The sequence below is a fragment of the Centruroides vittatus genome, unplaced genomic scaffold (assembly GCF_030686945.1).
Source record: "Centruroides vittatus isolate TY-2023 unplaced genomic scaffold, ASM3068694v2 contig_1428, whole genome shotgun sequence".
Taxonomy (NCBI): Eukaryota; Metazoa; Arthropoda; class Arachnida; order Scorpiones; family Buthidae; genus Centruroides; species Centruroides vittatus.
In genome coordinates, this window is record NW_027120894.1 from 1 (window position 1) to 72,089 (window position 72,089).

The window sequence follows — 72,089 nt, forward strand, 5'->3', positions numbered from 1 at the left end:
AGCTAAAAAAGAGAGGAGCTATGAAAAAAAGCTAAAAAAGCTAAAAAAAGAGTCACTTTACGCCCTGGTAATTCTCGTGCGCATGTTTGTTCTTGTAAATCATTAACATTTTAACTATTGCGATAGCAAATACCTATAAATTAATAATTATCATCTGTATTTTATCAATCGTCACCATTCCTGTGCTTCTCATAACCGGGGGTGGCCAACTTTTTATCTTAAAAATGTGTCGCGATCGACTTGTTGTCGTAGGCAAGTGGCGAGGGGAGTGTGAAATACATACTATGTTTATACACTGCTTCAGTACGAGGTGCACTCCCGCGAGCTATGGGTAGATAAGGAAAATATATGTTCAAAACTATTTTTTATTTTTTAAATCACTTATTAAGTTTTCAAGATATAAGCTCATAAAGAAAATAAATTTCCAGACCCAACTTTTGATATTTGCAGTTACGAGTTCATTCCGTACAGGCGGCACCTAAAAAAATCGATTTTTCCACACTTTTAAGATAGATTTTTATTAACTTAAAATATAATTTATTTTTTTTATCAATTACAATGTATAAATTGTGGTACTATTTGTTCGTAAACTTGAAAAAGTTGTTATAAAACTGCACAGTACGGCTGATAATTTGATTATAAGATTTTACTTCCGCGATTTGTTTTTGGGCGAGGAAAATTTATCGTGGAAGAATGATATAAGATTTTTAGACTTATTTTTTGCTAATCTATCAATAGCTCGCGGGAGTGCTCTTTGTACGAAACACCCTGTATATCTACCTACGTAAAAAACAACGTAATTATTTAACGGGCCAAAAAACTCACGTCCGGGGGAATTAAAACAACACGAGTAATTATTAACAATATTTATTAATTCAAATTAGCTACTGATAAAGACAGATTTAAAATTTATTTTATTACGTTACATTAATGGGAGGACTGAGTTTTCACGTCTCTTACCAAGGAAACATAATTAGGTGTATATCCTGACAAAGATAATAATAATGATTCTTCAGTATGGGAATCAGTCGGGACAGAATGTTTAGTCTTCGTTAACTTTAAGTATGAAAATGCCTATTCACACAGGTATGTAGTTCCGAGACAGGAATAAATATATTTGCTACATTTGGTGATACTGGGATATTTCTCTCAATTGACGTATTTCCAAAAATCCAAAAATATAGAGGTCTGTTGCCGAAAACGCTCACTTATCGAGTAAATAGATAGGTAAGAAAAGCCATAATTTAATTTAAAATATAAATAACAGGTACTTACATTTTAAACAAATGAAAAATTGAAACTCGACGTTGTCACCGTGGATAAATAATATTGGTTAATAATAATAATATTGTTAATACTAAAGAAAAGAAGCTACCGCATGACAGTATCAAATATTCAAGCTAAATGGCTGTGTTTTCTACGAGTCCAGTGATAACTGCATGCATATTGTTGCTTTTGCGCGTTACGTTCACGAGTTGCGTTCAGTTACAAGTGTAACACATTAAGTCAAGACATCGCGAGCGATCGACCAAAATTGGCATCGCGATCGACCGGTCGATCGCGATCGACTTGTTGGCCACCCCTGCTCATAACCGTGTAAGTTAAAAAATTTTACAAATTTTGTAACAGTGCAACTAAACAGTTACATGACAGAGTTGATAAGGGACTCGAAGTTAGAAAAATGCATACTCTAGGAGGGAAAAAAATGTGATTTTCTAAAGCTTGTCCTGTTTCTAATTGATGGTATAATAAGTCTAGCAAGAAAGATCTATATTGCGCATTTTAAATAACTAAACTTTATAAAATAACGTGTTTTTAAAAAGACGCTCTTTTAAAAATAATTCTGTGTTGACGAGTCATTTCTCTTCGTCATTGTCATCCTTTGAAATAAAAAAAAGTATCATATACGTACAATCAAACCTGTTTTTGTGCGGGGGTAGGGACCGCATAAAAGAAAATGCATAAAAAAAATCGCGCGAAACTTCACGAGTGGCTATAAAAATAGTTTTCGCAACACAATTAAAAAATATTTTTTTATGCGGCGAATGGGGACCGCATAAAAAAAGTCTCACGTAGAAAATAACTCGAAACGTACGAAATAACTAGGAATTGCTTTTTTAACTCCTTGGGCCTTTTTCTGCAACACCTAATGGGGAAAAAATCCTCTAAGAATTTTAATTTTTATATTAATTAATTATTTCCACTTAAATACGAATCTAACGTTAAAAAGTTAAAAATAATCGTTAAATAATGATTTTATTTGATAAATATAGCTGCAGGAAGTGTTATTTCATTTAACAAGGCGTGAAACTTCACACCCGCAGTCTAAAGCTGGAGGGGAGCTAACTTACCGCATCTGTTCAAATATAACATAATATTTATGGTTTTTATGCTATTAAAATAAGAGGGGACCGAAATAAACGTATGAGAAAAAAATTTTTCCGAATAAAAAATGAAAAAACCTGCCGATGTCATAGAAAACAACCAATAGAGTTTTTAAAAATTTTACAGGAGTCAATTATGTTCCAATTTGATTGAAATTTTCATATACCGCACAAAAAAAATCGCACAGAAAAAGACCGCACAAAAACAGGTTTGACTGTATTTTGATTTTGAACTAATAGGAAAGGCATCTTGATTTGGCTTTCTTCGTTTGACTTCACGATTATAACAAACAGTATCGTGTAACTTCTTACGTTCGAGTCGTGTATTGTCTGCCACTTAATACACGTTCGAAATAGTTTTTAATTACTTTGCTTATTTACGATATTTAAATAAAAATGTGAGTTTTACTCCTTCCACCTTTTCCTAGCCAAAATTGTAATTTTTTCGATCACCGATATGAAATTTCGTTACGCATTGTTCCCGTGAGTGAAGCTGTATCTTACCAAACTAAGATATTAATTACAATATTCATTGGGCTAGCCCATGGTTAGATTTTTTATTCCTATTACTTTTATCTTTTTTAGGTCAAATATAAAGGTGTACCGTTTAGTAACGAAATAGTTTTATTGTCGGCATATTCTTTTCCACGTTCTAAACTAGACTTATTATATCAGTCGAATAGGAATTACACGATATTCAGCAAGTCGTCATTTTTTATTTCATTTATACATCTTTCATTTTAACATTATCAATCATAAATTGATTTGTTTATGATAACTATAACTTATTTTATAATATGCGATTCATAAAAGAAATTAAAAGAAAGTCGCTGGCGGTCTAACTGGACCTACTCAAACTGTGATCCGCCTTATCATTACTTTTATTTTAATTCACAAAAGTATTGGTCCGAGAGGTATTGGAATGAAAAAAAAAAAAAACTGGGTGTGAGAACTTCGCTCTGACGCGTGTTGCGTCTGTTGTTTTTAAGTAAAACATTACCAAACAGAAAAGTCTTTATGTAGTAGCCTATTGACCCATATCTTACATATAAATTATTGTTATATAACTTTACATTTTTAAATTTAAAGGATTAGTTAGGCTATGTAAAACATACGTGTTTATAAATTTATAGTTATAAACATTTAATCTGAATTTTAAAGTAATTTGATTGTTCTCTTTTTAACAAGTAAATCTCGAAACATAAATCGTCGTTGTCAAACCTTAGCTTGTGAATTTCGTTATAGAATGTTACGGTGTTACGGAAGCGTAACTAAGCAAAGTTCGTCAAACTGGTCCGCGGGCTGTCCGCGCGGGTTTTTGTGTCCATTATGTAGTTTTATGAATGAAAATTTACAAGTTGTGAAAACGCGCGTCAATATATATAAGTGTCGTCTCCAGTTTTTTTCGCAGCTACTTTGGATGCTATTGGAACCCATCTTTTAAATTCGTAACCTGCACCATCAAATACCCTGTGCCTCCAGAGAGACCATTGAAAGTATGACACTTAACAGCAGTTTAGTAAGTACCACTTTGAACATTAAAATGTCTTTTCTATTTAACCTTTGTCAGAAATTCATTGTAGATTACATACACAGTGATAGCATGGTTTTTGTATGATAAAACACAATAGCTTATGACACTAGAAAACATTACTGTGCAAGGAGCTGCCTTAACAATACGACAGCTCCTTGCAGAGATACTAAGCAAACTTGTACAATGGCAAATTAGCCAAAATAGAAATTTTACTATTTCATAATCAAGATTGTGCAGTCAAATTAATCTTAAGAAATTACAATAGGAAATATAGTACTTTCTGAAAGTGACTGACTGCAACTGCAGAAATTCAAAACAAGGAAGTTGACTTAACGAGAGCCTACTGTCCATTATGAATTGTCAAGACAAACTAATGTGTTTCATATGTATGTGTCCATAATGAAGAGTCTGCCGAAGAGAAGTGTCCATTAAGAAAAGTTTTACTTTATAATCAGAAAATATATCAATATGAGTCATAAATTCTTCTTATATTGTATTTAGAATAAAGAGAAAATATTGTGACACACATTATAACAATTTGATGCAGTGATGTATAATGTGTTAATTATACCAAAAATAATCATCAAATTAAATCTAAATTAAAAAATTTATATAAATTATTAGTTTGCAAAATTCAAATATGTTCCAAAACTTATTTAATAACATTTAATTATTCTATTACATAAGTTTAATGCTTCAGTATCAATTAAAAATATAGAAAATTGAATTACAGTAGAACTCAGTTATAATGAGCATTATGGGACCAGCAAGATTTCCTTGTTATAATCATTACTTGTTATATCTGTGAAGAGCAGTGATATAACTAGGGAAAAACGAGCAGCTGTTTCAGATGCAAACACGTAGGGGTGTCCCACAGGCAGTACAATTTGTAGCTATGCCACTGATGATTAGTAAAATCTCTCTTTTAATTTGTTATTCTAAATAAGTTGATTCAAAAAAATTATATATATATATAAAATTTTTTTGATTTATTAAATTTTATTTTATTTTATAAATCTTAAAACTGACGATTGCTTTATTTTTCCATAATGTCAATACTGTCAAAGACGACAAAAAAACTTTCTACACACTTCAACGTTTTTTTGGACCATGCTCTAACTCATGATTAATTTCTACTTTTTTGTAAACCAAGAGAAATTTTCTTTTCTTTATTGAAATCTTTTTCATAGAAGAGTTCATTTCTAATTAGAGTATTTAGTAATTTTACAATCATAGTAATGATTAAATAAATTGGCAAAGTAGGGCCAGAAGCTAGTCAAGAAAGAGGAGGAAAGTCTTCAAAACAAAGTTAAGTGATAAATAGTCTGTAATCCTTAAGGTTATAAAACTAATTATCAGTAGTCATAAAACTAAGTATCCTTTCAGTTTTATTTCTTCCAAGAATTCAGTATTGTATTTCTTACTATTTGAACAATTAAGAATGTTCGTGTGTTTGTATAGCTACTGAAAATTCTCTTGTTATATTCATGTTCATTATAACCAAGTTTGACTGTATATTTATTAGAACAAATAACTAAATTTATTTATTAGCTTCTACAAATATAAATATAATCTAAATATGTCCATTACCAGGGTAATAAATGCATGATAATTTTTAGAAAATTCACAAATTATACCTGATATGTACCCGTACAATTATCTTCCTTTCCGTTTTCACCAATGGATTTATCTGAAAGCAAATAATTTTACATGTGTATTGTTGAATAACACATCAAGATAACATCTAATTGATATTATTGTAGTAAAAGCTGTGAAAGCTGGAATTACATGGATGCTAAATTTTCCATCTTAGGCAGACTGGAATTGTCACTGCTTTAAAATGTTTGTCACTGCTTTTTTTTTACCAAGCTTCAATCTAGACCAAGCATTTGTTGAATTTATTAAATTGACCTCAAAATTAAAAATGCTAGCAATGAGTTGTGCAACTTTTCTGGCATCTCAACATGTTATGAGATTTTATTTAGAAAATACCTTTTATATTTTTAATTAAAATAAAATAAATAAAATTATATGTGGTGCTATACGTTATGAGATTTTATAAAAAATTTCTATACAGTAATACCTCGGTTTTTGTTGACTTCAGTTATCATCTGTTTTGGTTTGCATCAATTTTTTTCGCGAAAAATTTGTCTTGGTTTCCATCAATTGCCTCGGATTTCGTCGGCAGGCTCGAGTGACCTCACTGCTAATTTTTCAAAACAAAGGGTGACCCACGCATTTTCCAGCACAGTATAGCAGTATTTCTCATTGTGTGAATATTACCCAAGATGGTCCACCATTGGCCAACGGTTCTGTTCCCTGAACACTGAGAGTTCAGTCGTGGGTTCGCACTCCGCAAGGGCAGGCTGGCCACATCAAGTTTTCTGGGTTTTCTCCACGTCTGTACGCCTGAATAGGGGCCAGTTACCCTTAAACAGATTTCCCGGAAGGCATTATTCCACTCAATACAACCATCATAAACGCATACAACTACTATTACATGACAATTACGTCACACTTTACCACGGGGCGATATAGGCTAGAAGTTCGTGTCCAACTAGCTTCTACAAGACAAGACATTACCCCGTGTGTCTAGCCGAACAATTCCATTGCTTTCATTTTAATGCTAATTATCTTATCTCTAATTTTAATGCTTTTTATCTTTATGCTAATTAGTCTTTTATGTTAATTTCTTATTGCTTTTAGTATTTAATGCTATATTAATTCTCTATAAAATGTGTTTATGGTATGTATTTTGGACTGTCTAGAACGAATTAATTAGATTTACATTGATTCATATGGAAATAATTGCCCCGGTTTTCATCAGTTTCGAATTTCGCCGATTGTTTTTGGACGAATTATCAACGAAAACCGAGGTATCACTGTAATTTTGATTATTATTGAATAGCAAAAAGCTTAATTTTGAGGATAGTGATCAGTTTCATAAAAAATTGTAAATGTTAGTGACGTATAACATCTTTACTAAGTCCAATCCCACTTGAAATATGATCCATTACCCCTCTCTCTCCCTATTCTCTTGACCTTTCACTACCAAAATTTAATAGAATCAATGCCCCTTATACACAAGCTGCTGTGCCAAATTTTGTTCCTTAATCTTCACTCCATCCTTAGATATTAAATGAAATAGATGCCCACACACACATGGAATGTTTTTTACTTTTTTCAATTCAGGTGGTTTCAAAATGAGGAGATTTGCAAAAATTTTACAGAGTTAAATATTGTGGGGTTCGGGGCCGTCAAGATGGTTTATTACGTACGTTTTTGATAGGGTCCTGCCACCAGGTGTGTTTTACCGGACACACCACCGATTGAGATGAAGTAAATGACTAAGGTGCGAGGGTAAGAGTCACTCTGAAAGTCCAGGAATGAGCCTCTCAGGAGGACGAATACAGAGTCAGATATAATCAATTAAAGGAAATTTATTAGCAAAAAATACTGAAAGTTTAGAACAAAGTTATCAAATCCGATTTTTGGAAATTTGCCTATCTTTATCTATACAACAAAGGGGGGTACCTAACAGGGGGTATTCGAACTACGCAATTCACAACATACCAGGTAAACAAGATGTCTTCTTTCATCTGTTTAGACAGTCCATCAGTCTCTTGATCCTGTTTCACTCTTACTCTTTCTTGCTTGTACTGCTCTGGTACTGTCTGGACTGGACTGCACTCTCTGGCTGCTTAGGTCATGTGTCATTTCAGAGTCATCATTGATGACTCTAAAATGTCCCCAAAGACGAGTCGATGTGACTCGTCTTTGGAGCAGTTCTCATCCTTACTCATTGATTGCTTTGTCCTTTTTCCCTTGGCATGTTGTGAGATTTGGATGATAAACCATTTTATTCTAATTTGTTTATTTAAATCGTTTTAAGTTGGTATTAAAATTTAGAAAAGGGGGAGTCCCTAGATTGGTAAAATAGGCAAATTTCCTCTTACAACTTCGGTTGTTGTTTAAGATACAATTAAAGTTCACGCGAATACATAATTAGCAAAAAAAAATAAAAATAAGTGATTAAGCAAAAATTATTATATTACGAATGTTGTAAACAGTAGTTCACAAATGCTAACATCGAGGTATTTTTGGAGGGGGGGGAGAAATGGTGGTCCTCACAATATGACATAATTCCAATACTTTTCCTTGTTATACATAACAGCTGGGAAAGTAAAAGAGATAAAAAAAATAATATTCATGTATATTTTCAATTTGGAAAAAAATCACATATGTGAAACTTCCATAAAACTTCTTTCCGTTTTTTCACTAAAACATATAACTTTTACATGCCACCTTCGGGGTTTTTTAGCCAAGATTCAGCTCTCTCTGTAGGTGTCTTGATCATAATTAATGGTGAAACATTCAACATTTTTGGTAATACAAGTTCTTTTTCCTGTATGTTCTTTTTAAAACATGTCAATATATCAAGAAAGCATAGCAATCTTACCATAAAGTTCTAAAACCAAAATGGACTTAAGCCAGGAAAGCAGATGTTTAACATATAGCATAAATGCAAATAAAAATATAAAGGATATTTTCTGAAAATTTGACAAAATTAACACTTTATGGACTGGAGGTTAGCCCTTGTAATGTCCTTGCAGAGTGGGTTTTTAGTTATTTTCAAAAAATCACAAAAAAAAAGGAATCTACAATATTTGTCACGTTGTGCTTTTGTTAACATTAAACAATTAATAGAATAATCACTGAATAATAAATGTGTTTTAAAAACTTACAATAAAATGTCTTTTTTTTAAATACGAAAAAAGTCCGATATGTATCAAGATTTATGAAATTTTTATTATTCAGAAGATATTTTACTTAACAATTAGCAAATAAAGATGTGTTTGATTAAAAACTAAATTTTTACTAACCTGATATTTTCAATTCTTCTAAACATTCTGTATCATTAATTTTAAAACTTTTGTAATAATTAAACCAATTAATAAAGAATTTATATTTTTCCTGAGAGTAACTAAATAAATTTGATGCTAATTTTGAAACTTCAAATTCAGTAGGCAAATTAACAATTGTTTTAATAAATTCTGTAAAAACGTCCGTGTTATAATTCTGAAAGACAATAGAAAGATATTTTCATTATTAATAATTTATTAAACTTCTTAAAATTATTTAAAAAAATAATTTTTACCTTATAACACTTAAGTGTGTTATTACAAAGAATAAAATGATTTGATAAAATTCTATTACTGAGAATAGCAGTTAAAATGATTAAATGATCGTGATGAATTTTTAAAGATTCCATCATTTTCTCCAAGTTTAATTTCTTGACATTAATAATTGTTTTCGAACAAGTATTTTCCTGTAAAATACATTTCAAAAATTAAAGTTGTCGTATATTTTTATTAATAATCTTATTAAATTAATCATTATTATTCTACAGAATGATCAAATAAACAGTTTATTTGAGGAAGGTAGGGCAAGCAGTAGCGATAGGTGAATCTAAGTCCAAAAACTGAGTCCAGTGTTGGACTCAAGACTTCATATGACATCACAGTATTGCCAGTAGGAAAAAATTTTAACTTTTACTACAGCAATCCCCACAATTAGAAACCTGTAGATATCAATACAGTAACAACAATTCCAAATCAAACTCTATCATTCTTTTAAATACAAGTATTCACTTATCATCATTAATGTTTAAATTGCAAACAGTTATTTACTGCAGTCTTAAGGGACGACATTTGAAATTCCAAAAAAATAAATAAAAACATTCGTGTTTATTGTGATCGATGTGACCGGCTCAGAGCGAAGAGCCCGATGATTCTGGCAATCATCGGGCTCTCCACTCTATCTCACAAATAAACTTTTATCTCCCGGTAACTTAATTCACAATTATATGTTCTTAAAAAGTGAATTTATTAAAACTTATTTTACAATCAGATATATTATTAAATGTTTCAGTATCTTTGATTAATATTTTTCTACTTCAATACATTCATCTTTCTCTCTTAACAGCACGGTTAATAACACTCAACAGTTAAATTCTATTATAAAATTTAAATTTTGTAAAGTTTTCAACAACTTAAGAAATGTAAAAAGTCACTATTCACTACATTTTTGAAGTCATTCTAAACTTTTTAAATTTTAAAAATGCACGTATTCTATATTCCAATCTTTTAACAGTTTTATTATGATTGGCTATTTTTACACGTTCCCGTGAAAAATCTATGACCTTCGTTGCGCGTGTTCACTCCATCTTTTCGTCTGAGTGTATCTCGAAGGTCCTCCTTTACTGTATTGCTCAAAATTTAAACAATTTTGATGATTTTTTATATCTTGATTTTTCTAGTTTTAAATCTAAATGTAAAAACGTGTTATACAGTTTTTAATTTTAATTAAACATAAATCTAACAAATAAAAGGGAAAAAAATTATGTTTATGAATATGTTAATTTGGAGGCAGATATCAATTGCTTTTGGGACTTTTCCAATTAAATGTAAAATAAATAAATAAAACTACAGGTACTCCTCACTTTATGACCGAGTTTCGTTCCGACAACTACACTGTTAAGCAAATTGGTCGATAAGCGAGGAGCTTGCGCCGGGAATATAGGATTGTAAAATTATACAAATTATGCAACAAACTTCAAATTTATTCATAAAAAGTCTATTATAGTACTCTATTAGCCTATTATAGTACTATAAGACTATTATAGTACGCACAAGCCTATTATAGTACGCTTCGTGCGCGTGTCACCATTTGCAACTGACCGACACTCGAGCCGAGAAAGGGGATTCCCGGAATTGCGGGTCGAAACTCGATCGGTCGTAAGTGCGAGTGGTCGTTAAGCAGATAGGTCGTAAAGCGAGGAGTACCCGTATTCAATTCCGAAGAGGGCTGCCCAGTCAATCAAAAATTTTGATAAATAAAAATATTTCTGCTGGGAGGTTAGAGCTGTTATTTAATCAAAATACCAGTTTACAAGACTTATCCTTTTTTATGGTAAATGAAATTATGCATGAAAACTAAAAAGTTGTAGGGAATATTCAAATAATCATTTGAAACTCTGAAATATTATATAAAAATTAAAATGTTGCCAATTACAATGTTATTTTAATTTTAAACTACACGATAGTCCAACAGTGAGTTAATCACAACATCAGCTGAATTTGAAATCACCGGAATAAGAAATCAGAAAATTTTTAAAAATGTCTAAATATTGTAATTTGTGTATTGAACAAAAAAAATATTTCATTTTGAACAACTTTTCTATAGCATTTCTTAGAATCAGAATGGATTCAATGTGCTGAATCTTGAATGTTTATCACTCTGCTGCCATAGCTAAGCAATAAAACTATTATAATCCCTTCACTGGTGATGCACAGATTCTGAGAACACACATGCCGTTTTTTTCTCGTAGTGACTATGTTAGGTTTCAAGAGACATCATTCTCGGTATCTTTCCGTGGAGCATTAGTATGCTTGTTGCTGGCCAGCTGAATTGTAATCTTTGTTCATTTAGGAATAAGAGCTGTTTACAGTACGTGAGACCAGAGTCACTACTACTATGTACAGTACATAGTAGTAATGACTTTGGGTCACTACTACTACAATTAGAAGTGATGAAGGTACTACTGTAGCTTCATCACTTCTAATTGTAGTGCTATTCTATTTATAAGGTATGTATCTTCTTTTTTTTAATATTTTGTTTAAAGTTGTTAAGAAAGTCTAAAAAGTTTAGCTAATGTGCAAATAGAAAGATATGAATAATCGTCCGAGACTAATGCATGGAAGAATAATGCAGATTTGTGGCAGTGATTAGGCTGAACAATCTTCGGTGGTTCAAATAACCACTGGAAGATGTTGAAAGAAGCGTGGCTACAAAAAGAACTGAGAAACAAAATATTTCAGCGGAAAATGTAACATATTCCACTGTTTAGAGCACATAAATGTTATAGGGAAAGATTGTGTTGATTAAGATTTAGTTAATTCACATTTGTGAATTTTAAGGCAATACAAACTACGTTTGAGTCTTTTATCCATTATCATCCTTTTATTCCAACCAGGAACACAGAAACAGCAGGCGTGAAGAGTTTTACTGATTTTTAATGTTTGTAGATGCCATAACCTACAAGAACAAGTCGGCGTTGAAATCATTTTTAGTTGTGTTGGTGAATCGTTTGATAGTATTTTCGTCTGTTATTTTTAGAAGAGTTTTACTTCAAGTCGCCTGCTGTTTCTGTGTTCCTGGTTGGAATAAAAGGATGTTAATGGATAAAGGACTCAAACGTAGTTTGTATTGCCTTAAAATTCACAAATGTGAATTAACAAAAAGAATCCTGGCCAAAATTGTATAATTAAGATTTAGCATTTTACAGCTGTTGTTGATGTCAGAATTGTAACAAAGAAACATTGATGTTATTAACAAATTTTAGTATTAATTTAGTTCAGACATTTTATAAATATTCAAAAGACATGTTCAGACACTTTAATATTCTTTTTCTCTATTAAAATAAAGTGTATATACATGTAATACTGTATTTTCAAGGATTGTTTGGCATGTTGGTCTACATTATTCTACCTGAAGAAGACAGAGAAGATCATAAGATCATCTACTATACCTGTGTCCACTTTGGACATACTTGTGAACTAGGACTTGTTATACTGAGGGAAGAGAAAAACACACGAGATTACGTTACAATAAGTATATTTTAATGGAAATTGTGTCTTTCTCTTTCCTCGGTATAATAAGTCCTAGTTCACAAGTAACTGGACAGCATTACCTGAAAATGCTTAAATATTACATTGTGCCATGTTTGTGTGCACAGAGTCTTTTTAACACAGTCACATTAATGCAAGGTGGGATCCCCTTATATACCATCTCTTGCGAAATAATTCCTAATCAACATGTCTGGTCAAAAATAAATAATTAGCCATTTCTACAAAAATGCATGGACCCTGCAGTCTCCATACTTGACACCTGTGAATTTTTTGCTATATCATAGCCAATAGCCACTATGGGCTAACTAAAATCTCAAGTGTACACTAGAAGTCCAGCCTCCTAGCTCATTTGAAAGATGCCATCCATGATGTTCCAATTTAAATCCAATAGTAAAATTAAATGCTATTGTACAGTAGGACCTGCCACACCATAGAAAGGGACATCTCTTCCTTAAAATTAATGCAGGTGGTCCTGCATCCAGCCTTAAATATTTCCATCACCTCCAACCATTTGAGGTGTTTTGGATGTGGGGTGGGGAGGATAATATGAGCTTTGTTAAAGTCCACTGTGATATCCGGGTCCGTTGCATAAGTTGAAAAGGCTGTGGCACACTTATTATGTTGTATGTCATACAACATATTAAGTACAACATACAACATAATACATAATAAGTGTGCAATGGCCCTTTCAACTTATGCGATGGGCCCGGATATCACAGCAGACTTTAACGAAGCTCGTATTATCCTCACCACCCCACATCCAAAACACCTCAAATGGTTGGAGGTGATGGAAATATTTAAGGCTGGATGCAGGACCAACTGCATTAATTTTAAGGAAGAGGTGTCCCTTTCTATAGTGTGGCAGGTCCTACTGGACAATTGCATTTAATTTTACTATTGGATTTAAACTGGAACCTATGCACATTTCAAAACTTGTCATATTTTTTGATATTTGAATGTCTTGGAACACATGCGCATTTGGTGTCTCAAATCAAATACCTTACAAATAAAGTCCAAAATTTAACGGCCAGCTTGTAACGAATATACGTAGAAGCCCGAGGAAGAACCCAGAAGGAGCCTCGAAAACATTTGCAATAACAGAACATAAACACTCCGGTTATTTGGTTAAAGTAAGTCGATATATATTCAACCTGGTGCGTTGGGAAGTCAAGCATGGAAATTTTAACATATTTATCAAATTTATGAACTAAATTTTGTTAATTAGGCAAAAATCACTTTAAAAGTGATAATTCAATTATATCTAAAGATCCAAAGATCAAATTTACCAACTTCATTTGGGAATTATTTTTTAAAATCGTAGGTAAAAGTGAGAAATTTAGTGGCTTGAGATGACCTTCAGAGGTCAAATTCAGGTACTCAATGTCGTGGCTGATTGTGAAATTTCCTGCTCTTTCCAATGCCAGGGTCAAAAATATGTATTCCCATTGAAAAAAACAGATCTTGACCTTCAAGGTCATTTGAAGATCAAGATAGCATCCAAGGTCACCAATTGATTGCCCCTTCAAAACCCTACAACTTTTGTCTAAATCTTTTTCTGAAATAATGAGATCCAATTAAGATATTTCATTGCTTCAAGATAAAAAAACTCACTCTGTATATTCTGCATTAATCAAGGAACTTATCTGGACATACCCAACAATTCTTAAAGAAAAGTTTGGAGATAATAGTCTTATTGAGTTTGGCAAATATAACAACAAAAAATACTTCCTTATTCCTTAAATAATGGAGAAATCAACAACAAAAAAATTTATGTTGGATCCTGAGCACTTTCGGGCCTCCGGATTAATAATCAGGCTGGTGATAATAAGCCAGGTGTAAAAGTGTTTGGATTTCAATGTAAGGTTTTTTGTTGTTGGTTTATTCATTTGAGTAATTATTTAAAAAATTAATATAATTTTAAACAAAGATCAAACAAAAAGATTTTTTAAAATTATTATTACGATGGTGTTGATGGAGTGTATCCTACACAGCATACATACCAGTGCCTAGCACTACATTGGACCAGGATCAAGGCATAACTACAAAAATAATTACTGTAATATGTTTACACGATCTTCATGTATGCATCTGTGTTTAAGAATTTCCTGACTATATAACTTGTTTTTAGAATGACAGCTTTTTGTAGTGTGATGTATGTGCTTTTGTGAAGTCCTAATGTTTTTAGACTTTTGTATAGTGTATGTGGTATGATGCCCGTACAAGAAGGGAATACTGGCACAACATGTACCTTATCCATTTTCCTAAGGCACTTTATTTCGTGGACAAATTCCAAGTATTTACTAATTTTTTGGTTGGTGTTATATATTTTGTAAATTGGTGTTGTAAATTGTGGGTGTTTGGTACAACTACATCTATGATGTATGTGATTTTGTTTTGTTGATTAATAAATGTGATGTCTCATCTATTGTGATAGATTATTTTGTCTGTGATTAATGCAAGTCATAGTATATTTGCTGTCTGTCGTTTTCTAAGACCACTTTAGGAATGTATTTGTAATATGAATCCTGGGTGTGTAGCATGCTTTTGATATATTACATTTGTCATTTGGTTAAGTCAATGCTGTGAGAAAAAGATCATGTTAAAATTAGAAAACATTACTTTTATGTTAACAATAACAATGAGACACCATGCACAGGTTATATTCCTTTACGACAATTAGTCCATTGTGGATAATGGATGCATCAAAATAAAAAAGAGAAAAGTTACAGTGAGAAGAGTCTATAACAGTGTGCACACATCGAGTTTTGGTATTCTGACAATTTGACAGATTACAGACAAAAGGGAAAAGTCTGCCAACAGAGAAGACAAGGCAAGAGGGCCAATATTCAAAGTTCTGAGATACAAAACAAAAATGCCTAGTGGGAATGCCCAGAAATGAGTGAATAAACAGACCTATTGACAGATTTATTAACCTGCTATCGAACAAAGCCGAAAATGATAATTGTAAGATAATGTACACTTTGTAATTCTCTCTCACAAACCAGTAACTACATAACTGCACATATAAACAAAATTAAGCTTTAAGCCTTCAGTGGGCATCAAATGTTAATAAAGTCTTGTTTAAAATGATATACTAAGGTGGTGTGGAAGTGCACTTTGGTATTTTCTATTCATAATGTATGTCACTACATGCATCCCCTAGTGGCTCCTGTATCTAACCATTTAATTGTTTCTGAGTTTTGAATTAAGTGTTGTTGTATCCGTGTTCTTGCAACTATATGCTTCAATAAATTCTTAGAATTATATTAATTTGAAAATGTATCAAACAGTTTTCAAGATGCTTATGTTTTTGAAATATTTCTAGATCTCATAGAGCTTTGACCTAGGAAGAGTTGAATGGAGCTTTAGAACAAGTTGTAAGGGAATTCATAAAAGAAAAACAACCCACTGAAGACTGATTATGACACTGAAATTGAGTCAGAAGAGCAGGAGATTATACAAGATAATCATGAGAGTAACTCTGAACTTATGGCATTTTTATAGAAGATGAGAATGGTAGAACAAAATCAATGTCAAGAATGTAGCAAAAATATCTGCAAGAAACATTCACGTAATCACTAAATATGCTATGTTTAAAAGTGAGCAACAGATAGAGGTGGAATAACCTATTTTTAGGTATCTAGATGCTTTTTAACTGCATTTGTTCAATAAAAAGTTCTAAGATTAATTCACTCTTTTATTTCATTTGTATTTTAAAAAAAGAAATTAAATATTGGAGGATATGAATATCCTCCAATATTTAATTTCTTTTTTTAAAATACAAATGATTTTTTAATATTACATATGCAGTATAATAGCCACAACACATCCTCTCATTAAACTCTAAAAGGCATGTCCACTAGAGCAGTGATTCTCAAAGTGGAGGTCGCGACCCCCAAGGGAGTCGTGAAAGATATTTGGGGGGTCGCTGAAAAATTGATGCCAGATCAATTTTTTCAAATATTTTATAAATTTACTATGGATTCATGTTTAGAAATAATAGAAATAAAAAATATATAAAATAATTTTTACTTAAATAAATTGCACATATAAATAATAAAAATAATATAAATATTTAAATACGAGCCTAACCCCCTCCCTCCGGGATGTTTTTTGACACATATTCTTCGGGGGTCCTTTGAAATTTTTTAGTGCATAAGGGGGGTTGTGGTCCAAAAAGTTTGAGAAACACTGCACTAGAGTTAATAAATGGAGTTTTTCTTAAGCTGCTAGGCATAATCTTTTAGATAAAAAGGCACATCAGAAACAAAAAGATACCGAGGGTTGCCACCTCTTCGGCCAAAGCTCACTTGACATTGTCACATATATACAAACATGTGGAAACCTCGGGTCTATTTGTGCCAAAAGCTTGCAACCCAGCATAATGTTTTATAGTCTCATACACAATGTGGCATTTCCTACAAAAGTTACCCATAAGTGTTGTCTTTCAAAATGTGTTTTTTGTATTTATGATCTGGTCTTGTATGACAATCATGAACACTTTTGTCTGTCCAAAGCAGCTCTCATGAGTCAGCCAGCAGTTTGATGCACTTAAGTTAATGTGATCCTGGCAAAGATTGTGGGTGTACTATAGATTACTCCCTATGGAATTTCAGGACTTTGATTATATATTTGAACTCAGGGAACTGAGATGAGTTCAACGGTACCCTATTTTTGGACCGGAGACGAAAAATAAAAAAGTTATCACACTTTTTAAGTTACCATACTTTTTTAATGCTCTCATGCAGACGGCACCGTAGTTGCTAGTATTGCCATCTTGCGGTAAAGTCTGCAAACCGTGACGTCGGACTATGGTCATCTCCCGGAGCGTTAAACACGCGATACGAGAGCTGAGAGAGCGACGCGACTTCCGATCATCACGCGATCGCCATTTCGGTTAATGTTACTTATGGCAGCGAACATGGCGGCCCGACTGACCTCTCGTACGAACGCCACCACACGCCACCATGTGCTAAACTAGTGATCGATTCACGGTAGTTCTTGAACAAAGTAAAAAAAGGGGGGAAACATCTACTAAAGGCAATTTTAACGGCAAGCGACGGGACTCCCGATCGTGATAGCAAGGCTGACTTAGCGGAGAGCGATGTGACTCCCTATCATCGCGCGATTGCCAGAAAAAAGTATGATAACTTTTTTATTTTTCGTCTCCGGTCCAAAAGTAGAGTATCGTTGAACTCGTCTCGGTCCCGAGTTCAGATATATACCCAAACACACGAAATTCCATAGGGAGTAATCTATAGTATACCCAAGATTGTTACGATGCCTATCACAGAGTTGGTTTTGAACCCAAGACTACTCAACAGTGTCTGTCTCTCTCATGTACTGTGTTAAATTTAAACAATACCAACGTGAATCTAACAGCTTATTGTTTTTGAGCTTAATCTGCTGTTATATTCTTTCATTAGTCGGTTTTATTTATATACATTTTGTGAGTTTGGCCTGTTGGAATCCTAAACATCTGTAGACCTCACCCTTATCCATGGATTCAATGTCGTCTCCATTTCTGAATATATAACCGTCTTTACAGTTATTACGATACTTTTCGGTTAATGGGACAACAGCTGATACGTACAGGAAAAGGTAAGCTTCAAGCTCCGAAAACGAGGAGTTTCAAACCACCTCAGAATTGTCGACCCTTTGCCAGGTATTTGTCTCCAAAGGTCAGTTTTAACACATATCAGTCTACTACCTATTCTATATGCTTCACACATAGACGTGTGCCTCGGTGCCGGCTATAGCTCACACCTCTGCACCCAGGTGAGTGCTAGTCCCCGCATTCCCCCCTATAACTATATAACATCGAGTACTCCACAAACGGTCAAGTGGGCTACTCGAAGCTGGCACAGTCGCGCGAGCTAAGTTGTTAAACGCAATATTCTTCTGGTGTCCCATTAACTGAAAAATACCATTATCATTATCTTCATTATTATACTATATATGAAATAACTATACCTTATAAAATTTAAAACTACTTCCAACATAATATGACTTAATACCCAAAGTGACAAACTCAAAATCATCAGAAATAATTCCATCACACTTGTTCTGAAAGTAAAATTGCACAAGTTCTTTATGGTGTTCATCCAACGTGCACCACACATTCACACCAGCTTGAATTATTAACCTGAGTACCGTCTGCAAACACACAGGTGGTAACCACCAAATTTTAGGCGGAGGAGTTCCTTTAGCAGCCACATGACTTAAAATTTGTCTAGATTTCGATCTATGAACGTCTTGAATGTCTTTCCATTGGTTAATCCTATTACTCTCTGCACAGCCATTAAATACTACAGTCAGATCTATATTTGTCGTATTTAAGGCGCGAAATAATTTATTGATGTAGTCTACTAACTTATTCCATTGTCCACCGCATACCCAATCGTTGTAATAGCCACCATAAAGACGATGTAAACAACTCTGCACATCCATAACCAATCGTATTTTCTTTCCATTCTTAACACGTTCATCGGGCAAGTTAACAAGATCAAAGCATTCTGGATGACGACGTTCAAAATACGGGAGTAATTCTTCAAGACTCATGTTTACTATCGTTTCATATTTATAAATTCAAACAGTCCACTTTGCGCGTAACATACGACCAACTATCATAACAGTGTTGCCACTAACAGAAATTACCGCTCATATTTAAAATTTTTGTAAATCTATTAAATCTGTTTAAAATATATTTAATTATTATTTTATTTTAATCTTATATTTGCATATAATAATCAAAAATTAAAATAACACACTATTTATATAACAAGGTAATTTCAAATAATTGCCATCGCTTTTACTTTTGACGGCCTTATCCAGGTGGCATCCCACCGCTCTGGAAGACCCGGGTCGATAAATCTCCAGGAATTTTATGGGGGGTGGTCCGTCCGGATATGTCGGGCCCCGTCTCCCATCACCACCCGGCCAGGCCCATTCTGGGCCTGGCCGAATCCATAATGGGCTTGCTAAAAAGAGGCCCTCTTAGTGCCTACAGGGAGAAAAGAAAGAGTTAAAAAAAAAAAATGCTGTTGGTTATCCAGACGTTGTTTCTCGTTGTGCGAGCATTACTCCGCGCGTCTAGCCAAACAACTCCTCTATGACAGGATGGCTCGGATGGCCGAGTGGTGAAGGTGGCAGCCCACCGCTCTGGGGGACCCGAAATCGAATGCGGACGGATCGAAAAATCCTTAGGAATATTTCGGAAAGTGGTCCGTCCGGATATGTCGGATCCCGTCTCTAACCATTCGGCCGGCCCATGTGGGCCTGGCTTAATCCATAATGGGCTTACTAAAAGAGGCCCTCTTAGTGCCCGCAGGGTGGAAGGAATATTAAAAAAAGCCAGACAATTCCATTGTTTTTCTTTCCTTTTAGCTCCGTCATGGGTGCCAAAGAAAGTTTCCAGAGCCAGAGCCCTTCGAATGCCGTGTTAAATGTTCATTTATTCTCTACATTAGTCTTTTATATTTATTTTATATTAATTTCTTATTCTTTGTGTAATGTGTAATTTGTGTAATGTTTCAGTCAGTCCTTCAGAGCGTTGCTTTATTGCTTGATATTTAAAAGGCTCTGTGTCTGATTATGATTAATTGTGTGTTGGATTGGTTGTGAAAACATGAAAAAGATAAAAGTTATTGTACGGCACCTGTGAGATAACGCCAGTTTCTTCTTTTTTCTTTCGGCCTTTTAATATAACTTTTATGTATTTTATCTTATTGTTTTAATTGAAACACCAACTGAAAAGGGACTATTTTAATGTCGGAAATTATGTCGCTACGGCGAACAGCGCCATAGCGGCATAATTTAGAACTAATGCTCGCTCAGGGGTAACTGACAGACCAGTATATCTTCGATTCTGGTACAACCGTAAGCCGAGCAAGTAACTATAACAAAAATTTCCGCCTACAGTAGAAAAAATGTAAAAATAGTAATGCATTCGCACCGATTTAGCCCAATCCAATCAAGCGACCACGATCAAGGACCATATACTACAAGGATAGCCAGATCCCTATTCTACAATGTTAGCCAGGAATGCGAAGTTAGTGACGTCAGCACGAGACCTGACCTCTTTCTTTACGTATATCAGCGTGTGCACGTGTTTAGTTTCGCTTTAATATTCGTCCAATTTTGTTATTAACGAAGTGATTTATTTTAATATTTCTGTAATTGTTTATTTGACTAAGTTGTTTATAAGGTAAGATGATTTAAATATAAGTCATTAAATATTTAAAGCTATATTTTTATGTTTAGGTGAAGGACAAAATGCCGGGTACTAGGTGTGCTGTATATGGTTGCAATAATAACCTTCTTGCAATAAAAGCTAAAGGAGAAAATGTAACGTTTCACGTGTTTCCTAGACAAAAAGACTTAATTTCTAAAAGCATTAGGTCTGAATGGATTAATCGTTGCAAAAGGGGCGATAAATTTAATCCAGATACAAGTAGAATATGTTTTGTTCATTTCGTTCAAAGTGATTATGAAAGAGATTTACAAAATGAATTGTTGGGTAAGTCATAAGTACAGTTCATTCATATAAATTACTTGTTTTTGTGCGTGAATGTTTAATTTGCTTGTTTTAGTATAAAACTGCAGAATATTTTCTATTTCAGGTTTACCAGTTAGAAAGATTCTGAAGAAAACAGCTATCCCTACATTAAATCTTCCCGATAGAATGAACCCAACAGTTACGGAACGAGAAAGACGAAGTTCAAAAAGAAAACAAAAAGAAGAAGTTAATGATCTTTTAACAAATAATGGTAACAATAGTAACAATCTTCAAGATGAATATCATTACGAAATTAAATATAAGAAGCTGTTAGAAGAATATAATGTTTTAAAATCAGAATATGAAAAATTGAAAGAAGATTATAAGAAAAGAATAAAAGTATCAAACGATTTATTACGATATTACAAAAGAAGAAATATCTATCGTCCAAATCTACGAAAATCTAGCCAGATAACTACAGATTTGTTGGCACAGGTTTTCACAAAAAGTCAAATTTCATTACTATCAAAAAAGAAAAAACGAGTTAACTGGAACACAGAAGATATGTCGATAGCCTTAACATTAAGATATTACAGAAAAAAATGCTACTTATATTTAAAAAATAAACTGCATTATCCTTTGCCGTGTGTATCGTCTTTAAAGAAATAGGCATCTCGAGTAAATTTACGACAAGGAATATTAAAAGATGTCTTATTAATGTTGAAATTGGCTGGAGAAAATTGTACACCTTTTGAAAAAAACAGTGGTGCTTTCATTTGATGAAGTGAAAATTAAGGCAGTTGAAGAGTATGACGTCTCTGCAGATGAAGTTCTAGGACCTTACAATCAAATGCAAGTCGTCATGATAAGAGGTCTTTTTTCAAACTGGAAGCAACCTGTTTATATCGGGTTTGATCAAAAAATGACAAGAGAGATACTTTTAAAAATAATAGCAGAACTTTATTTACTATCGTATAATGTAGTAGCTTGCGTCAGTGACTGTAGTTGCAGTAATATAAGTTTATGGAAAGAATTAAATGTGAATATCAATAAAACGTTTTTCCTTCATCCAAATACAAAAAATCATGTATATATATTTGCAGATGCTCCTCATTTACTGAAATTATTGCGAAACTGGCTCATTGATGTAGGTTTTAAGTTTGAAGACGGTTCTGTAATAAATAAAACTCCATTGCAAGCCCTAATTTCTATTACCGATACCGAAGTGAATTCGTGTTGGAAAATTAATGAAAAACATTTAAACTGTCAAAAAATGTTAAATTGGCAGCTCAGATTTTATCAAATACCGTGGCTACAGCTCTTCTACACTACCTTCCCAGTACGGACAAGAAAATGGCAGAGAGATTGGGTAATTTTATTAGACATGTAAATATGTGGTTCGATATTTTTAATAGCTATGCACCAAAAGGTTCTGTTCCAAGCAAAAATGGATATGGTGTAGACTTGGAATTACAAGAAGAACATTTAAATAAAATGATAAAAATAATTTCAACAATGAGAGCAAATGGAAAAAATGCCCTCCAAATTTTTCAGAAAGGAATGATAATCTCAATGAAATCGCTAATTGATCTTTTCCAAGATATGAAATCGACTTTTGATATAAAATACATCTGCACTCACAAGTTAAATCAAGATTGTCTCGAAAACTTTTTTTTTCAAATTAGAAGCAGGGGTCCTAATGAACATCCAAGCCCACTGAATGCTATATATAGGATTAGATTGATTATTTTAGGTAAAAATCCTGGTATTTTAGAGTCAAAAGTAAATACCACAGATCAAATACAAGAGGAATATATTATACCCAAAGTTTTAGAGAAAGCACATGTAGAAGTATCAAGTGAAAATACAGACCAATATACTGAATGTAAAACTACTTTTTATTCAAATATATCTTCAGGGAACTCTACACGCAGTCCAGACTTTAACACAATCTCTGAAGAAACTTCTCACGATGCTCTCGAGTATATAGCAGGATATCTTGCCTATAAATATAAAGAAAAACTCCCAAACTTGGGTAATTCCACTAGCAAAATTAAAAATTATCACAACTATTGCATTCCATCGTGGGTGCAGCATTTATCTTATGGAGAGCTTATCAAACCTACTGATGAATGGCTAGCAGAAATTATAGAATGGAATAAATATTTCGAAATATATCACGGTGAATCGTATAAAAAAGGCACCGGAGTTGTACAGAATTTGTCAGTGGAAATATCAAAACAAGAAAAAGTTTTACCTTTTTCTTTAATAAAAGATTTTTGTAAATTAAGAACTATAATAAGAATTAATTATAGAAATCTTAAACAAGAAAAATGTAAAATATTGAAAAGATTGCCTTCTGAAAATGGTGATTGTCGAAAAAAATTTAAAAAGTTAAGTAAGATAACCACATAATAAAAAATATAGCTCATTAATTTATTAAATACGTATTAGACAAAAGACTTGTAAATTTATTTACATACACTTATTAAATCCGAAAACTGTGTATTAGTTAACAGTTAGTAGTAATTTAGAAATTAATTAAGAAATGATTTAGTACTTTATCGTATTTTGTTATTTAAAAGCATCTGTCATGTTGAAGTGGAGGGTTTGCTGTGACGTCACATAGATCCAAGGTCACGCTAACAAATATACAGGATTGGCTATCCTTGTAGTATATAGTCCTTGGACCACGATTGTTTTGGCTGCCACAATACGGCGCGAGTAGTTCACTCGGTGTCCGCTAGGGGCTAAATTTTAAACTCGGGCGCCTTCCATTCTTCCTTGACTCAATCATGTCCTTATAAATTTTACTGCCTTGAAGTATATTATTTATTATCTTATTAGAAATAGTTTGTAATAATAATCAGTTAAAAATCATGTTTTTATAAATAAACATCTTAACGTTCTCGTGACTAACACTAGTTTGATAACAGGTGGCATTATCGATGCGCTGACAGATTGGTGTTTAGTAACACGTAGAATCACGTGTTAATTGTTTTTCTATTGGTATTCTCTGCTCTATCCTTCGAGGGGAAAATGTTGATTCTTTTAATTCGGGTTATTTTTACAATTTTTATTTTAATAACTTCTCAACCAGGATCGAGTATGATAAATTTTCATTATAAAAAGATTATTGTAAACATTTTTATATATTTTAATGTGTTTATATTCGTTTATAGGTTTATTTTCGTGGCATCCCACTTGCATGATTCTTGCTGTAAGTTCATTTATTTTTATTATCCTTTTTAAAAACTGAATGTAAGATATAATATTTAAATAAATTTTAATATTCTAATTCAATTATTTATATTTTCTTCGATTTCTAACGTTTATTAATAGATAATTATAATAATACACTTGGTGAAAGACTTTAGCATTTATTATCGTAAAATGATATTGGCTTTGCTGCACTCTGAAGTAAAGATTTATATAATTTGACCATTTATTTGTGCTATATTCGGCCATTTACTATCTTCAACAACATCTGTATTTGTTTACTTATATAACTAAATAGCTTATGTAAACTAAGATAATTTTCGAAATTTACAAAAAGAACTTTAAGAAAAATCACACCGTGTCTTTGAAGTAATTTTTACAATTTTTTTATGTATTTGAATACATAAAAAAATAGTAAAAAAATAAAAAATAAGTTCCACGTTGTACTTTTGTTACTTTTATTTTGCCACTTTGCACTTCCCCACAACCTTTCTATATTTTGGGTGTGGCACCCGTATGTGGATCAACAAACCTGATCTACCTGGAAGTGTTTGTAACCTGATTTTATTAATTCTTTCTTTTTATATGCCTTCCAACAGTCAGAATAAATTGTTGTTCCTTCCTGTATGTTATTTTGAATTTCATTCGTTAATGTTTTTGCAGAGCGGTCTGGCACGGCTACAAAAAACATTCCTTCGTCGCCCTGCAAATACCGCCAAAATCTCACTGTTGTGGTAAAACACGTCCTACGTCGTGTTTTCTTTGTGTATACGTACGTTTGTCAATTTGTACAATTTTGTTAATGCCACCTATTTTGACTGTAGGACGAGATAATAAAGCGTTATTACATACCTCCCTCGTGTAGTTGTTCCAGTCCGCAATCGTGCTCGAATCGAATCCTAATTGCATTCTGCAGAACTCACAACACCATAAATAAGTGAATCGTACTACTTTCGTCGTAGGAATTTGGGATCCTTCAAACCAATTCTGGGTTCTTAATCCCTTCTTCTCTCGACAACTGCAAGTATGGCATCTCCATCTAGGAATGTCTGACGTACAAAAATACAATGTTATTAGATGACTTTTTGAACAGTACCTTTTGCCGTGCAAAATACCTTTATCTTGAATATCACTATGATTAACCTTTATCTTGAAAAAAACATGTTGCGCTTTCCTTGTCATTGGGTAAATTCCACAGTGTATAATCCATTTTAAGTCAAAAGGGAAATACGAAATCAAAAATAGAATAACTAATCACCTTTAACATATTAACAAAGTCTGCTACTTACAAATAAGAACCGTCTATTCATAAATGTAATTTACATAAACGCATTACACTAATGCTGCAGATAAGAGAATGAGCATGATATAATGTTAAAAATAAAACTTTAATTTTAAAACTTTAGCAAAATCAAAATTGGATAATAACTCAAGGAATAAAATATATAGATGTGCACAAATTTATAGGAATATGTAAATTTAACACAACTTTAACACTAATTTTGTGTAAATATGCTAATCATTTGTGGCAATAAACTGGTTCTAACTAGTATAGTGTAAACACGATAAATTTTCATAAAATTTAAACAAGATTAGTAGAAAATGTAATCTTTGAATCCAAAATGAATACAATGTTTATTAAGAATTTCAACAATTTTAAGATGTAAACACAATTTGAAGTGAACAACTGAATGTCACCCAGTTAACGGAAAAGTACCAATATTTTTAATAATGATAATGTAACATGTTGATGTAGCAAATAGAAGCTTAACTGTGTCAAAATGTGATGGGTTTTATCTTTTAGAAAATATTCAAATTTGTTTTCATATCTTGTACAATTATCACTTTTTCTCATGTATTCCAATTAATTTCATTTAGTTTATATATATATATGAATCATTTGTGGCTTCTGTAATAATTTCTTTGTATATGTTCCTATAATGTTTATAAAAATTGCAATTTTCTAATGTATTTACAGTCTATAATTCATAAGTGGGTTACTACTTTTTCAGATATAGTTTTATAGCTATAATGTGTAAATAACTGAAGCAGGTACATGTCTGGAAGTGCCTATAGTACTGTGGCATCCCTTGATACCAAAGCAGTCAGTTTTGTTACTTTAAAATAAAAATAAATATAACAACACATCGATATGTATTATTATATTTTTATTTTAAAGCATGACTTCAATGGCAGAAAGTAATCTTATACAAACAAAAAACAAGCAGAAAAATTTAAAGTAATATATTTTAGAAACAGATGTCAAAAATTGTGGAGCATGGACTAAAATTAATTACATATGAATTCTAAATAACTATAACGTTGATAATTTATAGTAAAATAAGAAATATCTTTTTCTGTTCTTCCTTTTGGAATGGCACAGAGTATAAATCAAACTGTAATTTGTAATTAGTCTATCAATTCAAAATGATCAATTATCCATTTTCTATCTTCCATTTAACATTCTATATCTTTGCATAACAATTTTTACAGTTATTTTATTAATAAAATATATTTTAATTGTATATTTACAGTATGGACTGATCTTTTTTGAAGGAGTACGAGTTTTTTCTTCGAAATTTTATACAAACGTTAATAAACCTTTAAAGATAACTATTCATTGGATACTCCAAGTAAATATAATGCTATTTTTATGTTTAAAATTATTATATATATTTTGATAATCTCATATTTGAATTACATATAAACCAAACTTGACATATATTATTGAACAAGTATACTGCTAGATTTTAATTGGGATTATAATATGGATAATTACTTATAAAGATATTATGTAATTGGTTAAGATGCTATCTTAGGTTAACTTTAATAATTAGAAATAAATTTAATTTAAAATATTCTGGAAGAAATGATTGATTCAGAGCAAGACTAGAATCCAAAACTCCCACTTACCATTCAAATACATTGCAAATTATGCTACCTGGACTAGGGCTTGCATAGGACTTTTTATTACCGGTAAAACAATAAATTTTCAAAACATTATCAGGTTAATAGTAATTTTTAAATTGTGGTCAAATGTGAAAACAGTTACTAATGCATTATGTCCAATTGAATTCCCTTCTATTTCGAAAAGCAATAATTTCATTACCTAAAAAATAGAGCACGATGTAAAGTTTTAATTGCTGTGATTTAAAAAGTGGCTAGTGCAAATGCTTGCATTCAAATATAAGTATTCCATTTTTTCAACTAAAAATTTCTACTGTCCTCTAGGCATTATGGGTAAAAAACAAATTGCCAAACTGTCCACATGGTATGTTTTAAAAATTGTAAAGGACTGTAAAGTAATAATTTAAAAGATAAATGACTTTTACAATTTAAAAAAACATTTGATGTTTCTATATCTTTAATATACTGTATTAAAATATAAGTATACATCAAAATGTTACATACTTTCCATTATTGACCAGTAAAAAAATATCAAATTACTAATGTATTTACCATGAATTTTTTTCCTTGACTAATTTGCATTTCTTAACTGGACCTCCATCCAATTTTCGTTTCTGAGCTAATTAAAGTCTTACTCAAAGCTTAATTCTGTGGTGTGTCGTGGAGGGCTGGGGTATATAATTGTTCCCAGCTGGCAAATAACTTGCAAGATTGTCTTCTAAATTAATTGGTTTAGAAGTGAAGATCAGGCAACATCTGGGTGGCATAATTGGCAATACATAAGTGGGAGTTACAGGTTTGAGTCTATCTCCAGACTGATCTTTTCAATTCAGAGTATTCTAAATTATTTTAAAGTCAATAGTTAGAAATAAGGTGACAGCTTAGCTGTTTTACCTTTAGTCCAAATTATGTAATATTTTTATAAATAATTAGCCATATTATATTTGCTTTTCCTTACTACTTTTCTTTTTAATCCAGCAGCATTGTTTATTTGTTATGTTTGAATTGTTTATGGAATATCAAAGTAAATCATATTAATAGAATGCTGTTAGCCAGATAGTCAACAGACATTAGTCTGTTGTTCTGTAGGACTTGGATACCCACCAACTGGCTGCACTCGTAGACCTGGCAAAACTTTCAGAGTATGAAGAAAAATTCTGTGCCTGGCTACAAGACAAGGTTAAAACAGAAAAATGTGGAAAGTTTTTCTGCTGCATCTTATAATTTGCTCCATCATTGGTCAGATAGAAGTAGAATGGGGCTGTTTAGTAGGCTTTTTCATAGCATATACCTAACCACTTTCATTTGTCATCTTGGTGTAGATTGTGGGGGTGGCAAACCTATAGCTTTCATGCCCAAAGTGGCAAGTAAGGAGAAATCATTTGGCATATAACTTATAAGGATTTTGATTTATCATTTGACTTTTTCAATCATTCTTTCAGTTTATCACCTGGTCACATTTTTTTCAATCAGGGTTTTTACATTTTTTTCTAATTAAAACATACTCGTTTAATTTATTAAATATCATTATTTGAAGTCATACATAAACATCTTTAAAGCTAAGTATCGGGCTGTGGAGTCGGTAGATTTTTACACGACTCCGACTCAGACCAGGGGCAGACTTGTTAACAAAGTAGGCCCAAAAATTCTGACGTCATCATGTGACCTCAGAATAATACCATCAATAAATAAAGATAGAAACTTTTTTATTCCAAAGCTAAAATATTCCTCTAAGTAATGAGTCAATAGGATAATTTTTACTTTTCTGGCTATTATATATAACAGAGGAAAAGTATAGCAATCGGTCAAAAAACGATCCCACCCCAAATTTTTGCATTTTTTGAACTCGGGGCACCTCGAAATGTCAAGATATTCAAAAGATTTGGGTTTTTTTCTGTATGTACGAATGTTATTCAGTATGGGAGACACAATTTTGAATTGGAGTCAGATGGTTTAACACAGGAGTTATTAAGCTTGAAATGGTCGAACTAAATCGGTTGGTACACATTCTAACATCTGTTTGCACTTCTCTACATTTCGAGGATTCCCGAGTCCAAAAGAGTAAAGTCATTCTTTTCCTTTGTTATAGGCCTATACTGTATAACAGCCGGGGAAAGTAATAACGACGACGATTCTGATTATTTTGAAAAAAATACAAAATAAAACGATTTTAAAAATTAATTAAACATTAAAATTTGACACATCTACTGAATATATAAGTTCACATTTATTGACTCGTTTGATAATGGCATTGGTATTTGGTAAGCGTGTATGAATAAAAATAGTAAATACATTCTTATACAAACAAATTAGTTTAATAAAAATGTTGTACAGTACATAATATACGAGTATTTGGGTAATATATAAGTATACAGATACATTAAATTAAGTCAAGAATGAGAAATATAACATTTAGACTGGTAAAGAGAAGGGTTGCTTATTTTGCCACGTTGATTAATTTATTATTTTTCATCTCTGTTATAAACCGAATTACTCCTCACAAAACAAATCACTTCTATTAAGTCGGCATTCACCGAAGTTCTTAAATCATATTTAATAATTTTAAGAGTGGAAAATAAACGCTCTACCGAAACTTGGTTGGTGACAATGCTGCGACAATCAATGTTGTATTTTGGATAATGTCTGGATAGTGCAGTATTGCCGTTTTAACATCCAAACTGGAAGAGTGGTCAATGTGAATTATTATTTCCAGTGAATAGTAAATATTATCATCAAATTTTGTAAGATTTCCTTTTCTGTCTGTACTCATATTAGAACTCAAGGTTAATGTTACCTATGGTTCCAACATGGCGGCTCGTATCAGATTCCAGCAAATAGAAGAAAGGAAACAGTGGGGACGCACGTTCTAACCCAACCTAACCTATTCTGATAATTTTGTTGGTAATAATTATGGTAATTTATTAGAATAGGTTACGTTAAGTTAGAACGTGCATCCCCACTGTTTCCCTTCTTCTATTTGCTGGAATCAGAGACGAGCCGCCTTTTTGGAACCATAGGTATCATTAACCGAACTCAAGCTTAATTTTGAGGGTATAGACGTGTTTTATAAATAAAAAAACTAGCAGATGAGCCAGATGTTGCTCAGACAAAAAGTAACGATAACGAAAATTAAGATTATTAGATTATAGCCGATTTTACCCATTTTCACTGGGTGCAAGAATTAGGTCCTCTCTCTTCCGAGACTAATCAGAGAATTTTTAGATGGGTCTAAGAGTATGTTCGATTTTTCGCAAAAACGCAAAATACCGCATCTAAAATAGTACGGTAGAAACGGAGTTCTTCGGGGTAATCCTTAACCCTCTCCCTCTTCCCCCCCCGCCAGAGGAATTTCGAAAAATCCCTTCTTAGTGTACATTCTTATGATGTATCCTAAATGTGTACCAAATTTCAACTCTTAAAAAGCATTGGCGTTATTAATCTTCAAAGTGAGTGAACAAAATCAAGTCACAGACACACACTAACATCCGTACATACAGAAAAAAGTCAGAATTTTCTTTTATTTCTCGACGTTTCAAGGTCTCCCGAATCCAAATATTAGGGGGGAGGGCATTTTTTGACCGATCAGCGTACTTTCCCTCTTAAATAAAACCGAGCCGGTAATGTAATCACAGAGGAAAAGCATGCAATGGGTTTTTGACTCCCCAAGACTTTTTACATTTCTGGACTGGGGTCCTTAAAATGTCAAGAAATGCAAAAAGTTTGGTATTTTTCTGTATGTGCGAGGGGCACGATTTTGTTCACACAGTTTGAAGCTGAAAATTTATATAAGTATTTATGAGCTCGAAAGTACTAACGTTCGTATTTTTGTATGTAAATTGTACAGGTTCTTAGGCATTTAAAACTTCTTAAATATGTTTAGTTAACGAATATCCTGTTCTATTATTATTTCACGAACTTGTGTAATTTTTATTACTGCGACATTTCGTTCAAAAAGTTATAAGTTATCCATTTTATCATTTTTATATTTAATGTTATTTTATGTAGCTTAAATTGTAATTTATTAATCTTATAACTTTCTCTTTTAAGGTATCCGCACTATCGTTGGCGTTAATTGGATTTCTTGTTATATTCTACAGTAAAATCCTAAAAAATAAGTGGCATTTCCAAACGTGGCACGCCATATTCGGTCTCGTTACGATACTAATGACGTTGGCAGAATGTATGGGAGGCATCCTAGCAAAATATTCGTTTCTCCTTAAAAAATTCGTCAAGCCATTGACGATTAAAAGAGCACACGCGCTTTCTTCCATTTTAACTTTTTCGTTAAGTGCCGTTAGCATAATTACCGGAATGAATTCCAAGTGGTTTTTAAGAGTAACATCCGATTATCATCCTCTGTGCAAAGTATTTGTGATTATACCCGTTATTTTAACTATATTAATATCATTCCGAGTTTTGAGATCTTTCCTTCCGCCCTCCAAGGGTAACGTCAGAAATGGCGACTAGAAAGTCGTTAAACCGCGCTTTAAAAAAATAATTTACTAAGACAAAACTTTTGATACGCATAATACTTTTTGATAAACAGTTTTTGTTCGTCGTGTTAAACACACACAATTACATATTTTTATATTAAGTAATACGTTTGTTTTAATATTCACTTATTCGCGCATTAATGTATGAATTAGGTCTATATATAGTTTCATTCTTGTCGGCATATTTTCCTGGAATATCAACAATAAATTTATCCATTAAATAATAATGAAAAAAGATTAGGCCTAATTATCAGTGTATAAACTGCAACGATTTTGTATAAATTGTTCATTTCTAAGCTTATACTATTTAATAGAATTTAACTTTTTGAGAATTTAAGCGTATAACTTTTAATAGCAATGTATTATGACTTTTGTAGTGTCTGTACAATGGAAATTGAAGAGAATTCAGAAAATCTTTAGGCAATAGATTTTTGTACTAATTAAAACGTGTTTGAGTTTCTTTTTTCGGTTAATGTTACCTACGGTTCCAAAATGGCGGCTCGTCTCTGATTCCAGCAAATAGAAGAAAGGAAACGGTGGGACGTACGTTCTAACCTAACCTAACCTAACCTAATAAATTACCATAATTATTACCAACAAAATTATTAGAATAGGTTAGGTTAGGTTAGAACATGCGTCCCCACTGTTTCCTTTCTTCTATTTGCTGGAATCAGAATCGAGCCGCCATTTTGGAACCATAGGTAACATTAACCCTTTTTTCTTTTGTAGATAAAACGAAAAATATAGTCACTGAAATTGGTTAACGTGTCTTATCACTCCAATTTCAATTGGCAGTGTAAAAAGACAATTATTTTTCGACACTTAAAGTGGAGGAAATCACGGGGTAGAGATAAAACGATTAACTAATATTAATAAGTACTATATACCATTATTAACCCTGCACCCGATTAAAATGTGGTTTGGTGTTTTTTTTTTTTTTTTACAATGCCAGCTTGTATTAGAAAGCTCATAACATTACTTAATGTACAGAAAAGACTAAAGCTGTAACGTTTTATTATTTTAAAGCTGCTAAAACATTGACCATGTTACGGTAACATCGATTACGGTCGACATAATTTCTCCAGTGTGATAAATAATAAAACAATCGACGTATCTGCTATAAAATTTAATTCTTGTAATGTTACTTCCGAATGTGTCAACATCAATCATACTTAAGTCTGCTAATTTTGGGCTTATAATAAATCCCATTGGTATACCAGCATTTCGAGTGTAATATTTTGATTAAATCGAAAACGACAAACGTTATTAATTCAATAATGCAATCTTCACAATTTTTCTTTCGTTCTGTACACTAAGGTACTGTTTATCTAACGATAACGTTTTGTATTTCTTTTCAATTTTTACGTCTTTTACGATTTTTTTCTGTTTTTTGAATTGTCTAATTTTTAAATTTTGACTTAATAAATATTTCTAGATTATATTATTGATAATATAAACAACAATATATCAATTTATTGATTATGCGTAAAACTGCTTTCTTATATACTTAAACGGGTGTCATCGCTTCGTCCGCTCCTAAAATACTGCTTAACTTATCATTTTACATTTTGGTTAATATTACCCTTGGTGCCAAGATGGCGGCTCGTCTCTGATTCCAGCAAGGAAACAGTGGGACACACGTTCTAATCTATTCTAATAAATTACCACAATTATTAGCAACCAAATTATTAGAATAGGTTAGGTTAGAACGTGCGTCCCACTGTTTCCTTGCTGGAATCAGAGACGAGCCACCATCTTGGCACCAAGGGTAACATTAACCTACATTTTAAAATTTGAGATATTTCTATCACACGAAACCTACCGTCATTTCTGTCGTTTATTTTGATATTTACGTTCGAATTACACCACAATTTTGACTGGCTGTCTTCCCATCGACCCAAAACACGTTGAAATTGGAAGAGGCGCAAAAAGTCTTTGTAAGATTGCCAAAGGTCGAAGGATCTTATGCCGAAAAGTCGTCTTTATTATTCTTCCGATATTTTATTTAAAATACTTAAGGCCTATTAATTAATCCAATTAAATACAGAATAAATTGAAAATATTTTCGAAGAAAGAGAATATCCAATCGCCTGGAAAACTGATCGCCAATCGAGATGAGTGAGAAAGTCGATTGGTGAACGAAGCTTTCTCAGATAAGCATATATATATCACGTGATAATCGATAAAATTCTTTATCCCATCCCCAACATTTCCTAAATGATGGATTAATAAATTACGGTTAATAATAATAAGGTAAGAATTTTATACAGAATTAACCATAGATATATTTGCGGATACTAAAAGTGTTTTGTTTTTCTTCGCCGTAATAATCATAGGCCTATATCAGTTACTATTTTATATCTTAAACTTTAATTTTTATAGAATAATTTTAGGAAAATTCATTTATTTTCCTTGTAATTTCACCGTTAAGTTCTTTTTTATTATAGGAAATTGATAAATATATAAAAGTTTTACATAAGTTTGAGCTAAAACTTCTTTAAATCCTTACTTTTTCTAGCGAGAAAAAAAAAGGAAAAAATCGACACGAATTCCAATGTTTTATATTATTAAAATAGTTTATTAATTTATTATCTTTTATTTTTAATAAAATTAACTTTTTTATCTTTACGAATAAGCAATTTACTTGCGCCGAGTTCTTAATTTTTAAAATATATTTAACACCGAAACAACCGATTAATTAAAATTAAACAATTATAAATTAATTTACAATTTGATTTTATCTCCTTTTTTTATCGTTCTACTATCATAAAACGTGTCAAAGCGACGTGGCTTATCGTAACCATCTTGGCAGTTGTGTGGACGTCGACGATTTTCACTTTTATTATATTCCGCACGAACAAGGAGATAAAATTCTTTATTTAGTTTAAGTAGGATACCAAAAAGAACAATTTTAATCTACAGAAGTTTAACTTATAACCTCGATATGTCTCTGTTATCAGTTTTTACCAATTCACTCTTACAAGTACTGGATAACTCGAAAGCCCGGGCCAGCTAAATTTAATGCTTTATCGTTCCTCGCGGCACCAGAAACCATCGACGATACGAGATTTAGGCTACGGTTTCCTCCTTCGCCAAACAATCGTGTTAATTATTTTCATAAGTCGCAGCTCGCTTAGCTTATAGGCGAGTTTTGCTTTAAGGAAAGCATCGCAGAAGAAGAACCGATTTGCCTAAACATTCTTTTTATCCGAATCTCGTACCTCGCGACAGAGCTAATATACTGCGGGGAACATCTGGATTGGCCTAATACCGAGACAGTTCGTTATTTCGAGGAACGTTCTTCGAACTGTCGTGTCGAACCTCGGAAGAGACGGAAGAAGTCGAAGGCAAACGTATTAAACGATCTCGTACCGTAAAAATGGTTTCCGATGTCTATTCGAAATTTGTATCGAGTCATAATAAAGCATTCAATTTGGAACTATCTTTTATATGTCGTAGCGGTTAATGTAACCCTTGGTGCCGAGATGGCGGCTCGTCTCTGATTCCAGCAAGGAAACAGTGGGACGCACGTTCTAACCTAACCTAACCTATTCTAATAATTTGGTTGCTATGGTAATAGAATAGGTTAGGTTAGGTTAGAACGTGCGTCCCACTGTTTCTTTGCTGGAAGCAGAGACGAGCCGCCATCTCGGCATCAAGGGTTACATTAACCGTCGTAGCCAAGTTCCGAAATTTTCCATTTCGAGAAGTGGGTAGCCATTCATCGAAGGGATAGCGCACGGCCGGATGGCCGAGCGGTCTAGGTGGCAGCCTACCGCTCTGGGGGACCCGGGATCGGATCCGAACGGGTCGAGAAATCCCCAGGAATTTTTCGGGGGTGGTCCGTTCCTCACCACCCGGTCAACCCATTGTGGGCCTGGCCGAACCCATTGTGGGCCTACTAAAAGAAGCCCTCTTAGTGCCCACAGAGCGGAAAGAGTTAAAAAAAAGAAGGGATAGCGCATCCCCGTCGATCTTAACACACCGGCTCTCTGAGAAGACGAAAAGAAATTGTGACAACAGTATCGAGTCCTCTAAACCTCCGCTTAACAATATGTATAATGTAAACATGGTATGTTGCGTAACGTACGCGACTTGGAGGAATGGGGAAGCTGAGGAATTTTCTCCGGCTCCGGAGAAAACTTAGGGGCAGTAGTAATTCCTACCCCTTTTTTTTTTTTTAATTCTTTCCGCCCTGTGGGCACTAAGAGGGCCTCTTTTTTAGTAGGCCCATTATGGGTTCGGCCAGGCCCACAATGGGGCGGCCGGGTGGTGAGGGACGGGGCCCGACATATCCGAACGGACCACCCCCCGAAAAATTCCTGGGGATTATTCGACCCGTTCGGATTCGATCCCGGGTCCCCCATGGCGGCAGGCTGCTAACCTTGACCGCTCGGCCATCCGGCCGCTAATTCCTACCCCTATAAAATTAACGCTATTTTTACTAACAGAAAACAAAATCTTTAAGACTTCTTTTAATTAATGATCATTCTACGCATTTTATTTTTTCGAAAAAGAGAAGGCGCTCTACGGTAACGTCTAGTGACTTATTAGTGAAGTTGAGGCCGAAGTTTTAAACGCGAAAACGTGTACGTCGGACGTTCGGCGCCGCTTTCCTGTAAGCCTAGAAGTTTGACAATGGCTTTTGGAAAGTCAGTGGAGTCACGCTCGACATTACAAACGCCATTGTCAAACTTCTAGGCTTACAGGAAAGCGGCGCCGAACGTCCGACGTACACGTTTTCGCGTTTAAAACTTCGGCCTCAACCTCGCTATTACCTGTAGCGAGTGGCACGAAACGAAATAGTCGAATGTTTCCGTAGTTTTGTATGTTATACCGTGCAGATTTCAGACATTTCAAGAAATAACCAGGAAACTAGACATATTCTGAAAACAAATGTCTATTACGGAATGCGCTAACATTTCAAGAAATGGCAAATTTCGGCACGTGGTTACCACGTACACATTTCATTATTATTATTTATTTATTTATTCATTGTACAAACTTTATACAATTTCAAGGAATTAAAAGTTTTACGGAGATTCGTCTGAAAATATAATTCGAATTATGATAAAATCTCAAGAATTTCTGTTGTTAATTTTGAAGGTTATTCAAGTTGTGTGAGTATCGTTAGTTTTAAATTAAAATTCGTGGTAATTATTATTTAAAATCTACTAAATACGTCAAAAAATTCTTTAAAATAGATATTTAAGTACTTGTTCATCGGGAGGATCGTTGACGTTTGCCGATATTTTACCCGAAGATCCGAATACTTACGATAAAATGCGACCGCCGAAGAAACACGGTAAAAACTTTCGATTAACGTAAATATTTATAACCACATTCGGTAAAGAATTTTGAATTTGCAGGTTAAATATAAAGCAGGGGGAAAAGAAAGACAATTAAAGAAAAGCAATAACTTTTATCGATTTTTTCCATCTAATTAATTAATTAATGCGAACGTTTTGCGTTTCGTCGCCGAGAAAAATGGAAAACGTCGGTACTCAAAATAAAATGGCTGTATTTCGAATGTCGAGTAGCGCAGACTCGTTTACAATACAAGATTCCCCTTGCTTTAAGCTTTTTGTCCTTATACCGATATTATTATTATTATCATTTAAACTCACCTTCTTGCTTAAGGATTTGTCATGCACTAATGATAAGGCTTTCAAATTATATGGACCAATAATTAGATGCAACTATGAATTAAGCTTATATATGCTTATCTAGAGTTACTGTAGGTAACAAAGTACGTTCTGTAACTCCAGTTTACTATTTAAACGTCACACGTCATGCATATTTAATCGAACTGGTCAAATATTTTCCTCTGGACTGGTAAAATTTTCTCGTGGACCAGCGTTAGACAACGTATTTCCTTATATTCTTTAGACATTTCAACAATGCCATAGAGCTAATTCAAAATGCTACTCGAGACTATTTTAAGCATATTATAAATACACGTGACAATTGAATAATTTATAACTAATTTTAAAATTATTTATACATCAGAAAAGTTATGGATCAACTTACTGTAAGCAAGTACAGTGGTACCTCGTATAACGTACTTAATCCGTTCCAGGTGCACGTCCGTTAAGTGAAACGTCCGTTATACGAAACGCATTTTCCCATAGAAATACATGTTAAAACATCTAATTCGTTCCGCAGCATAAAATAACCGTACTGTATCATAAAAAATTGAACATGGGGTGCGTTCTTTTATTCCTCCGCGTAACTCTGCGCGAGCGACATCCGTTTAAAAATTCCTGCGGAACGCGTTCCTAAATCCGGTGGGAGTGCGCGTCGTCGAACGGCAAAAACGGCCGCTTGTAGCAGTAGTTTACGGTGGAAAGCAACATGGCGTCCTCCATGGCTCAGATAGTTTCGTTTCTGGGTCAATTATGTGGTTTTATGAATGAGAATTTAGAAATTGTGAAAGCGCGAGTTAGCGCACGTGATGATGTGTCTTTACGAATTTTTTTCGAGGCTTTTTTGGATGCTCTTTCAACAAACAAATAATCCATTTTATGGTTAAATTTTACAATTGGGACCCTTCTTTTGCCTTTTAAAGCTCATATTTTAGAATTATAGATTCTTCCATCACCATACTATCGATAGTGCGGGCGCCGCCATCTTTCTTTCTTTCACCGTCGTTCCTAAATGCCTACAAACAGCAGCGCACTCCTGTAGTAGCGGAGACGCAGAGCGACCGCTATTAAAGAATGCACCCATGGAGCAGTCACCAATTATGCCGGAAAGTCCGTTGTTCGCAGCCAGTCCCTTGCTCGAGTCACGTAACGGCCAAACAGAAAGGGTACGTTCGTTAAGTCAAACGAGTTAAACGACAATGACGTCATCGTTATTCTTGTTTCGTTAGACTTTTCGAACGATTCGTTATAACTAAATGGCTGTTTCTAAAATCGAAGATACGAATGTTGCTAGTGCAGCCTTATCCAAAATATTTTTCTTAGGTTGCTTCGGAGGACAGTTATTTCAATCATTTCACTTTTTAATTGACAATTTAAACACTCGAGTAGATCTAGAAACATAGATATCGTCGGGCGCCATTTTCTTAACGAAGTAAACTAACTCCTTCCTTCGTGAGCTTCGTTAGGGTTTCGTTCGATACGTCATCACCGCGGAGCATGCGCACTGAGCGAGACTGCTACTTTTCGAACGATTCGTTACTAACGCGTTTAACTCGTTCGACTTAACGAACGAGTCCAAAGTCCGTTGTTCGCAGCGTACGTTATACGAGGTATCACTGTACCACAAAACCAGGATACTATAATCATTTGTGGGTATATGCAAATACTAAAATGTCATCTAAATAGGTATTGCGTTAACAACATATAGGCTAATGAATATCCCGAAAACTTATAATGTTAATTTTTAAGAAAAATTTTTATCTATTTTTCCTTATATTAATAGAAAAACAATTTTTCTAGGCCACTCAAATTTCCCATTTTACCCATCTGGTTGTATAAAATGGTACACAGAAATTGGGGAAAATGGGATAGGTTTATGCCTCTGGAGTCTATACACACTGCGGCCTAAACCTATCCCATTTTCTGGTGTCGCGTATTCTTCGGATGCTTCTATTTCTTTATGTGGTATAATATATTCTTTGGGTAAGCCTATTACTAATTATTCCTGTAATGTTTCTTGTTTTTTCGGCATTACTTGTTGCTCAGCTGTTACATTTTCATATTTTAAACTACGTGTTCTTTAGATGGCACCATTTCTTCTCGTAACCAATTTTTCTGATGGTTTCTTCTCCTAATGGTCGCAATTCTTCTGATTCATCTTCCGTTTCTGTAGGTTTTATTTCTTTATCTATTTTATCGCCTTCATATTCGGTGATTTACCTACTTCATCGATATTAAACGTTACCATAGCTTCAACCCAACTTCGTTCCTCGTTGTTTCCATTTCGATACTCCGTAATGACTGATCCCGACTTTCATTCTCTATATCTTATGCATCTGGAACTTATTATTGATAAAACTCACTCAATATTACAGTTTATTGTTTATCATACTTTATCGTTGTATCGATTGAGTTTACATAATGTAAACATAACAATTAATTTATAACTAGCAGAACCCATCAAAATTGACAGTTTTATTCAATCGAAACACAATCAATGAGCGCATTTAAAATGCGATTTATACACAAAAATCATTGATACAGCAAGTGTTTTCCATGTCTGCCTGCTTCTATTTTTTGTACTATTAGGCTTCTTTCAATTTTACATCCAGGTCTAAATTTAGCATTCCGAAGGCAGATCGACTTCGACTGACTGGGCTTGGAACGGTGATGGTAGTGACGACCCAACTGGTGGCAATCATCTTGTTTTGGGATTTTCTAGTTCACTCTTCTTTTTGTTGGTAAAACATACCGACAAAAAGCCGGTTGTCCAGAAATTCATCAATCGGCATTAAATAACAAATTGGATGATTAGAATCACATCTTGGTCACATTATCGAATAACCGTAAAATAAAAACAGAGATTGGCGCTGCAATATCGACATAATTTATTTTAAAAACAGTGTGTTGTCTCTTTTGGTGTTGAAAAGTAGGTTAATTTTACCCTAGGTATACAAAATGGCGGCTCGTTTCCGATTCCAGCAATCAGAAGACAGGGAACAGTGGGGACGCACGTTCTAACCTAACCTAACCTAACCTATTCTAATAATTTGGTTGCTAATAATTATGGTAATTTATTAGAATAGGTTAGGTTAGGTTAGAATGTACGTCCCCACTGTTCCCTGTCTTCCGATTGCTGGAATCGGAGACGAGCCGCCATTTTGTATACCTAGGGTAACATTAACCGAAAAGTACACGCTTTTATGTTATTAACACACTTCTTTCGTTACAGATTCTAAAAATCAAAATAGTCTAGTTCAAAAAGTGACGAGTAATTGACGTAAGAATGAAATCAAACATATAATTTCTCTAATTTAGGAAAACCGACGATAGTATTCTTTCACGTAACAGTTATGGGATTAGATTCCATCAACGAAGGTTCGATGGTGAGTAAATTGTATATTTAAAACATTAAATGACGCGACGCGTGAATAAATCTTCGTTATTTATTATAGACTTTTGCAGCGGATATATTTTTCGCCCAAACGTGGGAAGATAATAGATTACGTCTTCCCGAAAATATGACGTCGGAATATAGATTAATAGAAGTGGAATGGTTAAAGAACATGTGGAGACCGGATTCTTTCTTTAAGAATGCTAAGCAAGTTACATTTCAAACGATGACCATACCTAATCATTATATTTGGCTCTATAAAAATAAAAGAATTTTGTATATGGTGAAGTAAGTCGATTCGATTTTTAAGGCTGGTTGCACGCCACAACCATACGATTTTTATCGTACGACCTTTGCAATACGCGACTTTTATCTTAAGATAATTTCGGTGCACGCTTTCGGCAGGAGACATTTTTCGAGTCTCTTCGAGTGATGACCACGTTGTCGCGGTATATTGGTATTCGAAGAACAAAAAAGGAAGTATTGCGTGTTTAATTGTCAGAGATGTCTGGACACAAAGCAAAATTTAAAGAATTTTATAGAAGGAGTCCTGGGAGTTTCCAATTCTTATTGCAACTCGTGTCACCTTACCTGGAAAAGCGTGATACCCACCAGGCCCGCTATTTCTCCATTTGAAAAATTTGTTATTATTCTGAGGTAAGTAAATTCATTAACAAAATACCCATAAAGGTACAATAATAACAATACTTTTTATTGGAGAGAAAAACTTATAAAACTCGAAAGTACATTTTCGAGTTTCGTGTAACCAACGAGGAAAAACAAATGACCAGCCAAGTAGCCTAATATAATTTTTTGATTTGCTTTCCGAGCCACATTTAAGAGATTTTGATCATCCCACAAAAGCACAGCGTTTTTTCCATTCTTCTCGATAGTTCTGAAATACAGTGGACTCCCGATATAAGCGCACGTCGGGCTGGAAACAACACCCGCGTTATACCGAGCGGCGCGGTGTAACGCGGTTCACCTCTTTACTTTAGCAATAATGTCAAGCTTTTCTTTCACACTGTACACCTTTCTTTTACACATCATGCAGACAATAATTAAACACTATTCAAAATAAATGCAGGAACTCAATACATACACAATTACTCAATACGCAGTAACAATAAAATGCGCTACTCACTAACGCCGCACGGGGCCGGATGGCCGAGCGGTCAAGGTGGCAGCCTACCGCTCTGGGGGACCCGGGATCGAATCCGAACGGGTCGAATAATCCCCAGGAATTTTTCGGGGGGTGGTCCGTTCGGATATGTCGGGCCCCGTCCCTCACCACCCGGTCGCCCCATTGTGGGCCTGGCCAAACCCATAATGGGCCTACTAAAAGAGGCCCTCTTAGTGCCCACAGGGCGGAAAGAGTTAAAAAAAAAAAAAAAAAAAAAAAAAAAACGCCGCACGGACCTGTATAAACATGTTTGAGCTTATCGCGTCGCGAACATCGCCCGCGCGGTATAATGAGCAGCGCTATAATGAAGATCCACTGTATATAAAATGAAACCAAATTAGAGATTAATTAATATAGAATTAACTGTTTGTCTCCGATATTTAGCTACGGGAAGTAGTTTCCAAGACTTATTGCTATTCTACAGAGGAGCATCCATTGTTAGTAATGTTGCTTCTACTTTGTGCTGCAACCAGCGGCTCCGCAAACTATAAGTCAAGGTAGGTCAAGCCGATCTGATAGCACGCTCCACAAAAGCGAATCAAATATTAATTTTGTTTAAAATAAATTTTATAAATTCTTGGAATCAAGTAGTTGTTCGGAAGAATTTTTCACTGAATATACAGTAACGGATGTGGCTTATAAATTCCAGAGGTACCGCCTAGTTTTTACTATAGCTTACAGTGACCACAAACAAAAATGTTCAGTTCCCTTGTGGACATGCGCAATGAATGGATTGAACGGAATTTAGGTAACGAAAGTAAACAGAGTCATTGCGCATGCGCTTGCACACGTCTGACAGACACACAAAGGTCCTAACATAAGCGCTTCACTACTTACTTACTTAAATGGAGCAGTCCATCCTTCCTGACAGTTCGTCAGGAGGTTGGTACTCCAACTTTATTCACGACCTTGCTTCGCATCTTGCTTTGCAAGGGTAAAGCGCTTCACTACTATAGTGCTATAAAAAAGCGCAACGTACAGTACATTAGAGAGGTTGCGGCCGATGTTTTTATCTCTAAAACGTCGAACGTGGAGCGCCGCCATCTTGTAAGCCTAGAAATTTGACAATGGCGTTTGGAACATCGAGCGAGTGGAAACGTGCTCGACGTTCCAAACGCCATTGTCAAACTTCTAGGCTTACAGGATGGCGGCGCTCAACGTTCGACGTTTACGTTTTAGAAACGAAAACTTCGGCCGCAACCTCTCTAAAATGTAAGCTTTAAACACTATGATTAACGTCAAATCAGTGCTCGGACAAGATAGCGCTGGTTGCATTTGGCCTCGTAAACAAAGAATGCAGTTTTGGTCAACATACATGGGACAAATATCGTTCACCAGTTTATATTTGCAGAATAGGCTAAAAGTAGTGAATTCTGTTGTTTGGGACCCCTCGAAGATTAGAATACAAAAAGGAGGCACGTGCCTCGAGTGCCCCAATGTATGGGCACCTCTGGTTGTACCCATTATTTAAACCGAACCGAAACAAGACAAAGCTACAGCAAAGCGCTATTTTGAACTGTGGAAGTTACCAAACTGCGTAAGCTCAATCGACGTCAAACGTGTCCGAGTGAAACGTTTCACTTAGTTCAATTATAAAGCCTATTTTTAAATACTTCTACCGCCGTGACAGATGCGGATGATCTTTGTACAGTTATTGATGTTGGAGACTTCGAGAGAAACAGTGATTTCGCAAATTGTTGATAGATCAATTATTAATGCGACCGAAAAATGAATTAACCGGTGCAATAAGAATCCATTATCTGAGGATTGGCCCGATCGCTTTCACTTCAATGCAATTCCAATGTGCCCAAGCGATATCCAGGTCATAAGATAAATATCGCGTATCGCTTAGATACGTATCGTGCAGCCCGCCTAAGGAAATAAAAGTATAATTTTTTCTATCAATAAGTTCAAAATTTTATAATTTATTAGATTTTTAATAGGTTAACGTTGATTTTATCGTGTTCGATGAACTTTGCATCTTATCCTCACGATACTCAGACTTGCTCCCTTCAAATGGAAAGTCGTAAGTGGTAAATTTAATTGCGTTCTTGGAAAATTTACATCATTTTATACGGTTTTCTTATATATTTTTTTAGTGTCTCACACTACCGACGACTTGATATTCGATTGGGATGCCGATCTTCCTTTAGCGGTTGTCGATAATATCGAATTACCACAACTGGATCTGGTAAAAACCGAGAAAGCCGATTGCACTCAAGTTTATTCTACAGGTTTTCGATAGTACTTACTTGTAAACCTACGGTATTTATATTAATTTTACGCAAATCGCATTCTTTTACACCTAGGTAACTTCACCTGCTTGCAAGTGATATTTACGCTAAAGAGGCGACTCGGTTACTATCTCTTTCACACTTACATTCCGACTTGTCTGATCGTCATCATGTCGTGGGTTTCGTTTTGGATTAAACCCGAAGCGGTACCCGCTCGAGTCACCTTAGGTGTAACTTCTCTTCTTACACTTTCTACTCAACACGCCAAGAGTCAAGCATCTCTTCCACCCGTATCTTACATCAAAGCCATCGACATATTCATGTCTTTCTGTACCGTTTTCGTTTTCTTGTCACTCATGGAGTACGCTCTGGTCAACGTCATTTTAGAAGAATCAGATAAGATAGCAAAATACGTAAGTTTATTTCGTTTTAAAGTTTAAAATATCGAATTACCTTTTACTCGGAAATCGATCGATTGCGTTTATTGCAGGAAGAAGAGAGAATTTCGAACTTCCGTCCCAAGATCAATAATCAGAATAGGATGTTGAGACAACGCCAGAAAGCCATTTTGGTAGATCGTATATCGCGTGTAATGTTTCCTTCTAGTTTTATCATACTAAATGTTACTTATTGGTTATATTTTGTAGTACTATATGAATAACTCCGTAATTTAAAAAAAAAAAAACAAAATAGTTTTCCATCTATTGACCGAAGTTAAAAATTCGACTAGAAGTATACGGGATGACCCAAAATTGTCGACAATACATTTTTTTGTTAAATTTGTAAGCTATAGAGTACAGCTGACCCTTGATAATCCGACAGGTATGGGACCAAAGGGGTGTCGGATTACCGAAAGTGATTACATATTTGGCATTGTTTTGCTAGCAGTAGCCTACAATATTCCTACATTTTATGAGTAAAATGCTGCCTAGGTTAATACGGAAATGAAACACCCATTTCGGTTAACTAAAACATGTTTATTAAAAGAAATATGGAAGCCAATAAATGTACAGGAGGGTCTAATGATGTGTTCACTTGTTTATAATCGATCAGCGCCGCCGTAACTTATCCGTTACAATTCCCAGACACGCACCTGTTATCAAAGAGTTGACCGTTACGATTTGACCGTTACGAGATTGACGGTTGCGATTTGCGCTGATCGATTATAAACAAGTGAACACATCATTAGACCCTCCTGTACATACAGTATCTATAGGCATAAATAATACAGTACGTACAGAACTGCTCACGGAAAACACAAGAAATGTGTGTCATCGTGCAAGAATTGGGTGGGGAGATTCGTGTCGCCACATCCTTCTGTGCAAGCAGACAGGTAACGGGGACTACGATGACCTTGACGGAAGGTGCGTCGGATTATCGAGGGTCAGCTGTAGTCGAATAAAGCTGGATTCATACTATCAGACAAGAGAACGACACGACAAAAAGATATTCACATTTTCAGACATCTAACGACACAATGCAACAAAATTTGCCAATCGCTAAACATAATTAGAAAATTTTCTACCAGTGACATTGCTGCGTTACGCGATGAAAATCAACCTCATATCAAAAGAAAACGTATTGGATAAACAAAGTATTGAAGATACGCAAAATAGAGGGAGAATATCACTATACCACAGACTTCTTTTCGATTGTTAACGCTATGTATTCGATAAGACGTACCGTGTCACAAAGTTCTGGATATTCGTGTACAAATTCTATTAATTTTTAAAATTAATTAAATACATTTAATACAAATCAAATTAAATACAAAATATGTTTACAACGCGAACCTGACGATATTGAATCGCACTACACTTAACGTGTGTGTGTCATAAATACGCACAAATAGGTCACACATTCCTTCTCGGATTGTGTGGTTGTGACTTCCCTGCCGATTAGTGTGAATATGGTAATTTAATTTAATAAAATCATATTTTCTCGTGTCGTTTCTTGTCTGTTAATTGCGAATTAACCTTAAGACAATTTAGTCTTTCCATTGGTTAGTCGACTTTTGGATCACCAGGTATAATTTTTTTTAAAATAAAGTTCTATATTGTGCAAGTTATTGTCTGTCTATTTATTTATTTATTCATCCATCTATATATTTAAATGAGGATGTTTGTTTGTTTGCTATGCACGCCTAGGCTGTTCGACCAATTCCTACGAAAGTTGGCAGTTACGTTTACGTTCGTATACCTTAACTTAATGTCGTACACTCTACCCCAAAATATTGATTGGATTTCTATATGTCTACATTCTATTTTGTATGTGCTTATTAGCGCCATCTAGTGGCAAAAAATTAACAAAATAATAATTCTTACAAAAAAATATAAATATATTCTAATCACTTAATTACTGCGACAATGATATAGCGCGAAATAGATGCGCCATTACCGCCACAGGTAGCGCATAGCCTTTGCCTGCATGGAGTGTAGTTTTTTTTTTTTTTTTTTTTTTTTTTTTGTAACTCTTTCCGCCCAGTGGGCACTAAGAGGGCCTCTTATAGCAAGCCCATTATGGGTTCGGCCAGGCCCACAATGGGGCGGCCGGGTGGTGAGGGACGGGGACCGACATATCCGGACGGACCACCCCCCCCGAAAAATTCCTGGGGATTTTTCGACCCGTCCGGATTCGATCCCGGGTCCCCCAGGGCGGCAGGCTGCTAACCTTGACCGCTCGGCCATCCGGCCGCTGCATGGAGTGTAGTAGTGCTTTGCTATACGGCCGGATGGCCGAGCGGTAAAGGTGGCAGCCTACCGCTCTGGGGGACCCGGGATCGAATCCGAACGGGTCGAATAATCCCCAGGAATTTTTCGGGGGGTGGTCCGTTCGGATATGTCGGGCCCCGTCCCTCACCACCCGGTCGCCCCATTGTGGGCCTGGCCGAACCCATAATGGGCCTACTAAAAGAGGCCCTCTTAGTGCCCACAGGGCGGAAAGAGTTAAAAAAAAAAAAAAAATGGGCCTACTAAAAGAGGCCCTCTTAGTGCCCACAGGGCGAAAAGAGTAAAAAAAAAAAAAAAGTAGTGCTTTGCTCTCTGATGCCAGTGCCATGTTATGTATCTAACGCGGTTCAGAGGAAATCTTTGAATCGAAATAACGTGATTTTCCGGTAATACGAATTTTCGGTGCAAACCAGAAATTCGTATATAGTTAATCTGGGTCTTCCGCTCTTAAGCTTTCGGTAACTGGTCTAGACTTTTCATTTACCAAACTCCATTCTCGAGATTAAGGAAGGACAGACAGCAGACGGACTTTATGTGAGAATTTATAGCTCTACAATTTTTTCGAATTGCAGTGTAATTAGTACTCTCCAATATCTGAGTCTATAAAACCATCTAACACCGGCAGTCAGTCGATCTTTCTCAGGAGTAATGACGCTGCTGTTTTCGAATGGCTTCGCTACATTAGCGCCAATAACCCCCGTGTTTCTTTATGCAGCGCTCGAGAAGCGATTTACAGCGAACACACTGAAACTGGTTTCTAATTGGCCAACATTGCTCGTGACGTCATTTCACTACACTCTCGCTGCATAAAGAAACGCGGCCATTGGCCGCGTTTCTAGCAACCTTTACGGAATAACAAAAAATAACAAGTAAAAGGTATTCGTTCCACCCGCTTTTTCCGCAAGTGGTTCGCCGAAAGCAACTTTGACGCGCGTAATATTAAAATACGCAACCTTGACATCGCCTATATTGGAAAATTTGGAATTTCCTTTGAGATAATTTTACCGAATATAAAACATTCAAACCGTATAAAAATTTTTAATACCTAAAACAAGAATTCTAATACAATAATTTTAAAAGCGCGACGTTTACACTTAACTTTACAACAAACTTCTTCCTGTGGTCGCGACGATCCGGCATTAAATTAAAAACGAGAACAATTAGAAACAATATTACAAAAGAACGTAATGTCAAAAAAATCACTCTTACTCATTCGAACCGATACGGGCGCAAAAATCTACACACTAAAGAATTCGTTTAAAAAGAACGATACTCGGAACAATACTATATACACGAAATGGAAATTTTTATATTAATATATATATAAATATAAGGTGCGGGACGATTCTAAGTATATTAAGAAGAAAGTTTTAAATATACGGAAACCTTCTCTTTGCGTATTTATATATATATTGATATAAGCGAAGAATCCAATTGAATTTATGGTTAATGTTACCTATGGTTCCAAAATGGTGGCTCGTCTCTGATTCCAGCAAATAGAAGAAAGGAAACAGTGGGGACGCACGTTCTAACCTAACCTAACCTATTCTAATAAATTACCATAATTATTACCAACAAAATTATTAGAATAGGTTAGGTTGAGTTAGAACGTGCGCTCCCACTGTTTCCTTTCTTCTATTTGCTGGAATCAGAGACGAGCCGCCATTTTGGAACCATAGGTAACATTAACCGAATTTATAGATAATTATAGTTAAGAAGCTGATCCCAATCGATGTTAGTTTGAAAAACTTCTCGGTTGACCCAGGATTCGTAGTGCTGCTTAAACTCTTCGGTCAGTTCGATCTCTCTTCCCAACACGCTGAGGAAGTTATTGTCGACCGGTTGGAAATCGGGATCGGAGCTTCCCCCGCTTTTATCGTAGCGTCTGTTGTGAAAACGGTTGATGCTGGCTTGAAGGGCGAACTCTTCCGCTTGAAAATCCCACGGACGAGCGTCTAGATCTAATTAAAGGAATCGCACCGTCCGAGATTAACGACGCGTAACGTAACGTTTAAATATATTTAGTAAAATGGCGTACCGTTCCCGTAGGCCCAGTCGTCGTTCAGGCGATGACGGACTTTCTGATATATGGCCGACATGGTCTTCATGTTACTCTTCCGCCACTGTCGACCCAGGTACTTGGTCTGCATCTTTAGTAATTTTAAGACGTACAGTTGCATCATGGCGTGTTTTACCTTCAGCGCTCTCTTCAGAATCGGGGCCGACTTGAACACCACCAACATCTTAAACGGAAAATAAGGCTGCGCTGTTAGATTCGTCATTTCCTACTGAATTAAGAAGGAGACCGCGTGCTCCTACCATTATTCTAGAATGCTTCCATTTGGTCAGTTTGTTTAAAACTCTCAACAGGTTAACGCAGGAAAAGAGATTCCTCCAACAGTACGGAAGTTGTTCTCCCATTTCCTGAAAGAAACGAAAACGTTAACGGACCCGTTGAACTAAATGGGCGAGACGTAAAACGACGGTCTCACCAACACTTCGGCCGTCAGTTCCGGTTGTTCTCCCACGACGCAGGCAGGAAAGTCGATGACCGAAATCCTGAAAGATCGGAAAAGTAAAACGTGTGGCCGAGTGCCGAAGAGATAAAAAAATCGAAGGGACTTACATGTTTTTGGCTCCGACGTAGGACATGATGTTTTGATTAAAAAATTTCAATACGAGGGGAATGCAATTGGCGAACATCAACTGTTGGCTCATGTACTCGAACTGGTAGATGTGGTTTATTTTGAAATGTTTTAATAAAAGCAGCAGAATTCCCGACACGGTCTTGACGATTATTTCCTTGTGTCGATTGACGTCGATCCCCAGTTTCATGGATTGTAAAACCGTCATTCTGAAACGACATTGAATTTAGTATATTTTCCGGTTAGTCTCGACAAAAACTGTTTCGTATTTACGGCATTTCTTCCGGTAAGACGTCGGCCATGATGTTGATGGATTCGGTCTTGGCTTTGGAGGTGGGTGCCGCCGCCAAAAGAATCTTTAACAGGGCAATCTGTTTTAAAAGTATACGTTTTTAGGATAAAACTGTACAAGTGAAATGTCTTTTTACGAAATCGTAACTTACCATATACTGGGGTAAATTCGGAAGAATGGCTTGATACAGAATTTCTACTGGAGTCTGAGGAACGCTCATTTCCGTCTAGAAAAATAAAAAGGATGCACCCATAAAATAATTTCTATATCTACTCTCTTTTTTCTCCTCTCCCGCCATATACAGTATATATATTATATAATACTCGGCCTCGACGCTTTTCGATCGAGCCCAGCCGACCAGGTAACTGGAACATTTCTCTGCGGGACGTTCAAAAAAATCGTATGATAATTGTTGTACGTTTCACAATTCTATTGGCATTTATGTTTATATACAGTTGTTCAGCTCATAAAATGTACTTAAAACCAAGTAAACACACATAGGTATACCTAAACGTACATGAAAAACACTGACAATTCTGTCATCCATATGTTCGGGTATAAACCATTACGTGTACCCAGCTTAAGTTTAACTTTAGATTAAAAACTTTTTTTTTAAACTCTTTCCGCCCTGTGGGCACTAAGAGGGCCTCTTATAGCAAGCCCATTATGGGTTCAGCCAGGCCCACAATGGGGTGGCCAGATGGTGAGGGATGGGGACCGACATATCCGGATGCACCAACCCTTGAAAAATTCCTGGGGATTTTTCGGCCAGTCCGGATTCGATCCCGGGTACCCCGGGGCGGCAGGCTGCTAATCTTGACCGCTCGGCCATCCGGCCGCTTAAAGATTAAAAACTTAGCAATTAACCATTTTAATTTCAGATGAATAAACCAAACCATTTTCCCAAAAAATAGTTTTTACATAAAGCAGTACTGGAAAAAGTTTTTGAGCATAAAGGAATTTAGAAAAAGTACTTGAACATTGATTCACAATCTTCACAAAGCACATTAACTTGCTGAGATAATTTATTTCTACACAAACTGATGTTTTCAACTTATTCAATAGGCCATCCTCAAGTTTTACGTAACTTTTGGAAGGACAGTTACAAAGTGTTCCAAAGTAGAACATCAAAAATTTAAATTGGAAAAATACACATGCAAAAAACTACCAAAAATGTAATACATTATAACATGAAATCTATATATATAATCGAGACAGGTTGATGATAATAATAATCAGCGCAGAGCCCAAACGGTTAGGAGTCGAAAGTTGAAATTTGGTACACAGTTAGGGTACATCACGAGAACGTACACTAAGAAGGGATTTTTCGAAATTCCTCTCACGGGGGAGAGGGACAGGATTAAGGCTTAACACTTCCATCAACAATGGAAGTGTTAGGTAATAACGGAAGTGTCAACATTGGAAGTGTCAACAATGGAAGTGTCAACAATGAACATGTCACAATGGAAGTGTTATGTAACTATAAGATTTATTATAACATAATAATCTTAATTTTCGCTAAAACGGTTAGGAGTTGAAAGTTGAAGTTTGGTACATGGTACCAAATTTAAGTACAAAATTGTTAAGTAACAATGGAAGTATCAACAATTGAAGTGTTAAGTAACAATGGAGAACAAGAGAAAGCAACGTGCAAGATTTATGAGTGCTGGAGGAAAAAAAAAGAAAAGAGAGTAATATGTTAGAACATATTCGATTTTCAAATTTAAACAGATTAGTTCGGTTTTTCTCGACCTTTCTTCTTTAGAACATTCGATGAAAATCGAACGATATAATCAGAACACGTCGTGAAAATCGAACAATATTAGAACATTCGATTTTCAAATTCGACTTTTCTTTAGAAACATTTAGTTTGTTGATGAAATTACTCTTTTTCTTTTTTTGACTATAACGTAATAATCTTAATCTTCGCTATCGTTACTTTTGCCCGAGCAACGCCGAGCCTACCTGCTAGTACAATAGTAAAATATTAGTAAATGAAGAAATTAGGAGCTTCTAAAAAATTCTTTTTTAACCATGTATTTCTAGGTCAATGGTTGGTAAACTGTCTGTGTCTGCTCCATTAATACATGTATCTTCCAACTTGCTCTTATAAATTCAAATCTTTTCAGCATTCATTGCCAACGTTGCACAGTGAGGTATTTGACCAATCTAACTGTCCAAAAGTATATCTATAGTTTTATTAGTTCACAGTCAGCTTTTCTACTGAATTGTATTTTCAGTAATTGGGAATAGTTTTTATTAAAAAAAAATAAGATAATTAAATTTTCAAACTACCGTTTTTACTTTTTTTTTTAATATTAAAAAATTGAACAGATAGGATACAATTATTTAAATGATTCTTTATGAAAGGATACCCTCTTCCGAAGAGTCTGCAATTTCTGGTTTTTCTAAGTATGGACCCAATGGTTCAGCTGGAACTAGCATTTCTAAAGTTTTCTTTATGAAAGGTTTCATTTTATTCCTTGGTGATGGCTGCATACCCATTAAAAAGGGATCTGAGCTTAATATGCAACCTAGATGTGCTTAACAGGTTACTGACTCCCTAGAGCATTTCCTTGTGTGTAATTCTGGTGGTACAAGTGAAAATGTTTATTTCGAGCTTTGGCAGCTTCCTCAAAAGGCTGGCCCGTAGGCAAGAGAGCATTTTCTATTACAATATCATCGTGAATAATCTTCGCATTGTGGGTGTCGTGGGATATCATAGATATAATTCTACATAAAGTTTTGCAGTTTCCGTAGCGTAATGAGAGAATTTTTCAATGTAGATTTTATGCTCATTTTAATATGGCTTTTAATATGTCTTTGAAACATATTATTAAAATAGTGTCAGCTCTGTTACTTCAGCTGCTAATTCTGGATCTATAAAAAATCTCCGACTAGTGTTGCCACATCTGTATTTCCAAACCCAGTCTTGAGTACATCCATAATCAAACATACTGTAGTTTGTTTTTAAATTTCTCTTGAATTTCTATCTTTCTTTGCTTAACAATAGTTTTCTTGTGTTCTGATTTTAATTGCCATTTCTTAGCAGGCAAGTTATAAACCAGGTGTAGTAAACTTTCAAACATACAGATTCCGGCATGCAAAATGATAGCCCGAATTTTAGTGTTTCTGCTTTAACACCGTTTTTGATTGTTAACTTATTGAAGTCTTTGGATGTTGCACCACAAACATAACACTTCATTGTGGATGTTTGAGTGGCAACATTACACACATTAGCATCTATCATAGTGAGCATCGTGATATGCTTGATAGAAAAAATTTTTCTGCCAAAATCACTTCTGTGTTTTGTAACAGATTTGTTGCATTTTCTGAATAATTAATTTTTGTTTTTGTAACATCAACAGACTCTTTGATGAATCTGATTCTAATAGGGCAACAATACCATGGCAAAGAAGACGTTGGGTTTTGTCAGATATTTTTTTGGCTGTTCTCAAATTAGGTGGAGTGGCACAAAAGAACTATGAAAAATGTTTGTGTCTGAATCAGTATCATTTTAGAATTTCTGTTTGAATTGTGTTTGTTGTGATGGCACGGAATGGTTAGAAGCTATGAAGCGGGCACATCAAAAGCTCAGACGAGCAACCTCAACAAAACCACAAAGTTTACTTTTGACAGAAGTATAAAGAACATTATGAAAGAAATTGCTGGCCACAAAGAGTCGAGAATGATGGTGAAAAGAGCTCTGAACCTGTACAGAATTTTAAGAAATGACAAGGATAATATAAGAAAAGAGTGGCTATAACAATATAAGCAGGAGTGTATAAGATACCATAAGAAAACATACAATTAAGTATTAAGAAGAGTTATATTGGGGTTACCACAAGTTTGGGAGTTAGGCTTAAAGAGCTTAAGTATAGTGTTAAAAAGGGGTCCAACAATACTGTACTTTCTCAGATGGCATAGGTGGAAGGATCGGTGGTAAAATGGGACAAGACAGATATAATTAAATCTTCACACTCCTCAATATTGACAATGAATGTTGAAAATATTGAAATTTATAAGAGCAAGTTGGAAGATACATATATTAATGAAAGAAATGCAGGCAGTTTACCATCTGCCTGAAAATATATGGTTAAAAAGTTTTTTAGAAGCTCCTAATTTACTTCACTTACTAATATTTTATTATTGTATTTCATGTTATACTTTTATTTTTATGTTTCTGTTAGATAGATGTTACTTGTTATATTAATATATTACATTTTTGGTAGATTTTGTATGTATATTTTAATATTATTATTATTTTTCAGTTTAAATTTTCAATATTCTATTTTGGGACACTTTCTAAACTGTCATTCCAAAAGTTATGTAAAACTTGAAGATGGCCTATTGAATAGGTTGAAAACGTTAGTTTGTATAGAAATAAATTAACTCAGCAAGTTAAGGTGCTTTGGTTGGTATTTGACTGGAAAAAAGAGGTTTGCTTTGCTTTAAGAGGTACGTTTGCATCGTTTTCTAAGTAAACAGTAATATTTTATCTGTCTTTGCTTAAACAATGGCCACAATCAAAGAATTTATTAATATTGTAAGGAAACAAATTATAAAACTACTACATGATAGAAAAAAAACCAAAGAGAAGTTGCAATGTATGTTGGTGTGACATTAGGAACTGTAAATTACACTTGGAAAAAGTTTAAAGACACAGGAGATGTAAAACTAGTAACGCTCAAGATCACCTATTTAAAAAAAAAATGCTTAAAAAATTGAAAAATGTCTTCCAAACAATTAAATGTGGAATGGAAGAAAATAAAACAAATGTTTATGACAGAACAGTAAGGAGTAGACTGAATAACAAGATACTTTCATTTTAAAAGCAAAACAAAAACTCTTATTGGCAAAAAAAACAAAAAAACACACAATCATTTAAAATGGTCAAGACAGCATAAAAATTAATCATAAAAGACTGAAAAAAATGTTAATTTTTTGAATGAGAGTCATGTATGCATTGGGTGTGATGATGATGCAGTAAAATTTGTTTGGAGGTGTCCAGATGAGTAATTTTGGAAAGACTGCCTGTATAGGAGCTCTGACTTTTCAACAAGTTTAATGATTTCGAGATGAATGTCAGCTATTGAATTTAGAAATATATGTATTCTTAATGAGGCTGTAATAGCATAAGTATATGAGGAAATTTTAGAACTATTTAATTCCAACAATCAAAGATCACTTTGGTGGTAACGATGTTTTTCAGAATGATAATGCCATATGCCATCGAGTCAAATGAAAGAAAGAACTTTTAAAGTCTAAGTGACTGCAAGTTGCAAAGATTTAACTCTATTGAAAATTTATGGACAAACCTGAAAATGCTTGTTGATGAAAGAGTGCCAAATAATAAAGATGAACTTAAAGAACCCATTAAAATTAGCTGGAGTAAAATAACTTCAGAAACCTTCAATAAATTAATTTTGATAATACTGAGAAAAGCCGTAGTAAGATCAAGAGAAGGAACAACAAAATATTAACCTCTATTATTTTGCATGTGATCTTTTTATTATCTTAACCAATAAAATTGTGCCATTTCATACCATCCAAATATCACAATAAACATGACAATGGTAGGCTGAAATAACCAAACTCTTTATATGGTTTTCATTTTAATATTTGTTATATCATAATATTTGATTTATATAACATATTTTAAAAATTTTTTAAATGTGTTAGATTGGTCACTTGGTATGATAAACCCTTATGTATTATAACATTTGCAGTTATATAAAGCAAATATTATAATATAATATAATAAAAGAGTTAGAAGTACAAAATAATCAAATAATTTTAATCTTCATACTTACTTTTTGCCCGGTCAATGCCGGGCTTGCCTGCTAGTTTAAAATTAAAGTGATTAACACTTAATAACCCAATGAATAAAATGTATATTTTTGTTTTGAACATTAAATTTTTATTTTCTTGTATAATGAGTTCACACAAAATGATTTTTTTCTTCTTATATCGTGTTCAAATACTTTTTGCCAGGGGTTGTATTTATTTCAAACTCTGACATTTTCAGGCATGTGCAAAATAATTTGAAAATATCATTTTTATTTTCTGCAGCCATATAGTTGGCCCATACTTCCCATAGGTTTCATCTACTTAGAAGATTCCTAACAAAAATTTTAAATTTTATGATGATTCATCAATTTTCTCTGACACTGTTTCTATTTTTTTTTTTGGTGACAAAAAGTGTTGTGACAATTTTAAGCTAAGTAATTTATATACATTGAGTAGACCGTTTTAAAATTTAAAAATTTAATCTAAAATTTGTATAAAACCTGATGCATATTCTTTCTTTGGAGTAATTAAAAATATATGATAATTCCAAATACTATGCATCAACATTTACATCACAAGAACCTTAAACTATGAATATTTTATAATTAAATGATTACTTACAACAGACATAGGATGTTTGGCAATTTCTTCTTCCTTATCAATTTGTACTTCTGTTAAAGATGTATACATATGCTATTAAAAATGAAGAAAATAATTTTATCCTGAAATTTTATTTAAAAATTAATTAATTATTAATATTAATTATAAAAACAAATATTGCATTGTATATGTTACAGTGAAGGTCAGGAAATGTGTGCCTTCCCTTCACTAAAGTAATCTGAAGTTCCTTAGGCAGAACAGTTACTTTAAGGCAAATTGCATCTGCTCAACCTTGCAGTACAGAAGGCGGTTTTTCGAACGTCCTTGCACTTTAAAATGCCGGACTATACGTAAATGAAAAAAAAAGGTACTTTATGGCACTTCTAAACATCATAACTCTGACTTGCTGCAATAAATAAAAACCTTAATTAACAGGTTTAAAATTTATTTTTCACAACCTTAGCTTGTAAAGGTTAACAAACAAACTACAGAGAGTATACAATCACTAGTAAATGTGGATTCATTCCACATTCACTGATTACGGTCACCAGTAATAGATCAAATTCACTGTACAATCCACTTTCACTGTAACATATAATATTTAAAAACATTTCTCATAATCAAAGAAATTAAAACAAAAAGTTTGTTATATAAATAATTTAGTTTAGTTTATTAGTCTTAAGGGTTGATTTCTCAAATTCAAGGGAGTCAATTTTTATAAAACCAAAAATCAAAATGAAGTCATTATTTATTTATAAAAGATACATAACCTCATATTAATTGATAATTTTTAAGATTTTCAAGTTCACGACAATAGAAATAAAGTTATTTTATTTTCATATATTACATTATCAATCTACACAACATTATGAAATAAGTTCTCCAACCTTTGCCTGAGAAGGATCATGTAGACTGTAAAAGACAAGTCTAGGGAACCAGGTACAAAAGACACGATCAAAGCTTGAGATGAATAACAATGGACATAAATCAATGTAAAATTTGCAACTGACTTTTCAAACAAACATCACCGAAACTGGAGATAAATTTTGTGGCACTCAATATTAGAATCTCTTTTAGATACTGTATTCGTTGTATGGCGATGTTTCATATTTTGATTTCATATACAGTCAAACTTTGTTAATACAGATTTGAAGGGAATTATTTGTATTAACAAGGTTTTTATTAAGCTAACTTTACAAAAATTCAACAGTCACACCATTAAAATGGCAAAAGCCAAATTTTATCCCAGTTATTTCTTTACATTTTGTCTTGTTTGAATGCTTAAAAAAACAATCAAACTTGTGTGTTATTCAGACACAATACTCAAAAGAACTCAATGCTCATTTATTGACATCTGATAAAGTTGTTAGAATTGTATATTAGTCTTTTCTATTTATAAAATCAAATCTGGGAGCTGAATACACATAATGCTTTACAAGTTTAAAATAATTAGTTTGTTCTGATTTTGATGGAAACAGTTTGTGTTTAATTTTAAAATTACAAATTACTTATGGTATTTAACGTTATATTTTCATTGTTTCGTTATTTCCATTAATATAACAATTAATAATAATAATAAATATTTTGTAAACTACAGATTTTTAATCAGAAATCTCTGATCCTATTAACTTTTGGTTTCCATGCTGATAGGCTAGCCAAGGTGATTAAGGCATCGGCCTACAACACTGGGGTATCAAGGTTTGAACCAGGCTGGTAGAAAACCCCAACAAGTTTTTCAGAAGTAGTCTGTTCCCAGTTACATTGAGCCCAATATCTCTCATCGTGGGTTCAGCTAGGTCCACAATGAGCCAGGAAAAAATGAACCCTCTTAACGGCCACTGGGAAGAAATAGTAAACAAAAGCTTTGGGTTTCCAATGCACATCAATTTTCTTAAATAACCATTCAGCATCATCACAGCATACAAAATGCAGACTATATGAAAAAGTGGAAGTTTTCAAATTGGAGTGAACATTGATGTAATTCTAGTTTACTTTTCAGAAGTTTATATGATTTGAAGTAATTCGAATGTTGATGCTAAAACATGTTGATTAATGTGAGTTACGCAGGCCAGATAAATATGCTTTGAGGGTCACATTTGGCCCACAGGCTATAGGTTGGAGATCTATGCTATAGAAGAATAAGTAATTTTAAATTTTCTTTTTTCTTGTCTTTATTAAAAATAAAATTATTAATTTTAATATATTTCATTAATTTTGAACTCAGAAAATGAATGAATGCTGGATTCCATTCTAGAATCCAGAACACACTAAAATTATAAATGTAACAACATTTTGTAAGAAGAAGTTAAGATAAATAATTCTAATGTCCATAATAAATTGCAACTGAAATTTTTATATAATAAAAGTAATTTAAAAGAACCAACATAGAAAAAATTATTTACGTTATTATACATAATTTCTTAGTGTGCTATTATCTATTAAAACAAATTTTCATAAAATGCGGCTATGAAATCCATGATACAATAATAACTTTTAACTATATTTTTAAATTATGGAAATAGAATGCTGTAATTTAGTTATGCTATGTAATAGTTAAGAGACTAAACTTTACTATATAATGGATATAACTACATAAAGTAAATATCAATATTTCAATTCAGAGAAAAAGAACTTTTTTTACTTCCTAATGATTTGATCATTCAGAAGTTTTTGATTAAATTTGACTAATACCCTTGAATATATATAAATTTATTACAAAGTTATATAAGGGAATACCAAATGCAGTTAGAGGTGAAGTTTGATCAAATTTACTGGTAAATTCCTTTTTTTAAATTTATAACTTTATTTCATGATTCAACAATTACTAAAAGTAATTAATAAAAATTTATTAATAACCTGCTTAAGAACTTTAAGTCCTTCGTGTATTGGTTGAGGTAAGCCAGCCAATGACGTATGGTCATTATTTACTTGAAACCCAACAAACTTCATTCTAGTGTGATCGAGAAAATTATCTATATCCTTTTGTCTTACTTTTGGTACCCACGGTAAACCTTTATTAGCAACGGGAATAGACTGAGATCCCGTATTGGGCAAAGGAGTAGATGGTCTAGGTGTTGGAGGTCGAGGTTCGTCAGCTTCTATTCTGTCGTCGACTACAATCTGTCGTTCCTCAATATCTCGCAATTCATCATCGGTGCCATTGTCTGCATCTAGATCTTGAAAAGCCATGGAATCATCCATACTACTTTGTTTTGCTAGACTCTATAAAATAAGTTTTAAATCAATCTGTAATGTTTATTTGCTTAATCCATATTCTAAATTAAATTTTGACAGCTACTCTTTTAAATGGCCGATTATTTTTCCTCTGTTGCTGAGCTTCGAGGAGATCTGCAGCCGAGGCTGGAGGAGAAGCTGCCCTCATTGTTCTTGTTACTTCAATAGTATCATCGGGCACCGGAGGTAGTCCGACTTCTTCTCGATATTTACTCTTTAGCCTCCGCAATTCTTCTGTACCACCTAATGATACCTGTTATAAAAATTTATTTTTGCATTTATGTATTTAATTTAAAAATTTAATTACTTTAATAATTGACAATTACAAAGTAAAGTTAAGTCTATTTAACAGAGGATCAAATAAGAAAACAATTCACTTAAAAGAGCACTTTTCCACATTTCCAATTTTTCTTCTATGCTTACTCATAGTGGGATTCCAATTAATGGAGCACTGGACAGTACATCAATCTAATTAAACAAGCAGTGTAAACAGCCTTTTTAGAGCAGCAGTCTGTATAATGGAGCACTGATGAAAGAAAAATTTATAAGGGACTATCCTTAACTTTATAGTATACCACCACTCAAGCACATGACAGCATATTCTTTACACTGGTATTTGTTAAAATATGTAATATGGTTAAAAACACAGGAGGAAAAAGATGAAGATTGAACATGACAAAGACAAAATGGAAATTGTTCACAAATCAATAAAACCCATTTCTCATGATGATGCAGTTTCAGTTAAGCACAGAGAAAAAATATTTAGAAAAAAATTTTACCATAAACTGTAATTCATTTTACAAGATTGGAGAGATAATTGAAAAGAATGCTGTGAGTAATTGTATCGTAAAGAAAATTACAGACTTCTTGAAGTAAATTTGTTTAAGTTGTTTATTGCATCTATAGCTATAACAATTTAATGCATGTACCTCACGTCTATGTTTGTAAAGTAACATAATAAGATTTAATAGAAAATAGTTTGCTGGTTAACTTTTACTGGCACAAGAGCCATTTTGGCAAAGCTGCATGATGACACAAGATACAAAAATATATAAATAAATACTATAAAAATGATAAACAATTGTAAATATGATTTATAATAGTAATAAAACATCTGAATATAAACAAACTGTATAAATGATTGACAACAACAAAACTATATAAAATAATGAGTAATTATTTATTGTGACGATGTCACAATTCAGGCTGAAATTTTTTAATCATATTGTTAATTTATTTAATTTAAAATATATGCTCTCCACCTCAAATTATTAGTGGTTTGTCCCTGTACATCATACTTTTCTTTTAACAATAGAGTTGTGCCTGTCATCTATCTAACCCTTTTCGAGGGAAAATGTTTGAAATGAAACAACATGACTTCTTCTTTTATCGGAAGTTTGTATATAGTTAATTGAGACATTCTGTCCCAAAGGTTTTCATACCTGGTCTTGTCTTTCATCTATCTAACTCCATTCTCCAGATAAAAGAAAGACAGATGGAAGACAGTGGGAATTTATAGGTCTACAATTTTTTCAAATTGCAGCCCCATAACCATAACACAATGTTACTACTCAGACAAAATACTATTTATAATAAAACGTTAAATTGCTTTAAGCATATTGGTGACTTTTTAAAAAGGCCATGGGCAAAATTTGGATTACATTCAAGTTTGGCCTATGGCCCAACATTCCTAATAAATTCACATCATATCAAAATGATGGATATGAATATTATTGAACTCACAGTATTCTATCAATATGTGTTTAATGCTTAAAGCAGTCTCACAATGTTTGACACATCAGTTGGTTTTCACCCTTCAATACTGATGAGTCAGAAGAGTGCATCCAATCCTTGATCACGTAAGTGTGACTTAGAATATATTTTGTCCAGTGTCCATTTTCTATTATTGGCTTGATCTCGTCCAGTAAACACCTCAATCTTGAAGAGTGCTAAAAAATAACTGCTGCACCCAACCATTGTAGCAATCAGTCTTATCATAGCAGTCTGAATGACTGAGGCTTAAAAAAAAAAAAAAACAGGCTTTACATTACAGTTCTGACCACCTATGCAATGAATCCTGGGACTGATGCTCTGTTAAATGAGGCCTCTGTAATCTGTCCTATACAAGAGAGCTACAGTTTAAAATCCTTGCAGCAGCTGAAAATTTATTTATCCTAATGAAGGGCAAATGTATTAACTTTGAAGACTACAACATTTTTTACAATTTGGAAATTATTTTTGAGTTATAATTTCAAGTTATTATTTTTCTTATTTTTATTTTTCCTATTTGGACATCAGCTGTGAAATTTATAAATTTCAAAATAATCTTTTCTTGGAATGTTAGGCATTAAAATTCAAAGTGTTGTTTTTATTTTTTGAAATGTGACCTGAAAAGGGCCTTAAATAGATTGATAACATATTGTTTTAAAATTAATAATTATTGAAGTTAAAAGGTTGATTTGATGTGCTTGAAGATTAAATTGTATATGTTAATAAAAATGAAGAACATAAAAATGGCAAATAAAATTAATTAAAATTTTATGAAATCAAAAATTTAAATACAAAAGAAATATATAATTTTAACATCAATTAAATACTTGAAAAATAAATCATTTTACCATTTATTCCTTATAAAATGACAATAATTCAACAACATACTGACGCTAACAAATTAAATTGTTAATGACAGAGCAATAATTAAGTCTAAACACAGAATTTATTAAATAATAAATAAAATTACTCACAAGAATAACTTTCCATAGTAGTAGTAATACTTTTTTGATTGGAAAATGAGGAGCAGAACCACTACAAAACCTAGTTACCATCTGGAATAGAGTCACTGCTAATAATTCATCACCAAACATTGGTTGAGCTAACCAAAATAAAATATCTAGTTGTTATCATATTTATACCAGTTTTATATTTCACATAGTGTATATTAATTGTTAAAAACACAATGTAAATATAATTATTTTAGATATAAAGTGTATGATATAAATAATACTTACAAAGTTCATTTTGAAAATTTTCAGCTAGCCTTAAAATTTCATCAGTATCACTTTCACTCGATACTCTCATTACTTCTACAAATGTATACAAAACACTTAATATAACTCTAAGATCAGTACTGTCGCCGAGCGATACAGCTGGTTTCCTTAAGGCTGATGTTGCAGCACTGCTGTTTCTATAAATATTTTAAATATATTAAAATAATTTTTTATTTATAAAAGTACTTAAAAACTGTTATTATTATTAGAAATAAAAAAATACTTACTCCACTTCCATATTGAGTAACTGTACAAAAGTATGAAAAACACCAGCTTTATAAAGAAAGAAAACATTTTCTCTAGCAATTCTAGGTTGTTGATCCAGTGTCATACATTCTCCAAATGCTCCCTGCAACAAATATAGAATAGCACGCACTGCATGCATTCTCGTGTTTCTTTGGGACACTTCAATTACATCTAATAGTCGTAATATGATTTCTTCTTTTTGTGAAGTTGCTAAACCATTCCACTTTTTGGGATATCCTAAAATGGTAAAAAAAAAAAAAGATCATTAAAAGTAAAACTTTTAAGCCAGAATATCTGAAATGAATTAAAAATAAATCTAAAATTCTTATGATTTAGTTATTTTGGATATACTAACATATCACTTCAATATACACTCAGATTCTTTAAATACTATGTCACACGCACCTTGTTTCTCTGAGAACCAACGTTTATTGCTTTAACACTTACCGTGCTAGAAATGTAATATTACATCTTTCAATATATCCTGTAATTTCTAGCTTTAAAACATAACAATACATTTTCAGCAATGAAAATGCAATTTCTTTCTGTATTTTAGTGTGTCTGTTAATAAATAGTGGGCACTATTTATTCAGAAATTTGAAATATCAGCGATTTTGTCCAATTACGATCGTCGCCATATTTTGCAAGCAAATATAAAGTCGTTTTATTTTTTATATATAAGTTAAGTTTAGATATGGCACATTAGCGTACTAACTAATAATTATTCGAATTCATTAATAAAAAATCAACAAATATAGTGCCGATTATATAGATTTATCTGACAAAAAAGTTGCGATTATGATTTAGGCCTAACTGAGATAGAAAAAATACAAATAAACCACGTAACTTCGTTATTATTTTAAACCTGTATGGCTTATATGATATTACATAATTTATATACTTTTTAGATACTGGTATTAATACAAAAGTTGAATTCCTATATTTCTGATAGTGCTAATGCAATCTTTTGTACATTTGCCGAACCGACTGAATTACGAAAAAAAAGCTAGGTAGAAAAAAAGTCTACTAATAATATTGATACAGTACATCATTATTATGAATAAATTCATCGATGTACTATATATTTCATACATAAAAATACAAATTTTAAAGCTATATTGCAGTTTTTAATTTTTTTCATTTTATCAATCTCTAAAACAAGTCCAAATAACATTAAAGCATAATACATAAAAATAAAGCCCAGACACATCAAAATTAAGTATTGTACAGATAAATGTTTCCAATATCAGAAACTGTTTTTAATTTTTACCTAGCTTTAGTCAATCGTTTTTTATTTTCAGTAAAAAATACTGTAAAATTGCATAAATCAGTAAGCACACAGGTAAGGAACTAGGTCAACTGGACCAGCACGGTAAGTGTTAACAAATGTTTTCAACCAGATCAACAGATCGTTATCAGGTATTTTCAATTCTCTGGAACATTTTTATGATGGTTTTATATTCGAACGATGAGAAATTCAAATTTATAAATGTTTGAACACTTCGTCCAAATATCAAATACAGCAGAGCATCATCTATCCGAATCAATTGGGGAGGGGAGTTGTTCGGATAACTTATTTTTCGGATAACCGATTATGTACGAAAAAATATATTAACCTATCCCATGTTGAAATTTTTCTCTGTTGCGTGTCACTTTGCATTGAATTTTCGTCGATTTTAAGCCTAATGAAAACTTTTATAATAATAATCATGGCTATTGTATCGTTAAAAATTATTTCTTTATTTTGTACAACCAAAATAAATATATTGAAAAATATAAAAACTAGATTAACTTCTAAAGTATAATTGTTTTGTATCAAAAACGTTCGATTCAGCACGACACAGTCCGACTGGAAAGCTTTTGGTTAACTGACACTCTACTGTATACCAAAAATGTAACAAACAGTATAAATATGTGAAATTGAATTAAAATAAATAAAAAATAGAATAAAATACAAATATACTAACACAATATACAGAATTATATCAACAGAGTGCATGTTACGTATTAGATTTTACTGTGCTATTTTTGATCATATATTTCCAGGCTGATGATAATACTGTGGCATCTTTGTAATTCAAACATTTGCCAGTAAGGCTTAGAATTATATATTTCAAACTTTCCTAAAGTCATTGTTAAATATGGTGAGGCACGTATTAGGCACAGAGGAGGCAATTCTTGTACAGTACTTGACAAACATGGACAGGTAAACTTTGCACTTGCCACCACAAAGAGTTGTATTTCAAACCTGCAGGCCAAGGGAGACATGATCCTTGCACAGGATAGATACAGAGAAACGATCCAAAAACAAAGCAATCAATAGCAACTGCCTTGTTCTTGTGATTTGCACATTTTCGCAACTATTTTCCATTAGGCACACGTAATACTGTTTTTATTTTTTACCCTTAGGTCTAAATTCCATTAGGTGCGCTCGTTGCATCAGAGAGCATGGACATTGTCACTGTATACTTTGTATATTGAAAATGAAGTCACAAACTCATATTTTTACCTTCCTGGCTGTTATAAAGAACAGAGAGAAAGTATGGCAATTGATCAAAAAATGACTCCCCAAGATCATGATAAAATTCAATGTGTTTTCCTTCTGTAACTGCAACCCATGAATGAATTCTAAATTGTCAAAGTGGCCTGCAGAATAATTTGGACTGGTTGGGCCTGTTCCACTTGTTCTATGTTCTAATTTATTTAAATGTTTACAAATTCATATATATTCACATATGTTAAAGTACATTTACACTTTCTAATCGGTTTCATTAGTTAACAACTTACTGTACACCTTCCTTTTTAAATAAGCTCCATATCAGTTTTGCTATAAATATTTGTATTCATTGAGTAAATAACAAAATCTGTTCTCCTTGTGCATGCAAAAACTATTTAAACAAACTATCTCTAAAACAGACATCATTTATAATATACTGTGAAACAAATATTTTTAAAAATGTTGTAAATAACATGCATTTAAAAATGTATAGATAAAGTATAAAGAGAATATATATTCTATAACAGCTGATAATTAAACTGTATAAATGATTGATCATGAGTTGTTGGTTTCTGTGTAGAAAGAAATCACATATAATTTTGATGTATGCATGCAACATAAGGTATGGTGCATTACGAACAAACACTGTTTCAGTTACTATTTTAAACAATGTAAGTTTCATATTTTTCATCATTTCATCAACTGTTTTTGTTCAATAAATGTTTCTAATTGTTCACATCATTTTGATTCACCCTCTATTAAAAAATTGTCTAAAATTACCATATTGTTCCATTAATTCTTCAAATGCCGTTTTATTCCACAGAAACTCCAAGTCCTCTGTATAACTGTACAATTCTGCAAAAAAATTATTTTATGGATATTTAAAAATCATTTTAAGATATAAAAGAATTTTTATTTGAAATAATAAAAAGTTACAATTAAAATCAATTACAAAATATTTATATGACTTTAATTAGAATAACACATTAAAGCTTTTTCTGGAATATTTGGTATTTTTGATTTTTATCCAATATTTATTAATAAGGAAATATTAGAAATTTATAAGAATGAAAAAACTATCCACTGTAGTTACTCGGCTGAATTAATCCAATAATCTTTAACAATAGCTTAAACTTTACCTCTGTTAAATGTGTATTGATTAATTCATCTATTAGAAATTTATTAGGACAAAATATTTAACATTGTATATAATTCGTGTGAGCTTAACAAATTTTTAATAATTTATTCAATTTTTCTAAATCAAAGAAAATCTGAAATATTTTACTTATTGGTCTGAAATGTAGTCAAACCTCAATTTATTGTCACCATTTGTTTACTTCAGATTTTAGCACCAAATTAAGTATGGCATTAGACTGAAATATACACAATAAGAATTATATAAAATAATGAAAACTGCACACAAATTTGAAGTTTAAGTTTGAAAATCACATGATTTGGTAATAATATCATTTGCTAAGCAATACTGTATACTTAAACAATTTACAGATTCCGAAGGGTTCTCTGCTTAATATTTATAGAAAAGATCTGTTTTTAAGTATTTGTTTGGTACTTTACAAATGTAGTGCTATATAGGAGAACACTATTTCAAGATTTGACTGTGTAATTCTGTTTGTGTCTTCGAAGCTGTATAGAAGAGAAATTAATTAATGGTCAATTCTCTACTATTCAAAACAGCTTACGTAAGCTCTGCTTTATTCATAATAATATGTTAAATAATTCATTCTCATAAATTTTGTATAAAATTAATCTTTCTTCTCTATCCAGATGTCCAATGAATGCAAGAAGTGTGTGCACCATTAGAAATTTTATTGGTAATCTTTCATTCATTACAACAATATTTATTAAAACAGAAATATGATCCTTCTGTCAACAAATGGTACATTTGAAATAGGAGTAAAGGATTTACAAATTTTGCAAATGAATAATTTTAAAACTATGAGGAAAGAAATGCTAAATGTAGAAACCTGAATTTAGCATTTTTTTCCTAATATTTTTTATTACAGTGTCAAATGTATGAATGTTTATTTTCTGTTGAATGATTTCAAGTAATTTATCGAGGAGATACAGAAATGTTTTAATCTTATTCAGAAATACATTTTTTTTTTTTTACAACATATGAAGTCAATGCAATACTTTCGTAAGACAGAAATAACAGTACTATTCCGTATCTGGGTGCCATTCAATTTTTATTCCTTTTTTAGAAAAAGCAATGTTTAATTTCACATTTTTTACAAATAGACCTTTTTTTAATAATATATGAAATTTACAAAAGAAAAGTACAAATGAAATTACAAATTTTCAATTATTAAGATTACAAATTTCCGCCATATCAAACATGAGGCATAAATTTTCAGATGTCTTTTAATATCGCTATAAACATTTCATTTTTTGCATATTGTCTATGCCACATAAATTCTGATAAATATGAATCTAGGTGGTTATGTGAGATTCCACATTATACTTTATTTCTCCACTTTGCACTACCCCACAATCTTTCTATATTTTGGGTGTGGCAACCTGTATCTGGATCGACGGAATTATACTTATGATTTATCTGGAAGTGTTCACTGGATTTTACTAATTCTTCCTTTTTATATACCTTCCAACATTCAGAATAAATTGTTGTTCCTTCCTTTATGTTATTTTGAATTTCATTCATTATTATTATCACAGAACAGTCAGGCACAGCTACTAAAAAACATTCCTTGGATTAAATAAACATCATCATCAAACCCAAAATATTTTAAAGCAATCGTCCAACTAAAGCCAAATATTAATCGGGCTAGAAATGGTATAATATTAATAATTAATAAGACAATTTGGCACTAGAGTTAAGCATTAGCCTCTAGTGCCATCTCTTAAGGAAGATATTAAATTTTAACAACAAAATTAACTATTAGCTACATGACATAGAAACTACAAAACTGCTGGTGATCAGAATACAGTATAAAATAGTGTAAAGCAAATAACAGATATTAAAGAATACCATGCAAAATTATTCTTTATTAAAATTTAGTTATAAAGTTAATCCAAAAATTTCTTGAAAAATTACTATTTTTTAATCACATCAAATAAAAATAAATTTTTATAATAAGCTATTAAATTTAGAATAGCTTAAAAAGAAACATGTCTAACTTTTCGTGAATTAAAAAAAAAATAATATAAAATTTCAAATATTGTAAATATTTATTGTATAATATTGTATTTTAATTATACTAAATAAATTTTGTTTGTTTTGATATATATGTTATGTAATTAATTCAAATCTTTATTAACATCCTACCTGCAATTTCATTTCCATGAGAATCTGCATCATCATAAATAAAATCCAAATCAGGAGAATCAGTCATTTCCTGAAAATTAAAGTATAAAACGATCATTTAAGAAAACAGTACAATTTTTACATTGTTAGAAAAAATAATTATGTTAATTATAGCTAATTTAAATATTTACATAAACTCTTACAGAATTACAGTGATTTATTTTGAATCTCTAGTGATATATTAATTATTGGAATGTATTAAAATAATAATCCTTTTTGATCAATGATTGAAACAACTGAAGAGTGAGATTCAAGAGTGAATAATTACCAAAGAAATTGGCTATATTTAAATAATGAAAGAATTAAATTTTAACACCATCTTATAAAACTATGCCATATACAGTAGAGCATCATTTATCCGAATCAATTGGGGACTGGAGTTGTTTGGATAACTGATTTTTCGGATAACCGATTATGTACGAAAAAATATATTAACCTATCCGATGTTGAAATTTTTTCCGTCGCGTGTCGCTTCGTGTTGAATTTTCGTGAATTTTAAGCCTAACGAAAACTTTTATAATAATAATCGAGGCTATTGTATCGTTAAAAATTATTTCTTTATTTTGTACAAACAAAATAAATATATTGAAAAATATAAAAACAAAAAAATTATACTTTAGAAGTTAATCTAGTATCAAAAACGTTCGATCTAGCACGACACAGTCCGACTGGAAAGCTTTCGGTTAATCGACGTTTCGGTTGACTGGCTTTCAAATAAACGATGCTCTACTGTACAATGTTAAGTTTTAACAAAACTAAAATTAAGAAAATTCAAAGATAAGCTAAAATAAGAAGCTATTAATTATTTGTGTCACTTGACATTGACTTTTTGCAAAGAACAATTACTGAGATACAGATTCATACAATCAATCACAGCAATACCAAAAATACGAGATTAGGCATCTCCAACCTTTTTCTGACCATGTGAGCTGTAAAAGATAGGTCTGAAGACAAGGTATGAAAGATATAGTCAAAGATTAAGATTTTTTATTCCTAAATAACAATGGATATAAATAAATGTGAAATTTTCAACTGCTTTTTCAAAAGAATGTCACCAAAAAAACTGTAAATAAATTTTTGGCACCTAATGTTAAAATCTCCTTCAGATATTCATGGTAAAGTGACATTTAATATTTTGACTTTATACATTTTGTTTTCGAAAAAATTTATTCATAAAGGTACACAGAAGCAAACATAGAAAATATCACTATGTAAATTTTTTAAGACTTTTAAAATTATATTCTGGCAGAGATTTGTAAAAATTTAACTCCCTATTTTAAATAGGTTTACATAAAAATCATTTGTGGCAGTCTATCAATTCTATTTGACTTTACAAAAATTTATATGCTTTGAACTACTTTAAATGTCGACAATAAAACATTTTGGTGAAAACAAGCCATGCAGGCTAAATAAGTCTGCTTCAATGGCTGTATTTAGCCTTTGAGCCATAGTTTGGAGACCCCTGTGCTAGATCAGCAAAATCAAAGACATAATTTAATAATAGTTCTTTCATGTTTTCAATATTATATTTGAAGTTTAACAGACTTTTCCTATTTTAGCTTTCCATTATTACTTTGGAAACTTGTCTAATGTATTAAAAAAAATTAATATAGTAACTTTGAAATCAGTGTTATGCAACATAAGCATTATGTTGCATATTCATGCCATATAATGCAACAAAAAATGAACTTTAACAAACAATTAGTTATTGTGACATCATCACAATGCTGGGTTGCAACTTTTAATCATAGTTTTAATGTATTTAATTTATAATATGTGCTCTCCACCTCAAATTAGTAATGGCTTGCCCCTGTACATCATACTTTTCCTGTTAGTAATAGAGTTGTACAGGTGTTAGACCTTACAGGGGAAAATTTTTGAATTGAAACAACATGACTTCCAATTTGCATCAGAAATTCCTATATACGTGTAGTTAATCGAGGCCTCCTACCTCTAAGGTTTCCATATCTAATCTTGTCTTTCATCTATCTAACTCTGTTCTCAAAATTAAGGAAAGACAGACAGATGACAGTGGGAATTTATAGGTCTAATTTTTTTTCAAATTGCAGCCCAATAAGCAAAAAAACTAACATTTTCAGTCATCTTCAATAACCTTCATCAAGCTAATGTTCCAATATCAGATGTTTTAAACACAATGGAATAGAATACAATAAATACATAAATGCCTAACAAAAATTTTAATTAAATTTAAAAGGTAAATATTACTGTGATTGTGATTAAAAATAACAAAATATGGCACATATATACAAATATACATTATGTTATCGGAATCTCAGATGGCAATCACCATGCCTTTGATATAATGCATGGTCCTTGTAATTAACAGACTTTCCCGTGTGTAGACTTATAAATTTCCAGGGCCTCAATGTGCTTGAGGCCATGCTTGCTCCTCATACGCTTGGTAATTTTTATTTCATCCCAACAAACCCTGACAGACTCATCCAAGGTTAAAGCAGCTAAGGCTCTCACCAAGTCTACAAGAAGCAAGCATGGTCTCAAACATATTGAGACAATGAAAATTTATAAGTTTACAAACAAGGGAAAATCTGTTAATTATAAGGACCAATGCATTATATCAAAGGCACAGCAACTGTTGTCTGAGATCCTGCTTACATAATGCATATATGTAAATACATGTCACATTTTTATGTTTTTTTATTTTCTTAATCAATCATAGCTATGTTGTAACTTTTAAATTTAAATGTGCATTCAGTGTTTATGTATTTGTTATAATCTATTCCATTATGTGTTAAAAACATTTGATATTGGAACATTAAACTGTGAGTGTTTGTGTTATATTATTGAAAGAAGATAAAATGTTATGCTTACTTGTATGCAAGAAATGTTTAATGTAGCTTCTTCTTCACTTTTGTCATGGTGACAGTTTCTTCATTGAATATAATATTAAATAATGTTTTTTATCATATCAAAATATTATTTAACACTACCATTATTTAGAATATTATCATTTATCATCTAAACCTCCTAATTAAACCAGACTTATTCATTCATTATAAATACTATCATTTTCAAGATCATCTCAACATAAATTACAAGTAACTTACACAAGATATATATGTTACAGTAAAAACGCGTTTTAACTAGTTGAAACTAGTTTTTACTGGATGTCATTGTTAAAACTAGAATTTACTGCTAGTCAAAAATGAATTTGAGTTAAAACTAGTTTTAACCAGACAAAACGGATTGTAACAAAATGGCTTAGTAAAAACTGTTTCGACCAAGGTCATTCGGCTAACACGTTCCTATAGTGTATGACGAATTTCGTATCACTTTAACCCTTTTCCGTCGACATCTTATTTACGTTTATTTTGCGATCCCTCCTAGGGCAATGTAGGTCAATCGGGCAATATTATTTTAAAAGTTCACCAAAAATCAAATTATCATTATATCTATATGAAAAAAATCACTTACATTTATTAATATCTTTAGTTTTAAATATGATAT

General features: G+C 33.0%; 4 protein-coding genes across 5 annotated transcripts in view; 2 read left to right on the forward strand and 2 right to left on the reverse strand.

Annotated features, from left to right (window-relative positions):
- Positions 1-8,989: 8,989 nt before the first annotated feature.
- LOC136968331 (constitutive coactivator of PPAR-gamma-like protein 1 homolog) lies at positions 8,990-19,232 on the reverse strand. The gene is made up of 2 exons (XM_067262331.1): positions 18,582-19,232; positions 8,990-9,247 (listed from the first exon to the last, which is right to left on the reverse strand). Exons 1-2 carry the CDS (start codon positions 19,167-19,169, stop codon positions 8,990-8,992), a joined length of 846 nt encoding a protein of 281 aa, XP_067118432.1. The 5' UTR covers positions 19,170-19,232.
- A 4,811-nt stretch (positions 19,233-24,043) lies between these two features.
- Positions 24,044-32,170, forward strand: LOC136968332 (transmembrane reductase CYB561D2). Its single transcript, XM_067262332.1, has 4 exons — positions 24,044-24,211; positions 24,288-24,325; positions 26,859-26,957; positions 31,279-32,170. Exons 1-4 carry the CDS (start codon positions 24,145-24,147, stop codon positions 31,696-31,698), a joined length of 624 nt encoding a protein of 207 aa, XP_067118433.1. The 5' UTR covers positions 24,044-24,144; the 3' UTR covers positions 31,699-32,170.
- A 1,727-nt stretch (positions 32,171-33,897) lies between these two features.
- Positions 33,898-44,843, forward strand: LOC136968326 (glycine receptor subunit alpha-2-like). The gene is made up of 9 exons (XM_067262325.1): positions 33,898-33,977; positions 36,746-36,844; positions 36,929-37,029; positions 40,688-40,755; positions 40,825-41,051; positions 43,890-43,972; positions 44,046-44,180; positions 44,256-44,593; positions 44,671-44,843. Exons 2-9 carry the CDS (start codon positions 36,792-36,794, stop codon positions 44,839-44,841), a joined length of 1,176 nt encoding a protein of 391 aa, XP_067118426.1. The 5' UTR covers positions 33,898-33,977; positions 36,746-36,791; the 3' UTR covers positions 44,842-44,843.
- A 3,088-nt stretch (positions 44,844-47,931) lies between these two features.
- Strip (striatin interacting protein) overlaps positions 47,932-72,089 on the reverse strand; it is a 29,114-nt gene continuing 4,956 nt past the window's right edge. Inside the window, exons 2-17 of one of the 2 annotated variants that reach the window (XM_067262327.1) lie at positions 68,565-68,634; positions 66,041-66,115; positions 62,745-63,000; positions 62,479-62,654; positions 62,215-62,342; positions 59,535-59,723; positions 59,093-59,458; positions 56,258-56,329; positions 49,998-50,072; positions 49,828-49,925; positions 49,536-49,763; positions 49,402-49,468; positions 49,229-49,333; positions 48,948-49,152; positions 48,626-48,870; positions 47,932-48,370 (exon numbers count right to left, since the gene is read on the reverse strand). In XM_067262327.1, coding sequence (XP_067118428.1) covers positions 48,362-48,370; positions 48,626-48,870; positions 48,948-49,152; positions 49,229-49,333; positions 49,402-49,468; positions 49,536-49,763; positions 49,828-49,925; positions 49,998-50,072; positions 56,258-56,329; positions 59,093-59,458; positions 59,535-59,723; positions 62,215-62,342; positions 62,479-62,654; positions 62,745-63,000; positions 66,041-66,115; positions 68,565-68,634 — 2,364 coding nt within the window. In that variant the 3' untranslated portion in view covers positions 47,932-48,361. Of the gene's footprint in view, positions 48,371-48,567; positions 48,871-48,947; positions 49,153-49,228; positions 49,334-49,401; positions 49,469-49,535; positions 49,764-49,827; positions 49,926-49,997; positions 50,073-56,257; positions 56,330-59,092; positions 59,459-59,534; positions 59,724-62,214; positions 62,343-62,478; positions 62,655-62,744; positions 63,001-66,040; positions 66,116-68,564; positions 68,635-72,089 lie in introns of those variants that run through there. The other variant, XM_067262326.1, reaches the window with a different exon arrangement.

What these genes read in the sequence shown, in the direction of transcription:
- LOC136968331 (XM_067262331.1), bottom strand. Translation starts at nt 19,169, where the DNA reads ATGAGTCTTGAAGAATTACTCCCGTATTTTGAACGTCGTCATCCAGAA. An exon ending in GTAGTTTTAAATTTTATAAG is followed by an intron (nt 9,248 to 18,581) that starts GTATAGTTATTT and finishes TGTATTTTACAG; the next exon opens with GAAAATACTTGTTCGAAAAC.
- LOC136968332 (XM_067262332.1), top strand. Translation starts at nt 24,145, where the DNA reads ATGTTGATTCTTTTAATTCGGGTTATTTTTACAATTTTTATTTTAATA. An exon ending in CCACTTGCATGATTCTTGCT is followed by an intron (nt 24,326 to 26,858) that starts GTAAGTTCATTT and finishes GTATATTTACAG; the next exon opens with TATGGACTGATCTTTTTTGA. An exon ending in CTATTCATTGGATACTCCAA is followed by an intron (nt 26,958 to 31,278) that starts GTAAATATAATG and finishes TTCTCTTTTAAG; the next exon opens with GTATCCGCACTATCGTTGGC.
- LOC136968326 (XM_067262325.1), top strand. Translation starts at nt 36,792, where the DNA reads ATGATAAAATCTCAAGAATTTCTGTTGTTAATTTTGAAGGTTATTCAA. An exon ending in TTGAAGGTTATTCAAGTTGT is followed by an intron (nt 36,845 to 36,928) that starts GTGAGTATCGTT and finishes TCTTTAAAATAG; the next exon opens with ATATTTAAGTACTTGTTCAT. An exon ending in CACTCAAGTTTATTCTACAG is followed by an intron (nt 44,181 to 44,255) that starts GTTTTCGATAGT and finishes TTTTACACCTAG; the next exon opens with GTAACTTCACCTGCTTGCAA.